Genomic DNA, 56,227 nt, shown 5'->3' on the forward strand with positions numbered 1-56,227 from the left:
CTGTAGCAACAGTTTTTGAATACACACAAATAATACTTGTATGTAATTAAAATCAGACACTCAATTAAGATTAATGCCAATACCTGAAAATTCGACTTTAACAATTCGCAAACCTTTTAGGATCTTTTGAAAACTTTGCTCTGATTTGATCCCTGCACCATTCATCTTCAAAACACTATATCGACACTATAAAATCCGATTTTCCGTAAGAGTTATCTTTCTTCCCATTCCATACACCCAACACATTTATAACTCTACATTAACTATGTGCAAACTATGCAGGGTTTTAAGTTGTGGAACTACTAAGATACATAATAAATGTGCTATGATTTTTGCTTAAGTGCCTTTTAATTGTATGCGAGACTCTAATCATTCATAACAGTGAGAACCCAAATGGACTTCTTATGAAGAAAATCTAAAATCTTATCTGCACTTCAGTTTTTTCCCCATCATCTGCCAAAGTAGATGTTTTATCCTTTGATCTGCAGTACATTAAAGTAATACTGTGGGTTTGAAAAACCATTAGATGGCCTTTTGCAGGGCAGTAGGTCTCTTTTAAAAGCACAGTGAACCTCTGCACGGATCAGGTTAGAAACTTAGTTAAAGGCACAATAACACAGTCTCAAATTAATCTTAAATGGTGTTAGCCCTCAAATAAGAGCATTGACTCTTGACCTGTGCTGTTGTGGTTCAATTACACCTACAGCTTTTTCCTGTTTTCAGCTGTTTGGAGCGAGATGGCGAGTTCTCAGAATCAGTCAAGAGTTAAAATATTCACATGCTGTGTGTTTTGCCTTTATGCCTGCCTATCTCACAATCCGTCTGTCTGTCATTGTGGCAGGTCTTGTTGAATAGAGAGTGGGTCATCTCCCTGACAGAGCTCAACTGGTAGTTATGGCAGCCTCGCCACGGCTGGCTGGCTCCACACAGTCACCAGGAGACAGGGGATCATCAAGTCTGTTCTCCTGCTCCGCCACACACACATATACACAACTGTGTTGCACACAATTGAGCACTCGCTGTCTTAAAAGCAAGACATGCACCTATCATAATAACAGCAAGATAAAGTTGTAAAATCATTATGACAGACCGCTGCATGAATCTGTTCCTTGTGTGCAGCTTGCAATTATCATAGCTCTATGAAAAATTAAATTTAACTGGAGTCGAACTGAAATTCAAATTTGATTTGATAGCAAAAAAAAAAAAAAAAAAAAAGCACATTTGTGTTTGTGAGGATATTTGCTAAATTGCAAAAATAAAGTGTTTATTTAAGCAGCACCTTATCAAGGGCATGGGTATTTTGGCTTTACCTGCATTCTCTTTAATGGCCAGCAGGGGGCAACTCGTATACATGAGCCCACAAACCAACTGGTGACGTCATATCAGCTAAGTCCACCTTCTAAATACAGTCTTTAAGCTGGACCCATGACCCACTGGACCCACCCCATTATTTCTGTAATGTGGAACAAATAGACACTATAATGTGGAAATAACCAAAAGACTTGTTGTTTGTTGTTTTTAACATGGTGTCCTTTAGTGCTGTTGCACTGGCTGTGGATGTATTGTGGGTTGAAAGCAAACAGCCATGTTTGCAACATAAGGAGGCAGGAGGGGTAGTGGTGGAATGAATAAAAAAGCCAGGCTGCAGTTTGTAAGTTTCACTTGCTTTTTGGTTACTTGGTCAGTTTCAGAAATAGATTGTGGTTTGGGTTGCAATATGTCCATTCCCAACATTAAAACTGAAAATTTATGTCATCATGACAACGAGGAGTTCTGCTTGTGACACGTTTGAAGGGAAACTGGACTCTTAATAACATTAGGAAAAAGTTTTGTCTTTGGTGGAAAGTTTGGGAGGGCTGTTACTTACCTTGGTGAGCTACTACTTTGAACTTTGAACACATTTTAGACTTAATTAGTATGATGTCTTGGTCCTTGGAAATGTTTGAAATGACAGAAAACTTTAATCACTCCCATTTGATAGCCAGTGTTACATCGGTGCACTAAAATTCATGACATTCTCCAACATGGGAGTGGACAGCACATCTCCTGCTGACCTCAGGAAAAGCACCATCCAAAAATTCTTCTTTTTATTATCTTCTATTTTCTAACCTAAAAAGTGAAGCAAATTCAACTTTGATATATTTTAGCTGCTTAGAAAAAGCAGAGAGAAAAAAGAAAATAAAAAAGACATAACCCCACCAGTAAATGTCCCAGTTGTTCCACAAAGCCAACAGTGTTTTAATCTTCTTCGCCACTTAATGTCCCATTTAAATGTTCTGCAGCCTTCAAATATGAATCATGAATATCTGCGCCCGGGGGTTGGCCAGCACAGTCTATTAGAATACATCACTACCTTACCAGGGGACCACTTTGTGCATCCCTCTAAAATGTATCATATCTCCACTGTGGAGAGGGAGACATGACTTCATGTGTCTTGTGATGTAAGGATTAATACAATTCATGAAATTCAAACACTTATGGCAGCGCCATTAATTTGAACCATAAGCCATTGGGGAGAGATTTACTGCAGAGTTAAGGGCGATCACACCATTAAAGGACTTGGGAGGAAGACGGAGAGAGACTGCGAGAGATAACTGGCTAGAGCTGAAACTCAGCAATAGCAGCAGCTGTTTGAATTTCATGCATAAGTGCAGCAATTAATATTTCCATTTCATGCTCTCAGGTCAACTTCGCAAACATTTCCGTCAGAATTAAAGGGGGAATCGTTGAGTTCTGAAGGTTCACTAGTTAAACCATAACCCCTGCCTTCTGCCTTGGCTCCATCTCAGACTACGTACAAAAGTGCTGAATTTTGCATGAGCGCCTGAGCATATAGCAACTGGAACCCTATTGCGTTGTTTACTGATACTTCCTTGAGGCATCACGCTCCACGCAGCCCGTTCTGATAAGAGTGCGAGCAGCTGAGACCTGTCTCCGGTTGGTGCTGTGTGATGATCTTGTTATACAGAAGAGCATGAAGACACAACAGGCACAGGTCAGGACATGCAGACGTACTGCTTTGTTTCAAAATGACCAAAAACAAAGTGCCCCCCCCCCACCCCCCCACCCGCCAAAGGAGCTGGTATAAACTGACATGTGACTCACAGCTGAAACAGAATGGACAGTCCTTCATGCTGTAAGCACAGCAAAATGCATTTCCTTAATGCCAGGAAATCAATATTAGGATTTTACTACAGTATGACATGATGTATCAAAAGTTTTATAACCCAAGTTAGTGAAGGCTTACCTCACCTTCAAAGCTATAGGTTATGGCACTATAACTAGGAGATTGTTAGCATAGAAATAGAAAGCAGTGAACAGCTAGCCTGACTCCAGAGATTTTTACTAGGATGCCATCTTTGGATGGGGATTTGGAAGTTTTAAGCAGGCAAGAAAAATGTTTTTGCTATTCCCAAATATTGTATGTCAACAATTGAATATTTAAATTTCTAATAATTTTACTTTTAATCTCTAGTTCATTTGCATAAACTAGAGACAAAAACTTTTAAGTAAAACTCGCTTTGGATCTTTAGTAGACTGCAGTACTATAGAATCACAGGGTTAGCCAGGAGCTCTTGCATAATGAATTGGATAGATGTCTGGGCTGAATTTAACTCTAAGATAATGAGCATATAATCAGTGTATAAGGGAAAATCCAAAACAGTAAGAAGGTAAACAAGCTAATTACATAACAGGCCAAATTTATGAAAAATGATGAAGTGAATTTTTGACATTGATCTGGCTCAGGTTATTTTTAATTGCAATGTGGGGCTCTGGCAGAGGGTTATGCAGGATATATAGAAAGTATATCCTTTTAATTTACATATGTGACGTTAAATTTTCCATCTTCTATGGAAAAAAATTAAATGCAACACCAAATTATGACAAGCCTTTATTTTAATGATCAACCCTGTTTGCTTATAATGTGGATTCTTTTTACTTTTGGTCAAATACCGGTCCTTGTTTCATTCCACTGTGCAGACCCATGTCTGTATGGTGGCGTTTCAGAATGAATCCAGCTGGCTATATTCTTCTCCAAGCGGCTCAGGGTCTGTGTTTGCTATCATTTGTCACATGGCCACAGTGTTATGGGTTCAAACAGAAATTTGCGATGGCTCAGTGCACTCCAACAGCACAGTTTTCCATCTCCGCTCTCCCCTGGCCCAGTTTCATTATCTGCAAGGTATTCAAGGCGTAATGACTTCTAGGGCCACAAACCTATTGCCCATTTCAAGTTCTTTGCCCAGACCTTTGTTGTTGTTGTTCAAGAACTGTGTGCAAGTGTTTGAAGAGACGAAACAGTGCAGCCAACTGTAGTTGTATCCCTTTTGAGTTGTATATCTGATTGCACAAGTAAAGGATGTGATCTCTAAACTGTGCCTTTGAGGATTTAAATACACATTGGAATCTGTTGCTTTAAAGCGGATTTGGCAGTAGAAAAATATGAAAAAAAGCCACAGAGAATGCATTTTAAGTGTAGCCTTGATTCTTGCATTCTCCAACTATGCAAGAAATTCTCTACATTCACTGACAATCAGACAGCTACAGAACATGAAGTAAAAACTACATCAACTTGTTTTTTTCTCAGGCATAGAATAATTTTCTGCACCAGCGACAACAATTAAGGAAATTAACAGCACTGCTTCATGTCAGCAAGTAAAAAATAGAGTCGTTTAAGTGCTTAAAATTCCAGTTTCTACTGTGTCTACATGTAAACATTGTCTGAGAGCCGGGCCGTCTTTTCTCCGGGGAGCTGCTGTAGTTTAACTTCAGCTCCATTGAACATCACTCTTCACTGGGTTTGAGGTATCTGATTGAGTCCATCCATGTGGAGCGCTATTGAATCAAAAGAGTAAACCTCAAGGATATGGCCCACCACACACACACACACACCCACACACACACACACACACACACACTGTGTGAGAGCTAGGATAAATCCTCACCCTCACAAATGACAGCACACACACAAAAACTCTGAATTTTAAGCAGGCGCACACAGCAAATGTGTACACACACTTACAGATAGGTCTGGAAGTGTTTGGGCAGTCACGCAATTTTTGTTATTTAGCTGTGAACTAAAATATATTCAAGAATACTGACTTAAAATGCATTCTTTCAGCTGTTAAACTGTAAACTACAGCTATTTTTATACACAGTCCACTGTTTTTAGGGAATCCAATGCAATTATAAAATATGCTCAAAAGCTTCTTTGGAGTAGAATTTATTTCTTCATAAATTAAGCAGGTAAAAGATCTGCAGTTTATTCTAAATATGGCATTTTCATTAGGAAGCTGTGGCTCTGAACCCACAATATGAATTCAAAGGAGTTCTCGATACAAGTAAACCAGCCATGCCCGGGTCGCACAAACAAAACAAAAGCGTCAGAGAAAGACAGACAAGGGGAACATTAGGAGTGTCCATATCAGCAGTTCTGGTATATTCTGTGAAAAAAAAAGAAAAAAGGATGCACTGTTGAACTTAGCATGATAAAAAAAAAGGACTGGAGGTCCACGTGTGACAACAATGGCGGTTGTTCACAGCATCCTTTCCATGGTAAAGAAAAACTCCTTCACAACATCCAGCAGAGTGACAAATACTTTCCAGGAGGTACGCATGTCATCATCCAAGTGTACAAAGAGACCAGAGTGAACAACAGCACAGGTACAAAGACTTCACCACAAAAACATTTAAAACACAAAGACCAGGTTAGACTAAGTCTAAAGCAGCCAGAGCAGTTTTCTTTGGACAGATGGTGCTCTGAGCAAGGCTTAGAACAGATCATGATCTGAAGCATGTTACATTACGTAGAGGAACTGTGATCAGATGGCATATTATTCTGTGATATAGCAGTGCCATATTGTGATATTAATGTTATAGTTTAATTCACTAGCACGCACAATGAGAGAAGCACAGACACGTCTGACAGTGAGATCCAGCCTCTGATGACAATTTCCAACAATGCACAATCCATCCATCCATCGTCCATCCGTTCGTCCGTCCATCCGTCAGTCTGTCAGTCTGTCCGTCCATCCATCCATCATCCATCCATCTATCCATCTGTCCATCCATCCATCCATCCATCGTCCATCCGTTCGTCCGTCCATCCGTCAGTCTGTCAGTCTGTCCGTCCATCCATCCATCATCCATCCATCTATCCATCTGTCCATCTGTCCATCCATCCATTCGTCCATCCGTCCGTCCGTCCATCCATCCGTCTGTCCGTCCATCCATTCGTCCATCCGTCCGTCCGTCCATCCATCCATCTGTCCGTCCATCCATTCGTCCATCTATTCATCCGTCCATCCATCCATCCATCCATCCATCCATCTGTCCATCTGTCCGTCCATCCATTCGTCCATCCGTCCGTCCCTCTGTCTGTCCGTCCAGCCATCCATCTTCTTCCAGTTTTCAGAATATGCAAGAAATCTGTTCTCACTAAAGGTGTAAATAACAAACTTGTTTCACCACTTGAGCCAAAAACAGTGGTGGCTCCAGAAATATTTTTCTAAGGGGGGGCTAAGTATTTGACTGAGGGTGCTATGAAGGATCATTTGTTCTTTCAGTTCTCAACACACACAGACACAAGCTATTTTCTTGGGGGGTGCTACGGAGGTGCTATGACTTTTCCAGGGGGAGCTATAGCACCCCCTAGCCCCCCCAGCGCCGTCACTGTCCAAAAACGCATTGTCAGGTACCACCAGGCTATGAAGGCACACAAGGAGGAGATGCTAGCAGCTGCTGATGTGTGACCCAGAAGTAAACAAATGACTCAACTGAGTATCGCTGGAACACTCACCGTCACATGCCATATGACAGGAAGAGCAAACAGTAGATGGAGATTACTGATAGTTACATGGTGGAAAAGCTGTTATTTCCAGTGAAAACACTACCTTTTGTGCTTACATTTATCTTATGCTGTGTGATATTGCTAGGATAGAAAATTGCCTTCATTTGGTTTGTCCTCATAAATGCTGCTGCTTGCAAGCAGCAATCACTGATAAAAATGCTGTTCAGTATTTGTTTTTTCTGTATCGTCAGAAATATCATTATTACAAATTTCCTTGAAATACTGTGATATAATTTTGAAGCTACATCATCCACCCCTAATTAACAGTGTTTTTATCCACCCCCTTGAATTAAAAGTGAGTTTGCACTTGAGTTGCATCATTTCCCATCCCATTGTGTTAGTGTGCAGAAGTAGTACAGTAGAACTGTGGATGTGCCTGATTTTAAAATTAAATTCATAATCGTTGCAGTTAAATGATTTGAATTCCAAATCTATTCAGGATAAATTTAAATAGTTTTAATGATTGAGTTTGACTAAGAGGCGGTGTTGAAGGTGGAGGAACCTGTGATTTATCATTTAATCCCAGCATGTGTAATCTGTTCTTTCCACAACTCTGATGAGATGTTTTTTTTTTTTTTTTTTTATTTCATCATAATTATATTGTTCTTGATTGTCACGTGCTGATTCCCATTACTGATAGAAAGGCAAATTCCTGCTTGGAGGGAGATTTGTCTCATTTCAAAGAGGCAGTGGAGAGAGATGCAGCGAGCTGCTGAGAGATGGACCGGTCAGCAACAATAACCCTGCACTCACCACTGCAGGAGCCAATGCCGCACTACTCAGCTACACCTCTCAAGTGGTTAATTAAATGAGTCCACGCACAGAGCTAGCACACTACGCTTGGTTTACCATAAACAATGTGATTAAAGCGGCCATGGGGCAGCCAGAATGTGGAGTTGGGAAGAGAAAAAGAACTCCAATCACCATGGAGATGTGTGAGAAAAAGAGGTATGAATGCAGATAGGGATGTCATTATTACTTTTTTATTCATTATTTTCATAATGACTGTCATTATGCACAGGCTCTGATTGAATTCCATTTTGTTAGTCAGGTTTGTGGCGAGCAGAATAATTATCACTTAAGTGATATTAAGATTCATGCTGAACATTTTCATGGTCAGAGCCTGTACATGTTTGGCAAAAGGACTCGCTCGTCTTTGATTATAAAAGAAAAGCAGAAAGAAGTGGAAATGAGTTGTGACTGATTAGAGCAGGGGCTGCAATATTGCAGATCATTTTAAATGCCGTATGGGAATATTACACACACACATTTAAATGCACTGTTTTATTGTCTTACTTTGATTACTTCTTTTGTTCTAAATGGAAAAATGTAAAAGCACTCATCCAGGCAGTATATAAAAGTGATGCTTACATTGTTAGAGGTGTAATCATCAGTGGACTAATTCATTTGCAGCATGTGAAATAAAGTACATTCATTGATTAAATCTGTGCATCCATAAAACGGAGGATAACACGCTTTTAGCTGCAAAGAGACTTTGTGGCTCTGTCAGAAGAATCCAACAGGAAACAGCTCTTTACAACACATAATGAGAGTCCTTGCTAATGCCAGCGTATGGTGACACTGCATTTCATCAGAGTATGAAGAGTCAATAGCGTCCTCAGTCCTCTGTAGCTGAATGAATGCATGAGACTTCTATAGATCAGCTGTTTCAAGCAGTGGCTGAGCTGTACTTGTAGCTCTTTGTGCATCACGTTCAGACATTTCTTTTCTTATTGCCAACAAATGCATGGCCTAGTTAATTTATTTTTTATTTATTGAACCTACTCAAGCAGGAGGTTAATTTTAGGGATTATTTACTGCCACAGATTTCGTATCATTTGGAGTACAGTACTGTGCAGAAGTCTTGAGTTACCCCTCATTTTTTTTTTTAAATCTTTTGGCAGGAAAATAAAAATAGGTGCAGTGATTAATTAAAACATAGAAACATGAAAGGAAATACAGGTCCATAAAGCAAAAACAGTGTTTATATTCTAATAAGCTTGAAAGTCAATATTTGGTATGACCACCTTTTTTTTTTCTTTTTTTCAGCTCAGCCTGAATTCTCTCAGTTATGTCTTTAAGGAGTCTTCAGGAATCGTTCTCCAGACTTCTTGAAGGGCCTTCCAGAGCTCTTCTTTGGATGTCGGCTGCCTTTTGTTCCGTTCTTTGTGAAGATGATCCCACACCGCTTCAATAATGTTGAAGTCCAGGTCCTGGGGAGACCAATCTATGACTGATTGTGTTCCACTGTGTGTTTTTCTGTCCAGGTGTGCTTTTACTGCATACAGTGTGTTTGGGATCATTGCCATGCAATAAAATGAAGCAAACAGATGCATTCCAGATGGTGTTACGTGGTGGATCAAAATCTGACTGCAGTTTTCTGCATTCATAATTCCATCAATTTTGACAAGATCCCCAACACCACTGGCTGAAATGCAGCCCTAACCCATGACAGAGCCTCCATTGTGCTTTACAGACAGATATAGACACTCACTGTTGTACCTCTACCCATTTTCCTACTTTTTTCAGACACTTTCAGACTGTTTATCTTCTGTAGATAGTTTTCTTTTTCCTTTTGTCCTCAACTTTTTGTCCAGTTTCCTCAGGTTTTTCAAGGACACTCTGCGCACCATGCCGAGATATGCCAAGTTTTTAGTTAATAGCTCCCTGGGAATCATCTAGTTGGTGCTAAAATATAATTTTTTGTCTGTAAAACTATGCTATCAGTGGTTTGTTTTGTAGGTTCAATTAAATGGGAACAAATGTCACATGCTGCTCGTAACAAAGTGTCTAAAGATAGAATTTAAAATTGGTTCTTTGCTAAATTGTCTGTTAAGTGTATACACAACACTCACCGCTGGAGTTAGGTGCCGTTTTATGTTCGAATGATTCATAGGTCAGTGTGGTTTAAAAAAATAAAAACAAAACAATACCACCGAACATGGTCATGTGACTGGGCTTGGACTGAAAATGAGTGAAAAAAGCAGCCAATGTCCAAAGAAGAACTTTGAAAGACCTTCAGAAAGCCTGGACTATTGCTCATTTTATTACTGAAAGTCTGTCTCCTTGGAAGCAAAATACAGAGAAACGAGGGGTGACTTAAGACTTTTGCACAGTATTGCATGTGGGCAACAATGGAGCACTATGGTACAGTAGAATATAATGCTTTATATCAGCTTGTATCAGGATGCATTTGGCTTAATGAGATTTGTTGAAAGTCCTTCCTCTAGTGGAGTTTTAACATTGGCTGTTTGGCATTAAGCATAAATCAATGTCATTTAAATCTCACATATCAGCATGTTTTTTAAAATATTCAACATTTGGAAACTTTACTATCCATTTGAAATAATTAAAGGATATAGCATACCATGAGTATGAGTTTGATGGTTTGAGTAAGTCTTGGTAATCAGGAAATGAAGAAAGTAATCATTCTGACAGTCACCAAAATTTTATTTTTTTCCCCAAATTAATCCTTTTTGCTTTGTCTCCAAAACACAGGGATACGGTTAAAGTGTAGGATAATAAATTGCAAGGAATACTAAAGATAAAACATTCCCTTATTTGCTTTGATATAGTCAGATTTATAATATATGCAAGCTGGGTTTGTGGCTGTTTTGGCCTTTGAAAAAAGGACACATGAATTCCCAGCTGAATTCTTATCAATAGAGCTGAACTTTTATCTGAGATGTACTCGCACGCCGATAGAACTCTGTCTCTGTGTTGTCTTTTCTCCTCTCTCTGTCGCTCTCTGCCTCACACAGCAGCAGCAGCAGCGGCAGCAGCAGCAGCAGGCGGGCTTGCAGCCTACCAATGCGGTCAGTGAGGGGGGATTTGGCCAGGCTCTAATCAATCACTGACAGATTACCTCCAAAGCCACTTCCACAGCCATTAAAGCAGGACAAATGCAGAATTGCAACTGAACAAGTTGGAGTTTTTAAGCCAACACCAGGACTTCCTGGTTATTTGTCAAAGTCAGTGCTGCTGAGCCGCATGAGTGGTCGTGAGAGTGTGTGTGTGTGTGTGTGTGTGTGTGTGTGTGTGTGTGTGTGTGTGTGTGTGTGTGTGTGTGTGTGTGTGTGCACAGGACTCGGAGGCAAAGCGGGCCAGCCGTTCACACTGTGTGTCAGGGAGAATGAGGGAAAGAGCAAGAGACAGTAACAGAGTGACTGAATTATTGTTAGTATGTGTTTTTATGCTCTCAACTGCGCGTGTGTGTGTATATGCAGGCAGCTGCGTCACTCTTGGGCCATTGAAGTTTACAGTAAATCACATTCCCCTTATTGCCAAATTTAGCAGCTTATGCTCAGTAGGCTCTGCTCAAATCTATGCCATGTCCTATCAGGGCGTTAGTCTGGGCTTATAAAAGAGGACTGGCCACACTCGAAGCAGAGACGACTCATCCCCTTTTCTGTTTCCTTATATTATTCTTCTTTATCTGAGACACTGGAATCACTGTCTGGGGTTTTCTAATCTCTCCGTTTCTCCCCCTGGATTTCCTGGCTTTGAGATTCCCCCACAATTGTCCCCCATTCACAGGGACTTTGTTTACATCAGGGTATGTTTGACAGAAGACCTTAAGAAATTTGATATCATCATTTTCATTGCATGTGTTACCAAGGGAATATAAACTATGTGGAATGTAAAGAAAAAAACATTTTATTCTATAAGTCTTCCTCTTTATCCAAATAGATTCTGACATTTTTACTTCTTGGCAGACGTGGCAGGTTAAGTGCTGATAATTATTTGGAAAAGATGAATAAAAATATGATATGCGAGGAGGTGACATGAAAGCAACGGGCTTTGTTGTGTCTTATAACAAAGAATATGGCACATTTGCAGCCGAGGTTTGATTACTGTGACATTCATGGATTCCTTTGATTGGGTGCTTTGTTTTTTGCCTTGTTTTAAAGAACATTGCCTCGTGTTTCAATTATTGTGGCAATTTCATAAATAACACAAGAGATTTGTTTGTTTGTTTGTTTGTTTGTTTGTTTTTTCAGGCTGTTGGAGGGAGGGGAAAAATTCACCCAAAAAAGAAAAAGAAAAAAAAAAAAAAAAAAGGGCAGTGTTGAAGTGATGAGGGCCGACACCGAATTCTGCAGGCACTGGGGTTGAAATTTAGCTGGTCATGTGACCGTAAGCCCCCCCCCCCCCCCCCCCCCCTTCTTGTGACCCTGGAGAGCGAGCGAGAAAGACAGAGAGCAAAAGGAGGAAAAAACCCAACACAGGAAGCAGGACTGTATTCGTAGGTGTGTGTGTGTGTGTGTGTGTGTGTGTGTGTGTGTGTGTGTGTGTGTGTATGCATCCTTTTTGTGCACTGTGTGGGTGTCCAAATGTGTGTGTGAGTCTATGTGTTCCTCCACCCCCCTCCTATTCAATTAAGAGCTTAAGCTCATTAGTGGCAGACTTACATCATTACCTCTCCAATGGCTAATGAGTTAAAATCTATTTAGATTTATGTTGCCGTTAAATCTTTCTCACACACACACACACACGAACACACACACACTACACTTTTACACGTCACAAAAGTATCCTTACACAAGGTTTTCCATACCAGTGTGGGAGCCTTTTATAGCAACACTGAATATTCAAAACACTTGAATTATACCTTTTGCCTTCAGTATGGAAATGGGAGAGGAAAAAGAGTATGCTCTGTGATGTACTTACACACTGTAATATAACACAGAGACCTGTTTCCCCCTCATTTAAACATTACAGGCCTGACGCACGGAAGGCTTTTTCCCCTGTAACTAATAATTAGCACTGCCTAACAAAAAGATCACTCCTCCACGAAGCCATTACATAGTGATTAACTGAGGTTTCAATCAATTTTAATTAATCCTTGATTGCATTGCCGACTTGACAATTTTAATGAAGTGGCGGAATTGTAAAATAATAATAATTATTGACAGTGAAAGTTGCAGCTCAGGCCCAGGCCACGGGAAGCAGGAAGGAAGGAAGGAATCCACTGGTGGAGGTTCAAGGGCTTTACTTGCGTGTGCACGGAGCCTGCTGCCCTCAGCATGGATGCACATTTAACCCCGAATTATTATTGTTTCAAGCACATTTTCCTCTCTTTTAATAACCTCACCTTGAAATCGGCGACATTAAGGATTTTTTTTTTTCCTCGTGCGCTAACTACTTAGTGGGGGTGAAATTAGGAACAATGAAGTGACAGGTCTTCCATCTTTGATGTCTTGTTTAAACCTGGTCTCCCCGCTGACGCTTTGATAACACGCTAACTGGGGCATTTTCATTCTAATTAGGGCTTCAATTGCTAATTCCATATTGCCTGCTATAATTATCACTGGGAGATATTTGCGACTGCTGCGCGCGCTCTTGTTTTTTTTCTTCTTCTGTGCTCAGTTTAAGAGATGAGTGCTAAAGTTTATCTTCGGTGAGAACTTTTAACTGATCCTGAGCACTCTGCCTAAATCAATGTCCATCTGAGCAAATCACTTCCTCGCTGATACGCAAAGACTAAAAGGCGTTTCTTGCGTCAAAAATGCGCGTAAAGTCAGTCTGACCTTTAGTTTGCTAATACAGCTGAGTGGAAGTGATTTGCGAAAAGGCGCAGGCGTCTTCGCTCTTGTTCATCTTCCATCACCACTGCCAAACTTACCATACAAAAGTGCGCACAATAATCTTATAGGTAACAAATGGATTTTTTTTCTGCACCTCTACCCCACCGCCTCCTCCTCCTTTTTTGACGCATGCGCACTGGGGAGCATACTGGTCAGTCTGAGAAGCAGCTGTTCAGGGCTGGTGAAATTCCAACATGGCAGTGGCTGTGGTCAGTGTTTCCTGCGTTAACTTGGGATGGTTTCAGCTCATACGCAACCCGGCTTAACCTCGGCACCCCGCTCATCAGCAGGACCCCTCCCAGGGATCGATGCGACCATAACACCCCCCGCCCCCCCCCCTACACACACACACGCGCACACACACACGTGAGAGGTCGACCTGTCACTAGAGAGGAGAAAAAAAAAAGGTAAGGAACGGGGATCCGCTGCGTCTGCAATTAGACCGCACGGTCAGAGCAGACAGCGCGTCTGCGTAGAGGAGACGAGCTCGGAGCAGCCCGCCGCTCATCTCGGAATAGTGCATGTGCAGTTTGTGATTTGACAAGTTTTCCGATTCGCGAGCGATGCCATCTGCATAAAATGTTATTTATTTCTTTATTTCCGAAGCGCACCTGCGCCGCGGTTAAATCGCAAAGGCACGGACACGTAGGCTGCACCGTAGGTTCCCTGTTTGTGTGTGTCGGCTGTGCGGCACTCTGAATAGAAAAAAAGAATCCACAACTTGGGTGCACACACACGGAGGCTTTTTTCCCCCCCGTATAGCTTCCATGAGGCGGGTACGGTTACAACAAGTTGCCCTGGGCAATCAGCGGATCCGGTGATATGGCAGCATGTATAGGTATTAATAAATCTCAAAAACTGGATATTTTTGGTCGTTAGGAGCGGATAGAACTCAGATGACAGATCCGCACCAGTTGATTTTTCTCCGATATCACCCTCCTCCTCTTCCTCCTCCTCGACCGCTGCCTGTCATCCCGGGCTCCACTTTCTAATGAGATGCATGTAGGTTAGATGGCTCTCCTATTGAGTTGCTTGCTCCAAAAACTCGCAGGGCCCACCTCTCACACGGCTTGAAATCCGAGCAGTGTTGCACCCAAAAGTGTCTCCTATTGTAAAGATTTTTATTTTTTTTTTTGAGAGGGAATCCTTCCTTCCGCTTTTTCTTTCACAAATTAATTCCAATGCTCTCTCCTCCTCTTTTTTTCTTTCTTCTTCTCTCTGTTCCAGCACGACATGATCAGCAGCAGCAGCGTCTATGGTAGGTTGATTTTTCACTTTTTTCTCCATCAACTTATGCAGTTGTTATTATATATATATATATATATATATATATATATATATATATATATATATATATATATATAATGTGTATGTATGTTTGAAAACATCTAGGAAGCAGCTGGGAGTTGGGGGGAAGTTGATGGAAAAATAACCCTCAGATTGTGTTTCCATGTTGACTCAAAAAGTGTATTCTTGTGGTGGATGTGCACACTGTAGCTGTGATGTTTGGGTTCATTTTCTTTCGCTTTTAAAAAATGTTTTGTCGCGTAACACAAACACAGCATTGTGTGGCACACACACACACACACACACACACTACCTTGTAATTAATATTTGGTAACCAAGCTTGCAACTATCTAAATTACACATGGCTTAATTTGCAGCTCTAATTAGATTTTTTTCTAAAGATATGAAATAAATTGTGTATTTGTAGTGGAATATTGTTCTCAAACTTTTTTCTAAAACCTCAAACCTGCAGATTAAATAAGGCAGCTCGATTAGTTTTTTTTTCCCTTGACATTTGAGAATATCATTGAGATAGAATAATGTGCTCAGAAATTCCCTGATCATTTAATGAAACAAGTGGATGGGACTGGAGTCACGGTGAGCGAGACCTCAGTCACATTTTTGCAAAGTGAAAATGCATATTTAGGATATTTTTTTCTCCACCCTTAGTTGGACCATATTTTTTTCTTTTTTGTATTAAAGACACGTTTAGTGCTAGTTATTATTTTTGCTCTAATGTGACAGAATTTCTGCGTGATTAAAGAACACTGGTGTCATGTTGAGAGCGCATCTTGCCACAAAATTAAATTCAGTTTTAAAATTTCAGGTATTTAAACAAACAAACAAAAAAATCCTGGGTGTGTGTTGATGTTGTGTCACTGCACAATGAGAAGGTTGAGTTGTGCAAACAGTCATGTTGATGGTGAGATTTTTCTTTTTTTTTTAGAATGGACTATATCCACTATAAGTTCTGCAATCGCACAGTCTTGGGTTTTTTTTGTAGTGGCTATTAGTGAGAACTCAACCTTTCATCTTTGATCTCTGTGCACACACACAGACGCGCGCACACACACACACACACACACACACACACAGTAATTTGCTTCCCATCATGTGTTGTTTCCTCCACTCTGCTGCTACTGGACCTGTGTGTGTTATACACACATGCAGCACTTGCATCTACTGCCTTCCCTTTATTTCTATTTATGTGTTGATATTCTCACACTTAGGTGAAAATAGAGAGGATATAATAATATTGGTGTAATTTAATATATAAAGGCATGTAAGTAAGCACATTTAAGTAGCACCGAACAGTCAAATTGAACAGTTTGTGCAGCTTTTTGCTCTGAAGTTAGCCCAAACTAACTGATGTTATTTGCACACGTGATTCCAGTTCACAGATGTGATTTCATACCCTTGTTTGCTTGCCTCATTGCTGTTTTTGAGACTTGTGTGAAATATGTGCTTTGACATTTTGAGATGGGGAGCGTGAGTTTTTCCAAAGGCAAGTGTGTATGCACAAGAAGGAAATGCAGGGGAAGCCACACACGCTGCTGGTTTTGTGTGTGGCCTACTGTAAATAATGTAGATACTCAGCGGTTTGTTTATTCCTTCCAAGTCTATTTGTTTGCTACACTCCTCAGCGTAAGATCTGCGTCCACTGTGTGAGCGTGTTGCAGTGACAGTCGCAATAATCCCCCTCATTATACACATAAAGTATCGCCTCACATCTCCAGCGGCCTCACAGTAAAGCTAATAGGGACAGAGTGAGGAGAAATAATAGGAATAGCAGAGGAAGTGCTTTACAAACAGGCGGCCCTTTACTCTGACTTTATTTATCTAAATATGGACTTTTCCCTCAAATGAACAGAGAGAGCCAGTGTGCTGCGAGGGTGGCTTAGCTACTCCCAGCGGGGCCGTATAAATAAATTATCCTGACACTTTCTATCAGTATGTAATGTTTACCATTAAAAGCTGTTTTACCATCCTGCAACCACCGGCGTGCGATCTAGCCTGCCCCGTGGGACTCCTGCCAGATGTAAGGGGATGTGGGGGGAATACCAGGCTTTTTAGATAGAGGGAGAAAGAAGGGAAGAAAGAGAGACATTTGTTAGTCTCTGCCACGTCCATATCAGTGGATTTCTGCTGTCTGAGCATCCTGACAAAGAGGGCCTCTTCAAATGAGATCCAGGCAGGGTTGTCATCTTTTAGCAAATATGTTAAGTGTTATCTTTTGTGCTCTTGGCTTGCCGAGCGGAGCTGGACCCCATGGGAGCCCGGCGCATGCAAATAGAACAAATCCCTCTCGGACCTGTCTGTCTGTTTCACTCTCTTCCATCTCTCCGCCTCCCCTCCCTGCTCCCCTTCTTTTCTCCACGTTTGCTCGACAGTGCGTCAGCCTATCTTGTCTCTTTGCTCCCTCATCTATTTCACTCTTTGTCCACTTATTTCCTCTCTCTCTCCCTCTCTCTTCTCTCTCTCTGTCCCAGAAGACAGTGCCGGGGCTGTGTGTCAGCTAACTGTAGCGAGGCTGTGTAGTCTTTGTGTGTTTCCCTGCGTGCTAGCTGACAGCCCCCTCCTTGCTGATCTAAGTTACTCTTCTCAGAGACGGCAGGTAGCTGTCGGTGGGGCTGCTGCCCGTGTTTCTCCATAGATGAGTGGACGCCAATTCCTTAAAATCCTTGACACCATGATCCACTCTATCCTCCTCCTCCTTTTTCTACATTTCCCCCTCCTCCCCTCTTTCCCCGCTACACTGGCTGCGTTTTTTTTTTTTTTATAGTTTCGCATGGGGTTTTGTTTTTGTGACTGACAGTTGCTGGATGATAGATTTTTTTTTTCTCTTTCCCATGTTGCAAAGCAACCTTTTTCACACACTCCTCTGATTCCCACTCACTCTTCCCTGGCATCTCTCCTTCTCAGTGCTGACTGGTTATTATCCAGTCAAAATCTGATGGGGGTTCTTAAGTGAAGGGATATCCACACAAGACTGACTCAATGGAGGAGTAATACCCACAGCTTACTACCAAAGATCCTGTTGTAACCTGTGATGCTCCTTACTAAGATTGTGCTTTTACACTTGAAGCACCAAACATGGTTAATTGGGTTTTGGTGGTATTCTAAAAGTAAAAAAAAAAAATCTAACTATAAAAGACGTAACAGCTGTTTTCCAAGTTAAAAGATGCAAGAAAATGAATTTAAGTTTAAGGAAAAATATGGAAAGAAAGTGCAACAAATGCAACAGCCAGTTGGTCGGGCCTTTGAAAGAGCTGAACCAGAAAAGCAAAAACCGATCCAAGATCAGTGTTACCAAATTTACAGATTTATTACCACCACACACACACACACACACACACACACACACACACACACACGCCATCATCTAAAAGACATTCTGCCAAATTCATTTCCATGTTAATTCCAGGATTAAAAAGCATTATCTCCCTTTCTTTGAACTCTGAATCCCCACAAAATGTTTGAAGTTTCTCATTTTATGTAATGCATCGTTTTCGTAGGTTTTAATCAAATCAAAGCGGCAGATATTTTATATTTTTCTTCCCTCCTACCTTCTTTTGCTATCCCCCTATTTCTGAATTTTAAACAGACCTCTGCTCACCTCCCTTTACTCTTCACCAGCAATCTCCACCACCCGTGGCCCGGATTCTCCGGCAGATATTAAAGCGTTCTGTGTTTGGAAGCGTTAAATATGCTAAGGACTTATTAAAAAAAAAAGAAAAAAATCTAAGTTCCATTTTGGAATATTCCACACCATTGGACCTTAATAGACATGGCAGCACACAGCTTATCCTTTACATTGTGCCTTCAAATGAGAGGGGCTGCCACACATTTGGTCTGACTGTGGAGGACCCCAACAGTCAAAGAAAAAAAGACACAGGGCAAAGAAAATGACAGCTAGAGAGGAGCTGACTGTAATGTCTTGCCGCTGCCACTCGCCTTTTCCGGCTTTGACTGAATGATCTGATTTTGCTACCTGCAAGCCTTGGTGAGATAGTGCCCGTCTGCGACACCCCCCCCCCCCCACACACACACACACACACACACACACTGTTCACTTTGAACGTCTTGATTAGCAGGACCTCTAGCACGAATGGCAAGTAAGTCAGCAACACTTTTCGTTTTTGTTTCTAGCTTATTTAATTTATTTATTTGTGTTTGTCTGAGGTGGCAAAGGTGTGCATGTGTGTTAATGAACAATGGCTCATTTGGCGCGAGAGCGAATTTGTGTGTGTGTGTGTGTGTATGGCTGTCTGTGTGAGCTTGGAAGGCTGCCAGGGGATGGACACAAAGGATGTTGAGTGGCTGGGCGTGTGGCACAGCATCACTTAGCTGCCTGTGGCCTCAGGGAGATGGACACAAACTGGGAGCGAGAGTGAAAACAACTTCTATCGCTAAAGAGCTCCAAATTTGACTGTGCCCATCGCAGGGTTGCAACTTTTTTTTTCCTATTGGTTTTCTTTGTAAAATGTTTAAAAAAAAAAAGCCAAAGAAAATGGCAGTCACATCTTAAATCTTCTTGTTTTGTCTATCTAAAACAAAAGCGAGGAAAGCTGCAAATCTCCTATTTGAAACACGGGGTGAAAAAGGAGAAACAAAAGGTGATCGATGAATTCCAATAATGGCGTTTGCGTTTCTGCTAATTCGTAAATCAACAAATCAGTCAAGACTGAAGCTGGTCCGCGTGCACTTCAGCTAAATCTGCATGTACAGTCCCCTCCAAGAGTTAGGCAGAAAACTGGAATTTCATTTCATTTATTTGCATTTTCATGTAAATGCTGTAAAACAACCGCTAATGCCACACACTAAATCAGCTTCAATTAAAAAAAAAAGAGACATTTTTAATCTCATTTTGTCTGACCAACGATCAAAATCCTGCTTATATTTATTTCCCAGTGACATTAAAAAAGAAAAAAGCATCTGCATCTCACATGCTGAGTGTTTTGTAGTTTTGTTTGAAAAATGGCTTAAAGTGTGTGTGTTCAGGCCTGCTGTGGAGGAAAGAGGTGTGTGTGTGTGTGTGTGTGTGTGTGTGTATGCTCACCTGTGATTATGTTGTTGCATGCTTGCACTGTGTGTGTGTGTGCATGCTGGCCAAGTTTCCTCACTGGAAGCGGGTGAGAGCATTAGGATGTTGCTTGTATGGCTCTGCGGGCAGGATGGACACATGTGGTAGATGGCTAATGATAGCACGCAGCGTATAATGAGATCCTACTCTCCGTCTGTCTCCCCTACCTGGCATCATGCATTAACCATACAAGAGGAAGAGGAGGCACGCATGGTATTGACTTTTGAGTGGGCGTCTGCTTGTCCGTTGTTAGTTTTGTTTAGCACTAAGAGGTCAGCATGGCTGCAAGCACTGCACATTTATAACAAGTTTTTTTTTTTTTGTTTGTTTTTCATGGCAGAAGCCCTTTTTTGTGTGTGTGTGTGTGTGTGTAAGGCGAGTATCTCTCCTCATCTGCACCTCTTGAGCTCTGTTAAATGGTTGTAAATTGATTTTAGATGCACTGCAATGTATACGCTTAACAAGCCAAATGGGTTCAGTTGGTGGGTTAGTTTATGTGGTCAGAAGATTATTCTATTAATGTATTCCTCACACTGTAATCCACAGTACGTTGTGTGAGGGAGGGAGCACTGGCAGTGGTCCATCTTCTTGCCCAGTAACATATATTTATCCTCTTCACTACACAATCCTCTAGGCTGCTCAAATCCCCCAGGGGCTCCCAATGACATGCTTACTAATGTGTGCTTTGGAAACGGAGTGCTATTGTATCCCCTAAATCTCACAAAGCACTGTATGATTTGCCCATTGTCGATAAATCGCTTTGCTTGTGCCAAGTACTTGCATCTCACAGAGGCTTAATGCTTTGAGGGTTTCAGGGACAGCTTCAAGTTCCTCTTTTGTTGATTTCGGGGAAAAGTGCCAAGACTGCTGCGCTGAATATTGTTTTGAGTATGGAGGAGGGAGGGGAAGAAGGGCCATTGCCAAGCAACTCCATTGAGCCCCGTGAATGGGCCATTCATATTTAGGAGAATCACCCAGATGCCATATTGTTGGCTCAACAATGCTAAATATTCTCCAACAAGGATGGGATTGTAACAGGATTTTGAATTGTGTGTTAAAAAAGGATGTTGAGAAGAACAGTGTCCAGCCTTCAGGAACTCTGAAATGTGTGAATAAATAAGTAGAGACATTAGAACTCATGGAAGAATTGGAGTGTTTTTCAAACCAGTTACATGCTTTGTTCTTTTTTTCTTATGAAAATGAGAGCCTCTACAATAGTTTGTGTAACCATGAAACTGTTTTTTTTTTTTTTTTCTCTGTATAAGTTACAAAAATCTAACAATTATATAATATATTCAGCAACAACATCTAGAAGTACATTACTGCCTTTGCAGGGTTACTAAAGTGCAAATACTGCGAGGTTAAAAATGTAACTTCCAGACTTTTAAAAGCAGGGCGTGTCTCCAACTGTGGCGGCCTCAGGACAGGACACACTAGGGGGATTCAAACTGCAGGCCAGGAGGGTAAGACAGGCTGCTGATAGGCACAGAATTGCCCTCTGAGCTCCCCGAAGACGCCACTAGACCATGCAACCTTGAAACCTCCACTGTAAGGAGTTAAACTCCTGTCCTCACATCGTTCTCAGGTCTAAAACAGGCAAAATGTCATTGTGGTCTTTTATGTCATGCATGCACTGTGTATTAATCACAGGCTGGATCTGTGCCTGAGAGGCTGATCAAATTTATTGTTTGGCTGCACGGGACAGTAATGGGTGTTTAATTACTCAATAAAAGCCCTTTTATAGATTCCCAGGCCTCCTGTGTGTTGAGCAAATGGTATTGATCTGTCTCCGGGCTGCAACATGATACCCTGTGAAGGAGAATTAGAGCCGTTAGCCTGCTAGCGTTTTCTCATTCATTAGCCGCATTAGCCAGAGGGTGATTACGACGTAGCATCATTGTTAATGCCGAAGTCTCAAAGGTTTTTCTGTCTGCCTTGTGTTGTAAAGCTCTGTGCAGCTCATTTACACAAATATGGATTCGATGAGCAGTGAATAACATTGTGGAAGACATTTCAATAAGAATCTCCAGGAGAGTTGTTTTTCTTTTTCAGCATTTCCACCGGTGCAGTTTTATCAATGCATTAAGCACAGTTTAATCCCCAGGACTAAGTTTGATGATGCCTCTACCTGAGCTGTGAGCTGCATTAGTCTGGCTCCCGCCTATACCTATGCACATTTTAATCCCACCACTTCCCCACCCTCTAATCAGTAATCTGATGGCTCCTCCTCCTCCTCATCCTCCTTAGAGGCCTAATTCTGGATCTCCGTTCTCCTGCACAACCAGCAGTTAGGAGATTGACTCACACGGAGGAAAAAGCTGAATGACAGTGACCTTAGCATGTCTTTGTTAGGCTTTCTGTCCATGCATTCATGCCAGCATATGTATGCGGTGCTCATATGCAGGCCTGCATGTTGCCCACTATGTCTTTTTCTTGCCTAACTGCATCTGCCTTGCACCCATTGTTCTTTTATGTTCAGAGTATATATCACTGCTTCTGTGGACCAGCTCCACTCCTCTTGATGCATGGCAAAAACTGCTGCAATACGTCCCTTGATGTGTCCATATCAAATGAGTGTGGTCTATTACAGATGTGGTGGAGTCAGTTGGGTGGCTTTGTGAACAAAAAAAGGAAAAAAAAAGGGGGTCTGCAAGGGACCATGAAAGAGACATTGTCAAATACAGACCATACAGTTCCTTTGTAGATAAATGGATTTTCATGCTTATCAACTGGGACAGTAACATGAGTGAAAGCTGTGGAGAATGTGGAATTATTCTTACTATTTGGCCATACACTGGGATAAATGTAGCTTCAAGTGTGTGTGGTCTTTCATTGTCCTGCAGCAAGTTCTTTTTTTTAAGTTTGGGTGCTGCATTCAGTTTAGAGCAACATTGATGCCACAGACATGCATCATGCCTATATCACACTTGTACAATTAAAGCAGGTATAAACAATAATTGATATACTATCAATTATTGTTACAGGATGACTTAATAGCTCCTGAATGTCACAAACAACTTAAAGCTCTTAGCTGTAATCTACAATCAGATTTTTTTCTTTTTTGTTATCACAGCAGCAAATATTCTTTCTTTTTTTCTTTAAATTCCAGCTTGCATAGAAATCAGTGTTGAATATTAATTGTGGATTGGAATCGTAATTTTCAAACAGTGAAATTTTCATACCCACAGTTTTAATTGTAATCAGAGACTGTATAATAGATGGATGTAGTTACTGTGACATCATCCATTGGTTTTCCGTTTTGAAGCCATCATCATCTTGGTTCGAAAAAAAACAAAAAAAAAAATGTATGTGACAAGAAGGGCCGGGTGTGATTGTGAAACCACTCGCTCATTGGGTAGTGGCTTGTCAATCACAAGCTGTTAGTGCAGTGAGCATACCACCAATAGTTTTTTTGAAACATACATGTACATTTGACCAAAATTTACAAAAAACATGTTATTTTTTTTTTTTTTTATTCATTATGAGCCAAAATGAGTGCACATAAACTCATCAGGAAAGTGCAGAGGTCAAGTGAAAAAGCTGTTTTCCCATAGACTTCTATAGGACTAAAACAACCACAGCTATCACCATCTGGTGGCCTTCAGATTAGAATGCAGGTTTAAGGTTCTGCCATATTGGCTCAATATTTCTGACCCTGAAGCTGCTTTCATGTTTTATATTATCCCTGACTGTAACTTAAAAATTGTTTTAACAAGATCCTGCGAGTCACAGTTAAGCTAGCTAATCATGACAACTACAGATTTAGTCACCTGTAACTAACTGATATGTGTTGATGCAACATTGCCTGAGTTAGACATTCTACATACTGGGTGCTGCCCTCACGTCACTATCAGACATACTGTTTTGTCAGCAGGTAGCTGTTGGCCCACTGTTGAGTACAGGAGTTTAAAAGTCATTTGCTTAACCTGAATGACACAATAAGTGGATTGTCAGTGACTCCTGAGTGACTGCAGAAACAAGATGTGCACACTTTCACATTTGTAATGCTAGCGTCATGGGTGTGGTGGTGGCTTGGGTTTCAACCAAAGGACCTGTTCTCATTGTTGTTGTGGTCATTTTTTGTTTGTTTGTTTGTTTTTTTGGCTTACTATTTCATTTTTTTCGCCAGTGCCTAGGCACTAAAGTGACTTAATTAGGTAATATTTTGTCTAAAGTAGGCTTTTGACAACATCTCCCATCTTCAACACTTCCCAAGTCACATCCCATGCACTTGTGGGATACTACCCGGTGTACAGATTGAACATATTACAAGCACTTAAACAGCTGCAAGCAGTCAGTTGCGTAAACAATGGTTGTTTTAGCCTCTTTCAAAAATAAACCAGTATCATTGTAAAGTTTGAATTACATTTAGCCCTGTTCAGGGTATACCCTACTTCAGTTTTATTTATATAGCACCAATTCACAACAGCAGTCACCTCAGGGCACTTTATATTGTGAGGTAAAGACCCTACAGTATTAGAAAGAAACTCCAACAATTAGATGACCCCCTATGACCAAGTAGGAAGAAACCTCCAGCAGAACCAGGCTCAGGGAGGGGCAGCCATCTGCCGTCGTCAGTTAAGGGGTGACATGAAAGATAGGAGACACACTATGAGCTGCTATAAGAGCCAGAGTTTAATAATTACTAATGATTAAATGCAGTAGTGGTGTATAAACACTCAGGGAGTAAAAAGAGATGAGTGAGGAAGAAACGCTCAGTGCATCATGGGAAGCCCCCCAGCAGCCTAGGCTCATTGCTGCGTAACTAAGGGAGGGTTCAGGGTCACCTGATCCAGCCCTAACTATAAGCTTTATTAAAAAGGAAAATTTTAAGCCTAATCTTAAAAGTAGAGAGGGTGTCTGTCTCCCGAATCCAAACTGGGAATCCAAACTCTTCCACAGAAGAGGGGGCTGAAGGCTCTGCCTCCAATTCTATATTTGAAACCTCTAGTAACCACAAGTAAGCCTGCAGTCTGAGAGTGAAGTGCTCTGTTAGAGTAATTAGGTACTATGAGGCCTTTAAGATATGACGGGGCCTGATTATTTAAGATTTTGTATGTGAGAAGTAGGAGCCAGTGAAGAGAAGCTAATATGGGAGCAATCTGCTCTCTCTTTCTAGTCCCTGTCAGCAGCGTTCTGGATCAGCTGAAGGCTTTTCAGGGAGCTTTTAGAGTGACCTGATAATAATGAATTACAATAATCCAGCCTAGAATTAATACATTTTTAAGTTTTTCAGCATCATTCTGAAAAGCCATTTCTGATTTTAATGATATTGTGCAAATGAATGAAAGCAGTCCTACGTATTTGTTTAATGTGCTCAGTGAAGGACATATCCTGCTCAAAAACGATTCCTCACAGTGTTACTGAAGGCCAAGGTAATTCCATCTAAACTCAACATGTTTTTAGACATCATTTTTCTAAGATTTTTAGGACAGAGTACAATAACATCAGTTTTGTCTGAATTTAGGAGCAGGAAATTGGGTCATCCAGGTCTTTGTCTTTAAGACATGCCTGACCTTTGACAGCTGGAATAGGATCCAGCCTCCGTGACCTTGAATTGGATAAGTGGAAGAAACTGGATGGATGGTAGTAGCATTTCCATGTAAATTATTTGGTCTGTGGGACCAAAATTTCTATTTTGTCCTGGAAATATTCATTAAACCATACCATCATGTCAGAACGTACCACAATAAGATCCAGTAGTGGCATTTCAACTCCAACCAAACTCTTTACTTCAAATTATAGCGTTAACATCCAGGTCTCGTATCCTTTAACTCGTATAGGATCTTACATAATTTTTAGCAAAATAATGTAAATGAGGTCACCTACTTGGAATTGTGTGCGGCTTGAGAATCAACACATTCTAATCCCAGGCGCACGTGAACACGTACGCAAACATGCCCACACACAGACACACAAAAACCTTCTTCACATTCCACTGCCTGTGGGGCGCAAATGAGAAGCGATGTGTACTCGATGCAGAGCCAGTGATCTAGGTAATCTGCCTGTGCTGTGGGAGAGGTCTATTGGTCTACGAATCAATTGGCTTCATGTCCGTGCCATTAGGCTAACATAGCGCTGCTGAGAGCAGTAAACAGACTGTTTAATTCCCCTGGACACCAGCCAGGTGTCCTCCTGCTTCCTCCTGAGCCCTCTTTTTTTTTTTTTCCTTCTTATTTTATTTTTCTCTATTCTATCAGCTTCTTCCATTCCTTCCTCCTCTCCACTTCACTTAGTGCAGTGATTTTCAGTGGACAAGTGCTTACAGGAATTTTGCTTGGAGGGATTTTGTGTGTGTGTGTGTGTGTGTGTGTGTGTGTGTGTGTGTGTGTGTGTGTGTGTGTGTGTGTGTAAAGAGGAGAGGTTTTGGCCATTGAAAGTGTCTATACTGAGTAAGTGATCCCTTGGGATGCAGTACATACACCTAGCATCCTTCTTTATCTCCCTGTATGTGTATCTCTCTCCCCCTTTCTCCATATCGCTGTATGGGTTTGTCTCACTCTTTGTTTCTCTCTCTGTGTATCTGCTTGCCATTCTGTTTTTGTCTTCCTCTTTATATACCCCCCCCCCCCTCCCCCTGCCTTTTTTTCTGTCTCCAGACAGAGGCGGCAAACAAGTCAGTAATATGAGGGGTCTGCATTTAAATAAACACACACTCCCAGTGATTAAAAAAATGCAGATTTATGTCCAGGCGGCAAAAAGTTTACCACATCTACTGTTGCGCAGATACACCGACGACAGATACACTAATGCCTTCGCTTGTTTAACGTAAGCAATTCAATTTATCCACTTCGCTGCCGTTCCGCACGTCCTGCTTTGTGCTACAGTATGGTAATTGAGCCTGCGCGTCTTGACAGATGCGTGTTGTTGGCAGTATTGCTGTTGTGTGTCTCATTTCCTGCGCGCCGTTGCAGATTGACTGATAAGATAAGAGGCCTGTAGCAACTTCTGAGAGCTTCAGAGTAACTAACAACCTGATGAGGTGCTGCGCTGTGATTAAGGAGGGTGGGGGAATCTGTGCCCACCAAAAGTGTAACAGGTAGCGACTGTGCGCAGATTAAACTTACATTAGCAGTGGCCTCACTGTTTGATGTTCTGCTGGCCAGTAAAGGACAGACGCAGTATAGAAGTCTGGTTTGTGCTTTCAGATTTGCCCGTTGTGCCAGAACATTTTACTGTTGCTAGGAGACGCTGCAACCCTCGGACACATCTGGTCAGCTGTTAGTACAAGTTGTTAACAAAAGCTGGAGCATCCGCAATGGTATGATACTGTTTACAAAATGCAGCTACTATAGGCTCGGTGTCAATCAGCTTTTTTTTTCAGCGAACGCTTACAGAGTGTGTGAGGAGCAGAGAACTCAAGGTGGAGAAGAAATGAGTGTTACAGCAGAATTCAGATGGTGTGGATCTAATCAAAGACACGCCGCCATACTGGCTTACTGGTTTTCAAGTGGGAAAGACCACAATTCTCACAAATGGAAATATCACAGCCTGAATTTCTGTCAGCCCCCTCCATTCCTCAGCCTTGACTCATCTCCCTCATGGGACCTCCGTGGTGGAATGACATTCCTCTTCGAACGGGCCAGCAGAGTCACTCCTTATCTTGTGTCCCAACTCATCTCCTCAATAAATACCTCTTGCCCTTTTCTCTCTCCTCCTCCCTGCTCTTCTACCTCCTCTTTTACAGTAACGCTCATGAAAAAGGTTGAAGCAGCACAGAAATATGGCAGGACGAGAAAATATGTTTTCTAAAATTGCTCTGTCATTTGTGTTTTTGGAGATACAATTCTGCTGTGAGACATACTGTCCCACAGATATGTGGAAGGATTTTAAGTTGCATATAAACACACATATCCAGACTCTTATCAAGGAATTGGTCTTTGTCGCTCCAGATCAGGCAGGGATCTGCCTGACTGAGTCTGGCTGTAATGCTAAATATTTGTACGTTAAGTGATGAGTGTATCTGCTGGCAGACACAGTGCGAGCTAGCCTGGACATTAACGCTCCATGCTTTGACTTTTTTGCTGTCACTTCAGAACATTCAAGATGTATTGGATTACATCAGCAGTTGTTCTGTGAGTATCTGAAGGAACAAAAGTAGTTTCAACTGTGCAAATTTGGAGACAGAAAGTTTGTGGGATTTTTTCTTCTTTTTTCTTTTGTTTTTTTTTGTTTCATTGTGGCATAAATATAAAAAACTGACTGCCAGGCCTTTTTAGAAATGATTAAATATCCAGTTGAAAGAAAACATCTGCAACTAAAATGACTACTCAGTTAATAGAAGATTTTGCTAATTATCCCAGCCATTTTCTTGACTCTTAAGTATTTTCCTAGTCCTCTATAATACTGATTTGCTCTTGGGTTTTTGGACTATTGCTCGTCCAAAATTAGGCATTGTTTCAACTATGTTGCCTATTTTAAACATTAAATTAATGATTGATTATGCAGTGATTATCTCCAGTCTTCTTCAAGCATACCAACAGCTGAAAATGACCTCTCATATCCATGTGGTACGCATGTTCCTGATCCTGATGTACCTGCTGGTTCTATTTATTCATTAGTTATTTTACTATATTCTGATGGCTTCTGGTTTAATAGTTGCACCATCTCAGCAAAATTAAATCAAATTCAAGCTTAAATTGAAAAGTGTTGTAAAATGTTGGTATTTTGTTGATTAAGGAGAGTACCCAAATATTACATTGTTGGTTTTTTTGCAGGTTTACATCACAGCTTGTGCATCCAATAGTTTCTTTCTGATTGATTATTTTACTTACAGAGTTTTATTGTGATTTTTTCAGTTAAGGTTGCATTTATAAAATTCCCACTGCTGGCCAGAACTGAATACTTGTTCTTGACGCCATAAATACCATAAAATCACCATAAAATTGGATTTGGGACGGGTCTAGTTCATTCGCTGTGCTATGCTGCTTAATTTGAGTGACAAGTTATCCCTGGCAAGTGGTAAGCTACAGGGATCATTGAGTTCGTGCGTTGGAAAACATTAAATAAATTCAAATTATGTCATATGCATTTCTTTTTCTGAAGGTTGCATAGTTGCTAGGTTTTACAATGGTGTGTTAGCTAGGAGGACTGTTGGCCTACACCAGGGGTCGGCAACCCGCGGCTCATCCAGGCTTAATCTGCGGCTCTGTTCGGCTTGCAGAAGTAAATTATAAGTATCCAGTTGAAGTGCATTTTATTTTTGTCAGTTCAGTTTTATTTATTTGAGTTTCACAATATATGCGTCACTCACGGTAGCCGCTACCAGCTTCCGCTCTCACTGTTTTGTTTTCCCTGGAAACCGGGTTCAAATGGCTCTTTCCGTATTACAGGTTGCCGACCCCTGGCCTACATGGAGTAGCAGTTTCAGTATAAAAATGTTCTAATTTAAGGCTGGTGCCAGTGTAGGACACGGCCCAGCTGGCCTAAGCAGAGCCCCCACTGGATCTACGCATAAGGAATTTTCTTTTTTAAACACAAAAGCTAAGTTAGCTTTAGGCTAACCCATTAGCCATTTCTGATATATAGTAAAGCTTAAAATGCAACAAAGATCCAAACAAATGTTAGAATTCATTACTGTTTTACTGTCCACTTATGTGCAATAATTACAGATGACAGTAGGGCAGATTATTATTTGTTGCATATGACTAACGTTACCGATGATTAAATGCCCTCTCGCTGGTGTATCCGCTAAAGTGGGAAATAAACTCTCCAGTATTTCTCTCATCACCCACTGTGTGCATCTGTAGCACTTAGAACAGTTAGCGTTCTGGTGCCTCACATTTGATTGACTGCAGTGTCAAATTTGTTCCACTCCAAGTGATGCTTAGCGAGATTTCTTGAAACCCTGGAATTGTTGAATTCCAACATGTTGAAATATTTTTTAAGTAAAAATTGTCTGTCCTAATTTAGCAGTAGTGTGCTGTAAACTCGGCGATAGTGAAACTGTTAAATTCATAAATTAGTTTTGCTAGTTTCTTATAGAACAGATGGCAGTGGTATGCATTACACAGCCTGCTGCAGAAAATACGGGACATAAACATTATAAGTAGGCTTGACATTGTTTCAGGTGGCATATACTTTGGCTGCACAATTACCTTTAGTGTTATCATTAAATTGGTGTGTGACAAGTTAGTTCCAGCCATTCAACATGAGTCTAGATGATAGTTGAGTCTAAGTGGTGGCGACAGCAGTTGGCAGGACCTTTATTTACTTTACAAGTAAATACTGGGTGCTTTTTTAATGTCCTGGCGAGTAAAGCCGGTAGTGATTGTCATTTTAGCCCGTGAAATCTGCAGTCGCTGGATAAACAGAGAAGCCTGTGCTCGCAATACAGAACCGTGTTCATCACTCGTGAATGTGATTACAGCTCTTGATCGATAGACAGTGACACGTTGCTGCTGGATGTCACCTAAAGAGAGTGTGTGCATGTGTCGGTGTATGAGAAACACAGAAAGGAGAGAGAGAGAGAGTGTGTGTGTGTGGGGGGGGTTGGCCCATATGCGGGTGCATTTATACGCACACTGTCCGTGTGTGTGTGTGTGTGTGTGTGTGTGTGTGTGTGTGTGTGTGTGTGTGTGTGTGTGTGTGTGTGTGTGTGTTAAACTCAGATCCAGTGTGGTAATGTGAGATCAGACGTAGCCTGTTAGCCAGAGCCTTACATCTGCTGTCAGCCACTCGCTCTAACTCTGTTAGGGATGTTATTGATTGCTCATTATTACCCCGTTCCCTGAAAGATGAGCGTCCCCTATGATCACATTAAATCTCTCCCTTGTCCAATCCTCCTGAGATGCCTTCTGCTCATCGGTGCCCATCAAATTTCTCCTCCGAGATCTGATATCAAGCAGCCTGACGTTCTTTATTGCCTTTGGTTCTCTTTGCGTCTTGTTTGATTTACTCCAAATAACAGTCTTTTTTTTCTATCGTGTTCTTTTTTTTCTCCTCCTTTTTTGAACGGACGCAGTTTAGCTAATTGATGTCTTTAGTCTGTGTAATGGAAATAAGCAAACATAGCTGAGCAACATTTCAAATTATGATTTGTTTTCTTTTTATTACCGCAAAGAGATACTTGGGGTTTTCATGTTAACTTTGTGATCCGTGTTTATTGACTTGATAGCAAACAAGAAGAGCTGACAAGAAAGTCGTATGTACTTTATTTTTTTTAGAGTGGGGCTATTTTTGCTCTGCTGCCTTTTTATTTAAATGGCACCATCACTCAGTAGTGAAAGGGTTGTATTAAAAACCATCATGTCAGTCTTCAAGCCGCGTTCAAAACCTACAGATTCACCTCTGACAAAGTCCTCCCCAAGCCTCCCCTTTAAAGTCTGTGCCCTTCCCTGTGCCTTAGGTTGTCATTTTCGCTGACGATAAGCAGTTGTTGAAGGTGTCACGCGTCCGCCAGCCCGTGTAAAGTTTGGAACTGTTGAAATCCAGCCCTCAGTGAGAGGCCATCTCATCGGCCCCCACCGTCCCCATGAATAATGCAGAGCTATCGACTGTGTCAGTTGAGCGCGAGGAGACGTGGCGGCAGGCAGCTTGATATTCAGCTGCTGAAGCTGACTGGATGCCCTCACTTTGAGACAAACTGCTGGCAGACTGCTCCGACTTGAACAGACAGGACCTGAATCTGTTCGTGTGAGATGAGCAGCGTTGTGCTGCTGCAGAGGTAGTTTGTGTCCCAAGGAAGCCCGAGTTTCTGTTCGAGTGGGCAGAGAGGCAGAAATTTTATGTTCATAAATCTGTATACATGTGTTCACAAATATTTGTCTTATCCTCAGCTTTGCAGTAAATGTGTGTGTTCACCATGTACCAGAGTCAGTAAAGGGGGGGGTGTGTGTATACGTTCTCCAGCTGGCAGCCTGCAGAGAGCTCGAGTGAGAATCTCCTGCCCCCTCGACACGACCAGTTCAGTCTCAATGCCGCCGATCGATGGGCGTATTGATCCGCTGTTTGACTGTTTAGACAACCTGTGTGAATTCCAGCATAATGCGAAGCACAGTGGATTTAAAGATGCACGTGCAGGCCTCACCGCCCCGCATTCGTGTGCCTTCTTTAATGTGCATGTTTTCATATCTGAGAGCTCATTCCTTCTAATGCTTGGAGCTTCACATACACACGTATACAGTGGGGGAATTAATTATTAGATTTCTAAGTTTTCTCACAAACGAAAGAACAGTCTCAAATTTGGTGCTGTTTCATTTTAATGGAGAGAAACAGAATATCAGCCAAAAGTGCCAAAAAAAAACAGATCATAAAAGTTATAAAATGATCTGCATATTATTGAATGAAATAATATTTGATCCCCTATAAACCAACCAGAAGTCTGATTCCCACAGATTGGCTGTGACCTCATTTTGATGCCCGAAGTTGGTTTTAGTCTTTTGAGCGAAATGTGAAGAAGTTTATTGAAGTTTGACTTATTTCATTTTTGGTGTTCAGACTCTTCATTATTAAATCTACTAAACGAAAAACCTTCAAAACGCCACTTTTTCTGCTGGTCTTAGTCTGTTGGTTTTAGTTTCACAATAAGTTGTCACATTTTTCATGGACAGTATTAACGCCGTCTCCCACCAGCTTTTAGTGTGATGTAACAAAAGTTTGTAGTTAAGTTTCAAACAACATTAAGCAGTTTTAAAACTGCTTTCCAGAAAGTCATCAACAGATGGAAAAGTTCCTCATTCACAAAGTCTGCTTCAATTCTGCTTTGTTGCATTCTCTCTTTTTTTTTTTTTTTTAATTGCTAAAGCATCACAGCCAGGCATGAAAGCTTTCCATTTTGGGGGGGTGGGGTTGGGTGGGGGGTGGAGGGGTTTCCATTTATCTGTTTTAATGCACTTCAAAACAGTTGGACTGTAAGACTGACTAGATTTTGTTCAGACTCGGTAAGATGTGTGGGTTGGCACATCTTGCCAGAATCTATATGAAGTGTGCAGGATTTGACACTTCAAACATGAACCGTGAAGGATCCTGCAAGTTCACGGGCTGGGGGTAGAGGTTATCCCAGCCAGGGCCTCTTCAGTAATTCACACACATCCCACAGACACACATGCATGCATGCACACACACAGACACACGTGCACACACAGACAGACACACACACACACACACTTGCAGCCTTGCACGTGTGCTGCTCACGGCAGCCGTTAATCTCCACCAACTGCTGTTGAACTCTAATCTTGCTTGCTTGCCAAGTGTTTGATACACTGCAAAATCCATCCTAACAAGTAGAAAAGGCTTTAAAATCTTCTTATTTTTTTGCTCACGTGACAAAATGACAGTTTAGTTTTCTATAACTGATTTAAGGTGAGCTTATGTATCATGTCCTTTTCTCAGAAAAAAAGAATCAGAAATTAGATTTTTTTTTTTTTGTTAAAATTCTTTTTGCAGTTTAGTTGGCCTGCTAATGTTATGAGTAGCAAACTGTGGAGGCTGTCGTCCAGTCTGCTGTCTGAGTGGATCCCCACCCTACCCCTAAGCCCCCTCCCCTTTCAAACCACACACACACACACACACACACAGACACACACACACACACACACACACACACACTAGTGCAGACAGACATAAAATGCATCCACAGATGGTGACACCCCGGCAGTCACTCCTGGGCAGGCTGTCTACGTGCCAGCAACGATAACACACACACACACACACACAAACACACAAAAACAAGACATATGCACACATATACACACAGCCTGGCGGCAACAAACACGGCGATGCATCATTGAGCATAGGCTGGTTTTTCTCTAACTGCTGAGGGGAAATCAGTGTGGTGTTAAGAAGCCATTCATGTGGAGCTGAGACCACACACAAACAAGCAGCGCACCGACACTAATAAAAATACATTTACCTCGCCAGATGAATAGAATATGATTGAATAATATGAAAGTTCACCCGCAGACAGGACTTGTGTCCACATTACTGACTGCTAAGCTTCTCCATGAGTGAGCATCGATATATTAATACATCTCCAGTATCACTATTTAATTCCCCAGACAAATATCTCTTGTGCCGCTTTCAAACTCTTACTTGGATTGTGATATATTCATTTGTTGATGCACTGTTAATGTTTCCACTCTGGTTTGGAGTATGCTGTGTAGGTAATCGCCCACTCCGGGGCTGCTGCGCTGCTGTTTGTCATGTAGATCTTCCTGAGGATTGTATTTGAATAATGAGGAAGGCTGGAGCGTTCTCTTGTGCACAGTGTCTCCACGCTGCCGCAGTAAATGACCTCTGAATAGTTGTTTTGGATTAGCCATCAAAGTCTTCTCTCAAAGTGGCCAATAGATAGGTACTTCCAGAAATGAGTCACTTGAAAATGATCATTGCTGCCGTTGCCATATAAGATAATGGATAACCATTACACTCCATTTTCCCCAGCTCCTCACCCACACAACGCCTGCTCTTGAAATATGATGCATCCACTGTGCTTAGTGAGCACTTAATGTCCAAAAGCACCGTGTTTGTTGAGATTTACAACTGCGCCGGCAGGAGGGGGGTAGAAGAAAGAGTGCGTCGTCTGCGTATAATGTTGTTCACTCAATAATTATCTCATTTTATTTACGAAGACAGACAGCTTTAGATGAGGTTAGAGGCTCCCTCTCTATTATCTCCACCTGCCACCCCTCTATTGTAGCCCCCCCCCCACCTGCCCCTAAATGATGTCCTTCATGCCGAGGACTTTCCAAAGTTTCCGTCGAGGAGGAAGAGGTAGGGAGTGTGTCCTCAACATGCTTGTGTGGAACAGAGTGTAGGAGAGAAGGGAAGGAAAAAAAAAAAGGACGACAAAATTACACCACACCTTGCGCACATTGGTAGTCGGATCGATGCCATTTCTGAAAGGATTAGGCCTCCTCTCAGAAATCTATTTTAATTACTGAACACACAGGTAAACAAAGTGGTGGTGGTTCACAGGTATGGATTCAGGCGTCAGAGGAGTATTGATAGTATGTGGCCCCATGTTAACCTCGGGGCCGTTCTGAAAGATCCTGCTGGCTGCACCCCAGGTAGAAGCAGCAGCCAGAGAGCTGTTTGCTGGGAATGCCGATGTAGCTGCGCGACTCTTCTCGCCGTCACCTGACAGACACCGCAGCCACGGAGGAGACAGACTTAAGGCCACATAGCAGAGAGGTGCTGCTCTCACAACTTCACTGTGTAACATGCCTCAAAAATTAAGTCGTCGCACTGCAGTGTTTAGTGTGTCGCGTTTTACTGCCGGCTGCAGCTTGTGTTCTCATACAGATTGTGCTTAAACATGCAGCGTAAAATGATAGGTTTAATACTTATATTTCAATACTGTACAATCAGAAATGTGTAATCAATTTATTGACAAAATAAGAAATTTTAAACTCTTTTTTTACTATATTTATTTAGGATTGTTAAGACAACTCCTCCATTTAACCACATGCAGAGAATTACTAAATAATTAATGTTTGTAAAAATAGTTGTAGGGTTTAGTATTTTTATTAGGGTTAATACTTATTTTTGTTGAGCTGCCGTTAGCTCTTTGTTTTCCACATTAGTTAATATGTGAGTAATGGAAATAAGCCAAAAATCTGTTTTGTTATGTGACAGACTTTAGTAAGTACCTCTGAAATGCTTGTTGCCTCTTATTATGTCAAATTGTTTATTAAGGTTAATACATTAGTAATACGGGCTAATGGTAAATGATTTATGAATGTAAGAGACATTAGTAACCACTTACAGATCCTCAGTGTGTGCCTCACCACGGCTTTATTTGTCAGTACTGGCTTTCCTAAGTCTGTAAATGTTTATTTTTTTAATGTAATTGTTACAAATTAACAAATGAATTAATAATTGCAGCGGTTAACACAATAAAGATATTAGAAGCATGTGATTAAAGCTTAATCCATTCTCCCTCAGTGTTTAGTGTTTTTAACACATTAATGAAATTTATCACGTTGTCTTTATTGACTTTAAAAAAAAAAGTGAAAGGAAATAACTTAGAAAGCTAATTTCTATTAGCATGTTTAGTGTAGTAATTAATAGTTTGTAGATCAGTAATGAGCCACTGATAAAGAATGACTTTTAGCTGATTTAGCCTGCCTTCCCACCAAATTCATGGACATAAATCACATCTGGTGCTTCTGATTCATCTGGATTTAGAGGGGGAAGAATCAGCAGCTGTAGCATGTTTAAACAGCAGCAACATCAACGCGTGATTCGCTGTAAGTCGCGTCTTTCTACCTGTTGATGATGTGTCTGGGTTTCGGCTTCCTCGTGAAAGACTTGCTTTTCTGAGTGATGAAAGAGGAGCCGTGGAGATGCTGTTGAGGTCATGACACTGTTAGAGCACAGTGGTGGTGAGAGTCTGTACAGATGTTTTGTTCACCAGATAAGAATAATCTGTTTGCCTAAGTGGGCTTGATGTTTCTATGTGCGCCGTGCTTGTGTCTGTCTTCATTTTTTTTACTTCACGACTGTGTATGCGCGTCTCGGCGTTCGTGTGCGATTGTGTGTGTGCGCGTCTGTGCCGGGCTGTCTTTGAGGAAGGAACCCTGCATGGAGCCGGGTGATTAGGCACGCTGCGCTAGTCACAGGAAATGGAGTATCTGACGGACAGGCCAAGTGCATTATAGATGAATGTCGTGTGTTAGCGGCTCCGAGCCCCTGCCGAATATCTCTCAATTTCCTCTCTGAATGACAAAAGAAGCCACGCACAATTTCCTTGATCCAGAGCATTTGTTTAACTGCGCCCTACCCATTTAACCCACCCATTCAATAGTCTGTCTAGTAAAAGGAAATTTAGACAGTGTCAATTTATACAGCTCTAAGGAAGATCTGATAAGGGCAGGCAGGGGTGACGAGGATACGCCTCTGGAATTTAGTTAGAGATTTATAGTGGTTAGGTCTGATTTCTTCTGTAAGCTAAATGCGGAAGCATCATTAAACATCCCCTAATATTTTTAAAGCTTCAACGTTTCCATACAGCAACGAAACAAAAGCTGATTTTTTTTTTCTTTTCTTTTTTTTTTTTTTGCTCCACAAACATTTCAGAGTTTGATGGTCAAAGCTGCGCAAACTCATCCTGAGGTCAAAGATCACTGATTACAATGGGTATTAGAGTTTTTTTAAAGTTGCTGTCATTTGTCAAATATCTTTATATCGCAGCTCCGAGCTGTCATCTTTACAGAACCCCCCCCCCCCACCCCACCCCACCCACCCACCCGCCGTCTTTGAGTTAGTGACAGCTCATCTCTCCCGGTCACTGCTTGCTGTCTAGACTTTGAACTCGCTCTGTTTACTTCCTTATCTGTTGTTGTTGTTGTTACTGTCGTTGCTTTGCGACAGACTAGTCGTTGTAATGGTAAGCTGCGGCTGAGCTTGAATCGAAGGCTTCAAAGATGTGAATTGGGGCTGTTTTCAGAGGAAAAAGTTTGGCATAGAGGACAGTTTTGTTGTCTGTCATAGAGGATGGAAATGAAATTAAATTTCTGCTAGCAACACGTCTGTTTGTAGTTTTGACTCGGTTCAAATAAGGTTGTTAATAATGACATTTCTGTCACTTTCTGGATTGCGGTTTCTGCTCCGAAGAATCAAATGATTTCAGTTTTGATTTAGTGTGTGTGCATGTATGTGGGAGAAAGAGGGGACAAGGGCAAGAGAGACACCAGCTCATGACTAATTTTATAATTAATTGCCTTTTGGAGGACCTAATCACATTATTTGACTCTCTACTGTAGGTTGTGTGCCAATACAGCGTAGCCTGTGGCTTAGTCACAGTGTGCCGGACTCATTAACAAGGCAGTCTGGAGATTGTCAAACACACGCAAGGCCTGTGAGCATAAGAAAATGCACACATGTCATTAAACAATAGCTACATACTGTATGCCATGTAATGCGTTTTTTTTCATGCAGTGATTTAGAGGTTAAAAGATGCCCTCTGGTGTATTTGATAAGGATTTGAATAACTGGCTGGTTAGATTTCCCCTGTGGTGCATGAAAACAGGTCTCTCTTGATGAAGTTATCGCTTGTCATGCAGCTCTTTCTATTCCTCCACCTCCTCCTCCTTGTCCTCTCCTTTCTCTTCCGACGCTCGCCCCAAACACATTTCTAAAAAAGAATTACGACTCAATAGTTTGTTTTTGAAGGTCTCTGGTGAGTGTTTATGTTAGAAAGACAAAGAAGGGTGCACATTTGTACGTCTTGCCTTGGCGTGTGTGTGTGTGTGTGTGTGTGCATGCGCACATGGTGGCAACATGTGTCCCAGCGTGTCTTTTCCACATACACACACATACACGTACGGCTTAATTATGGCGTTACCAAAATGGGCAGTTTGCTCTGACACCCCACTTGCAGAATCACATAGCAGACAGACTTAAAAGAGCTCATTAGCTCTCTCTAAAGAGCTGTTTACTGCACACACACACACACACACACACACACACAGTAATAGGCAGTTCTGTTGATGCAGATGGATGCCGAGTGTAATGAGAATTATTAGGCTCCTCTATGTGGAGGCTGGAGGAGAAGGGTGAAAAAAAACTGGCAGACTTGACGCTTCCGAAGGTGGAGAAGATTTCTGCTGGATGTTTCAGCTGAGTCTGTGGTCTCTCTCCCTACCGTTTTCTCCGCAACACATACGACTCTTGTTTTGAAAAATAAATGACTATATATATATAAATAATAAATATTTCTCCCAGGTCTTACAACATGCCTTACATGCTGGACAAATAAGCTGCAGCCTTGCAGCTCCATCAAAGCGCTATAATGAGACCAAAAACAAATGAATGGAAACGCTTCTTGTTAAATATTTAAGCTGCAGACTACATGCATGTAATCTTGTAACCTTGATGAAGGCCACTGCAGCCAAACACACTCATGGCAAAAAGCTCAAATTGGGCTCCACAAGTAGCAGAATTCTTTTTATATTTTAAAGAAAAGGGCCTTGGCAGTTTGTGAAAATGAATGTGCCATGCTTTTTATAACAGAGGGGGAAAAAAGGTTATTGAATCATCCTTTGACAATGAATTCAATGACTTTTTTTCAATGTCTTTCAAGGTCATTCAGGGCGAGTAAAGGGGTGTAATAAGGCCCCACCCCACCTGCACCAGCACATTAGGCGACTTTGCTTTGCTCATTGCCCCTGGTTTACATCACATTGCATTACAGCCCTGAATGATACCAAAGTCAGTCCTCCTCCATCTCTTCCATATGTTTTGGAGAAGGAGCAGCAAGTTCAAAGTGCTCAGTTCAAAGCGTCCGTCCTCATTTGAATAACGTGGAGCAATCACTATTACCTTATTTAAATAGTGCAAGTTATCGTTTGGCCTTCATTTGCATTGCTGGGGTAATCACTGCGTCTCTGCATTAACCTCATTATAGAAGAGATGAAAGCCCTGATGGAGCCTGACATACTCTCTTATATATGTTATCTTTATTAATGACAGTATTAGAGCGATCGTGTTTCTTTAAACAGAGCACATAAGAGTTTAGCGGCGTGAAGACAGAGATTTAGAAGACTTCTGTTTTTGTGTTTATGCCTCCTTTCTATTCCTCTCATCATTTTCATCTTTTTTTTTCCTTATAATCCCTCTCTATCCTCGCCTCTTCTTTTGAATTCTTTCACTATTATTTTCTGTTTTCTTTGCAAAGAAACGTTTGAACGTGTCCTTATGTTATGACTCGTTTCTTTTGTGTAATAAGCTAGCTAAGCTAAGCTAGTTAGTGGGAATACTTGGTTTTTTTTACCCCCATATTTTAGCTATTTTAGCTACTACCTCCAGTTAAATAAAAAAAAGTAGGCCAAAAATATACCAAAATGTATTCAACCAATAAGAGCAAGAGAAAGGTTAGCACTTAGTTGCTCTGTCCTTTCATTGAGCTGACTAGCAACATTTTTTTCTGTGTTGTACTTTAGCGTCTCTCTCTCTTCATCTACTGCTAATATTTATATTTAAATTGTGTTTAAATATAAATATGTGATTTAGAAGTATCAACATCAAATGTTTAGTACCTTGGTAAGCTAGGCTAGTTTTTACTAGTAGTTTGTAATTGGTTACGCTGCTTTATCACCACGTACACGACATCAGTTGTGCTCCTTAACCGAAATAATTTTTAAAAAGGTGACTTTGTAATTTATTTATTTTATTCATATGGTGGTGTTCATAAATGATAGTTGCAACTAGCTCTTTTACTTGCCACTTGAATGTTTTGCTGTATTGAGTGAACATTAAGATCCTTTTGAATAAGTTAATTTAAGAAAATAAAATGTTTTGAATATTTGAAGTTCATATTTAATTTAAATTATTTTTTTTGTTTTATTTTGTTAATGCTTTAGCTAAGGTTAACATGGCCACCTCCTTTGCTAACTTTCCCTCAGCATAGCTATCATGCTTTGGCTTATTGTAAGTTTAGAAAATATGGAGCCAGGCAATAATAGTAAAGCAATAAAAAAAAACAGCAATTCAAAGTATTACAGTTACTACAGGCTAGAAAATACACATTGCTATCACAACGTATGTTATATAGTAAAAGAGATATTAAAAGTTAGATTGTGCTTAGTTTTGACCATATTATTTTATCATAAACATATGGTAAATATCTTTATTATGACCCGAATGTTGTCCTTGATCCATTACAGAATTTGTGCTGCGATGTCTATTTCCTCAAAAAGAAAACGTCTCATATCATAAAATGTATAATTATGACATCTGTTGGCAATCTTTTCCCCTAATTCTGTAGGCTCTGCAGTATACAAAATTATTATTATGTTAGTTACGACCACTGGAGGTCCATAATTTTCAACTGAAATACTGCTGAATGCCCATTTAAAAGATGTGAAAGTGGATATTTCTGCAGCAGAATCACACTGTAGATTCACCCTGTGTCAGTGATGCTGTTTTACTGTGAGTCTGTGTCACTGCAGAGAGGAGCGTCGCAATGAAAGGACATGCAGTGATTATAGCTCCTGAATCAGATGGGGAGTGGACAGTGGGTTAGTAAGACAAGGTCTATAATATACATGTATTTACAGATAGTTAAAGACAGGGTTGAATCAGTTGTCCTCTTCCTTTTCAGCCATATACACTGCTCAAAATAATTAGAGGAACACTTTTTAATCAGAGTTTAGCATCAAGTCAGTTAAACTTCTGGGATATTGATTTGGTCAGTTAAGTAGCAAAGGGGGTTGTTAATCAGTTTCAGCTGCTTTGGTCTTAATAAAATTAACAACAGGTGCACTAGAGGGGCAACAATAAAACAACTCCCCAAACAGGAATGGTTTTACAGGTGGAGGCCACTGACATCATTTCTGTATTTTTCATTAGTTTTGCATTTGGCTAGGGTCAGTGTCACTACTGGTGAGGTGATACTTGAACCCTACAGAGGTTGCACAGGTAGTCCAACTCTTCTAGGATGGCACATCAATACGTGCCATTGCCAGAGGGTTTGCTGTGTCTCCCAGCACAGTCTCAAGAGCATGGAGGAGTTTCCAGGAGACAGGCAATTACTCTAGGAGAGCTGGACAGGGCTGTAGTTGGGCCACAGCAGGACCGTTATGTGCTCCTTTGTCCAAGGTGGAACTTGATGAGCATCGCCAGAGCCCTACAATATGACCTGCAGCAGGCCACTTGTGTGAACGTCTCTGACTAAAAGAATCACAAACAGACTTTATGAGGGTGGCCTGAGGGCCTGATATCCTCTAGTGAGCCCTGTGCTCACTCCCTGCAACCTTATTGACATTTGCCATAGAGTACCAGAGTTGGCAGGTCCACCACTGGTGCCCTGTGCTTTTCACAGTTGACAGCAGGTTCACCTTGAGAGTGTGACACGTGAAAGGGTCTGGAGAAACCGTGAACGTTACGCTACCTGTAACCATGTTACCGGTGTGGTGGTGAGTCAGTGATGGTCTGAGCAGGCATATTCATGGTGGTACGCACAGACCACTACAGGCTAGGCAACAGCACCCTGACTACCATTAGGAATTCTTGAACCCATTGTCAGAGCCTGTGCTTGTGTGGTGGGTCATGGGTTCCTCCTGGTGCATGACAAAGCCCGGCCTCATGTGGTGAGAGTATGTAGGCAGTTCCTGGAGGATGAAGAAATTGATACTATTGACTGGACCCATACTTGCCTGACCTAAATCCAATAGAACACCTCTGGGACATTATTGCTGTGTTTCTATTAGTACCTACTCAGCGCGGCACGACTCGACTCTGCACAATTTGTAGGCATTTCCATTATTGCCAGGTACCAGGTACTTTTTTAGCACCCACTCAGCCAGGTTTCCAAGCAATCCAAGGCCATCCGAAAATGTGACGCAGAAGAACAGCATGCCACTGATTGGCCAGGGAGTGTCATCACTAGTTGAGTCATGAGAGCGATTCTTTCACCAGAATCAACCGCGCCATTTTAAAAACCCAACAGCAAGAAAATGGAGGCAAGCAAAGCACAAGGAGGCTCAGTTGAATGCCCAGACCGACAGTTTGCAGCAGTAGTTTTGCAACAAGAGATCCATCTGAAATGTGCACACATACATATTTTAATATTTAATGATAACCTTCATCCATTAAAATGTTGTACGGGGGACTTATGCATGATGATATTAAACTGGCCTTAGCCATGTTAGCTTGCACGTATCTCATCCATTGTTGTGTTGTGTTTTGCATTGCATACAAATTACTTGAAGCGATTACTGCCCACATTGCTATTTTGATTCCACCCACACTGAGGTGGTACTCAATTGCAATGGAAAGAAAATAAGACTGTGGCGAGTCGAGTCGATCCGCGTTGAGTAGATACTAATGGAAACGCGGCATATGTTTCGGTCCATCCGATGCCTCCAGGTTGCACCTCAGACTCTCCAGGAGCTCAGTGATGCTCTGGTCCAGGTCTAGGAGGAGATCCCCCAGGACACTATCCATTGTCTCATTAGGAGCATTCCCCCGACATTGCCAAGCATGCATAGAAGCACGTGGGGCCATACAAACTACTGAGTACCATTTTGAGTTGCTGCAATGAAATTTCAGTAAATTAGACCAGTCTGCCATGTAATTTTTTCACTTTTTCTGGGTGTGTTTGAATTCAGCCCTCTTTCATTTCCATCAAATGATGTCACATCCTTTTGATCCTTATTTTTATTTTATTTTTTTTTAGCATTATATTATTTGGTAATGCTTAAACACTATTGGTAAATCTATACAGACTTCACGTGCAGTATTTTCCTGCTGGCCACAGATCAGACATGAAACAGGAGAATACAATCTTGAGAGCAGCCTTAAATTTTTTAATATTTTCAGCGATCTTGTTCTGTTAAGGAATGATCAATACTCACTGACACTGGCTTACTAACAAAATAAGAAAAATAATAAAACTGCACCTTCTTATGGACTCTTACAAACAGATTAGATTTTTCCTTTGAGCTCTCCATGAGTTGCTGAGATTAAACATTTCAGTTACATCGCTGTATGAAATCATTGGAATCATCACAGAGGAATACGACTGTAGCATTTTTTCTTTGCAAATAACTATCTATTCATGACGCATGCGCTTTTCACAGTGTTTGGCAGTTTGCAGTCATTTTTTAAAATATTTATTAATCCTTAAAGAGACATTTTTAACGCTTTAAATGTCTGGTTTAAAATCTAAATTTCATCTAGATCCTTTTTTTAAAGTTTTCTCCTGTTTGTGGAATTGCAATTTTCTCTTTGAAATACTGCCCTTTTTTATATTGCTGCTTACACTTAATATTTGCTCAATATTAAAGGAGCCTCTCAGCTAATACAAAACTTTAGCCAGCTTTATCTGAGGTGTTCCCTGCTTGGTACACTGGGAGGGTGATGGGCATGCCAGCCCCGGCAAGACTCCCCTCGGCTAAAATGTTGTAAATTAACACAATTAGCAGATCACCATTCTGCTAATTAGCCACTGGCGTCTGCTGAGAGATGGCTAGAGAGAAGAATCAGAGAGGAAATAGGAGTCTGGGGATACCCCCACCTCCCCACCCCTGCCTGTGTTGTTACCAAATAAACACAGGCCCTCAGAAAAGAGAGCAAGAGAGTGTGAATGTGTATGTGTTTGTGTCTGCTTGCTTTCTCTCTCTTTTTTTTTTCCTGTTTATGTGTTTGCAGTAGCGTAAATGGATGGGAGGAAGGGAAGATGCTCCTTCATGCTCCTCCATGAATGAATTTTATTGTGCATGCCTGCTTTAGTCACACAAGCACAAAAAACACACACATAAACCAATTTTGAAACAGGGATTGCTTACTAGACCCCCAGCTGTGGGTCTCTACATGCAACCACTGCCAGTCAATAAGTCGGAGGAAGTAGCTTAAATGACACCGATATTATCCTTTATTTCTGTGCACTAAGTCAAATCAAACGGGGTTCAATCTGCTGTGCGGCTGCTGTGATTACTCCCAGTCCAGCCTTTGATAGTGCCACGGCTTTGATAGTGAGACAACGATGGAGTCGCTGTGTGACTGTCAGTGTTTGCAGATGGCATTGGCTGGGATTAAAGGAAACAGTGGCTCTCCAGCCTCCTGAGGCAATAAAGGGGAGAGCCAGGTGAGTGTGTCTGAGATGAGAAGGAGCAAAGGAAAGAGGGATGGGGAGGGAGGCGAAGTGAGCACAGAGGGACTAAATAAGAGGAGGGGTGGCTTCGAAGAAAGCGAGTGAAAAGTGGAGATATATATCGAAATAGATGGAGTCAGAATAAAAGGAGGTGAAGAGAAATAAAGACAGATCTAGCAGGAGGGGAGGTGGAAAATGGATAACAAACAAAAGCGAAGAGGAGAAAGGCTGAGAGTGAAAACAAGGCAGCAGGGAGGCATGAAGAAGAGAGGCAGACAGAATGGTAAAGAGGATGGTAGAGAGAGAGAGGAGGTCAAGGTGGAGCTGTGCAGAAAGGAACTAAGCTTGAGACACAATGTGTTGTAATTCATAGCTCGCTACAGCTCCTGCGTGTGTGCCTGTGTTTGTCTGTCTGGGTCAGTGGGTGGGTGGGTGTGTGTGTGTGCATGCGTGTGTATGTGTGTGTGTGTGTGTGTGTGCATGCGTGCGTGCGTGCGTGCACGTCAGCACGCCTGAGTGCAGGCATAGATGTGGGTTTTTTTTTTTTTTTTTTTTTAAACGCCTGTGTGTCTGAGCACAGGTTTGTCTTTAAGTGTGTGTTGAATGAAAATCCCACAAGCAGAGGGGTGTGTGTTTGTGTGTGTTGCTTTGTGGCACTCAGCGAGGCGCATTTTCAAACCCATCTCCAGCCTTCTCAGATGAGCCGGGGATTATAGAGTGACCCTCAATGCCTCTGTCTTATTGGTCTGGCCAGGGTGCATTAGGCTGCCGTAGCCAGCCATCCCACCGTCTCTCTGTACCGCGATCCTTATGAGCTGTAGGAATTAACAAACTATGACTAAGTTGCATGCAAGCCCCTCACAACACATGAAACAAGCCTGTAGATAAATGTCACCTTTTTAATTGATCACCAGGCAGTTTGAAGGTGTTGTCATTTTAATTGTTAAAATTATTATTGTTAAAATAATTTTAGCATGTCAGTGTGTTAATGCACCTCTGTCTGTTTCTCTCAGGCGTAAAGATGCAGTGGACCCCCGAGCACAGCCAGTGGGCCGAACAGCATTTCGACATTTCCTCCACCACGCGCTCACCAGCCCATAAGGCTGAGGCCTACAGGTCAGTACCTGGCCACCTACAGCGCTCCGCAACCTACCAATATGCCTGGGCCAATGATGACATCTCAGCCCTCACCGCCTCTAATCTGCTCAAGAAGTACGCTGAGAAGTACTCCGGTATTCTGGACATGCCAGGTTCATACTCCGAGACGCCTGGTGTCCCAGGAGTGATGAACGGACGGAAAGGTGAATCTGAGCCCTGGCAGGATGGTGTCTACCCCATGAGTTGCATCCCAGAGGGGGTTTCCGTCAGGAAGGGAGGGGTGGCAGCGGCTTCAGAGGTGGTGTCTGGTATGTGCAGCTCCCCAGGCCTGGCCTCCAGCACCCTGAGTGAGCCCAGCTACTCCAGCAGTAGCTGTGGGAGCCACACGGCGACTGCCCTGCACTCTTCCTCCATGGCCTCTCAGGAATATGGCCCTGCATACAGCAGCTCCTACCTGCACAGTAGTTACAGCTCGCAGTCTACCCCCGCCCCAGCACTTCCATCCCCACTGCACAGTTCTGGACTACTGCAACCACCCCCTCCTCCGCCCTCCCACCCCACCATAGTCCCAGCTTACAATGGAGGCTCCCCCAACTTGTCTAGTTATAATTACCCCCCAGCTGGCTACCCAGCTCAAAACTCAGTTGGGCCAGGATACAGCCCTGGAGGAGCCCCCCCTCCCTCTTCGTACCTCCCCTCAGGCATTGCTGCACCTACACCCCTTCCTCCTTCTTCTGCTTTACCTGGATACCCATACCAGAGCCACAACCTGACCCCAATTGCCCCCACCCCTCTCAACAGTAGCTCCTCCAACTCACTAAAGAGGAAAGCCTTCTACATGACAGGTCAAGGAGAGATGGACTCCGCTTATGGCAACTTTGGCTATAGCCAGGCGAGGAGCTCAGCTGAGAGCCCCATGTACAGGGTAGCAGATAGCAGCAGTACAAATGGAGGTTCCAGCAGTGCCAACGGTGGAGGATTTGACAGAAGTGCTGAAAAGTCGTCATTACCATTTAATCCTCAGAAACAATCCACAATGCCGTCAGAACAGCAGAGGAAGTACAGCAGCCAGGCAACTGGTGGGCCACTGACTCCACCAACCTACGTCTCCTCCACCCTGGGGGGTTCCCGCTCAGCAGACTCTATTGCCAGCTTTACCTCCCCCTCCCTCAGTGAGCAAGGTCCTGATGATCACCGTCTCCACCTTTCTCATTCAGCACCTGGGCCTACCTCCTCCTCATCCACTTCCTCCTCCCGGCCTGCTGAAGAACAACTAAAAACCAGTGATCCTCACCTCCTGGACATGGTTACCTCTGAAATAGTTCAGCAGGGCCCTCCAGTGGATTGGAGTGACATTGCAGGTCTAGAACTCGCTAAGGCTACCCTGAAGGAGGAGGTCCTGTGGCCCATTCTGCGTCCAGACATGTTCAGCAGTTTAGGACCAACCCCACGTTGTGTGTTGCTGTTCGGCCCCAGGGGCAGTGGCAGGACGTTGCTGGGCCGTTGCCTGGCCAGTCAGCTGGGTGCACCATTCCTACAGCTCAGCGGTTCAACATTGGCCACAAAGTGGCTAGCAGATGGCGAAAAAATCATCCGAGCATCATTCCTAGTGGCACGGTGCCGACAGCCCTCAGTACTGTTCATTAGTGAAGTGGACATGCTCTTGTCAGCCCACCTCAGTGAAGAGAGCCCTATCAACCGGCTTAAGGGTGAACTTCTTGCCCAGTTAGACTCACTTCTTATGGGCTCAGGTGAGGATGGAGGCAACCAAGTGTTGGTGGTTTGTTCCACAAGCAGACCCCAGGATATGGATGAAGGACTGCGCAGGTACTTTGCCCGGAGGGTCCTGGTGCCCCTGCCGGATAGCACAGCTCGACACCAGATCATGAACCAGCTCTTGGCCCAATCTCAGCACAAATACTGCTTGAGCGAGGAGGAGCTGGCGCTGCTGGTCCAGCGTACTGAGGGTTTCTCCGGACTGGATCTGGCCAGACTCTGCCAGGAGGCTCTTGTAGGTCTGTTACATGTCTCTGCACAGGGCGTGGACATGACTGGAATGATGCCCAGGGGACAGATCAGGCCTCTCACCTACCAGGACATTGAGAGTGTCTTTTGTAAATTCCAAGCCAGTATATCGCAGAAAGAGATTGACACATACACTGAGTGGAACAAAATGTTTGGTTGCAGTCAGTGAAAAGATAGATTCCGCCCTTGAGAAAAAGAGGCTTCCACAATTCCTCCCCTCAGGGCAGAAGCATTGTGCTGAATGGAAAGGCACACAAAAGGCCAACACAAGCCCACTGAGTTCTCACAAGCAGGGTTTAGATGCACCAAGAGAGATGGATTGATGAGACAACTGGCAGTTTTGCAGTTAATGAGCAAGAGTTTTAATTTGAAAGCTTGACACTCCAGAAAGCCAAGGATTGTTTACACATTGCAAACAAGCTGGCTTCAGACAGGACACCCCAGTGTCTGTGTATATATTGTTTTGTTGTTGTTCTTGAGATTTAGTTGGCTATCCAAGTGCCTGAAGTGGTGCTTTCTGAGTTTATTTGTTTATTTGCCTCACAATCTACATTCATGGCATGAGCTGATAATTATTAAGAGCTTTAAAACTTCAGCGTTGAGTCTGAAAGACCCAGATTGACAGTCACTATTGGGTGGTGGTCAGTCATCCTTTACGGTCTTACTAAGAGCAGTAATCCATCTCGGCTGCAGCAGCCCGGGCCCCTGACTCACACCCATGTTTCTGATCTTGTGTCTGCAAAACAAACAAACGTAACAAACCAACAACCAACACTCAGGAAAGCGTTTGTGAATTGTACAGTACCTCAAGACATCTTGATGAAAAGCACTAAGACCTGAGAGAAGAATTTGGCAGTGTTAGGTGTACCTCAAATGATTAGGACAAATAGCAAAGAGGTGGCAATGAATGTACTAGATGTGTTCTGGATTGGTGGAACATAATCTACAGTTGAGAGTAAAAACATTTTGTCCTATTTTCCCCCCTCACTGCAGGTGCTTTAGTTACCTGTTTCTACTTGACCAATCCATACGAGCTTATTCCCATTGCTGTTACAAAATGTAAAACTGTGTTGCCCAGCTTTGTTGTTTTTTAGGTTTTAGAAGATGGGCAGATGTTGGGGTTGTGGGAGTTGTACATTAATTAAACCAACCATAATCAACATTGTTTATAATACATGATCTAGGCTATATAGTTAAGCTGCATGGAAGCTACATCAGTTTATCAGCTAACGCCTGTTCAAAATATTTGTCATACTATTAGCGAGGTATTCTCTGATTTGGATGAACTTAAATAAACGAAGGAGTCATTCTTCATATAAATACACTTATTTGCTTTTTTTACTGAGAGATCAAGCTAGTACCAACACCTGTTTACATTAGCTTGGCATAAAATATATCGGCCCGTCAGACTGCAGCATTTCTAGAGCTCATTCGGTTAACTTTTGTTTAAACTGTATGAAAAAATGAGTGTTTTTACAGGGATTTTGCAATGCTAAGCTAACGGCTTAATTGCTGTAGATTTGTGAGAGTGGTATCAACCCTCTTGGCTAACTTTCATTAAGAGAACAAATAAGTGCATTTCTCCAAATGTCAAGCTATTATTTTATATCAGTGATATCAAAGAGAAATTACCATGTCTTTTTTTTATGTGTGGGTCTTAAATTATTGTTTGACTTAATGTTATTTGGTCTAGTCAAGATGGTTTTCAGGAAAATGCGTCAGTCAGCATAAAGAAAGCCAAGGTATATTATTTTTCTTGTTGAGTCCAACTGAAATCATATTTACTATTTATTAACTAATTGTAGTGTGCTGTGGTTTTGGAGACTAACATTACCCTAATTCATCTATATTTCCTGTTTGTCTTAGTAATAAACCTAAATCTTCATCTGGATATTTGTCAGAGGAGCGCCACTTTATAATGCTAACGTGTTAGCGTCGTCTTTAAAGCCAACTATAGCAACTGTACACAACAAGGATGGCTGGAGTGTCACATAAAGGTATAAATAAGGAGCAATTTAATGAGCCATTATTTAAAGCATGAACCCTAGACAGCAAAAAAATCTAACATGACAGAGATGCTATAGAAGATGTCACCATGATTTCAGTTGGACTTTAAGTTGACAGGTATCATAGATATGGATCTAGGGATTTTCATTTGTTACTCACTGGTTCAGTTTCCAAGACATAGATAAAGCCTAGATGTAGACACTGAAATTTCTTCTATTGATAACTTCATTGATTTTTTTTTTCTTTTTAATCTGGGACTAGGCTTAATCCACATCTGGGGAAACTTACTTACCATGTTTAACTGTATTTGAACTGGATTAGCTATAGAATGGGATGTCACTCATGTTATTTGAACTAGATTCTACTAGAAAGTAGAAATTTAACTAGAGGTCCCACGTCATTAAAAAGATCAGTTCAGTTTGGCATATTCTGCATTGCAGTTGGTATTATTATTATTATTATTATTATTATTATTATCATCATCATCATCACGGCCATAATATGTCCCAGCCAGAAGGCATATATAGTAGGTGGCTGGGGAACAGGACAAATCAGGTTGCAATCAGAAAATTGATGTTCAATTCAAGATGACTACCCCAGAAAGACAAATGCAATTCTAAACCATGTCAGGCCTTTTTTTCTGTATCTATATTGTTTTTCCTTTTGCTAGATTTCGATTGCAAGTTACTCAGATGGTATGAAGCACATGATCTTCATGCATTTGAGTTCATACTGTGTAACATGAGTGGGGAATTTTGGCACTAGTTTTAAAGGCCTTCATCACTGAAGGATATCTGTTGCCCATTGTATCACATTTGAATGTATTTTTGTCTCTTCCTTGTCACTGTTTAAGAACCTGCCCTTAAACTACTGTTGTGACATGGGAGTACTTAAGATAGTCTATTGCACGTGCACTAAAGCATTTTTGTGTGTAATTTTTTTTTTTGTTGTTGAAATATCTCAATGACATTGGCAGCACTTGTTTATTTAGTGTTTAACCTGAAGGATATTTTATTTATCTGAACCACTGATCAGTCTTACACTTGTTATTGTACCTCCTGCTTTTTCTAAAACAAAAAAAAAACAAAAAAAATTATCATTATGAATACAAGCTGCTTGTAGTGCATGCCTGGTGTCGCTATCTCACAGGCACCATCAGTTCAGCACCTGATGTGCGGTGGAGGGAGGGTTGGGGGAGAGTTCTGCTGAGCATCAGCAAACTGACAGAAAGGAGAGACAGACAGGCAGCGTGGCGGCAGCAGCAGCAGCACAAGGGGGGAAAGCAGAGGAGTCCATCAGAAAACTACCCTCAAAACAATCTGTACCAGAATTCCTTCTGTCAGCAAATCCTCTGGAGAGAGAGTCCCTTTGGACAGAAAAACCTACTAATGCACTTCACAGCACACAACAGCAGCACAGGCGTTCCCCTCTCTCTCTCTCTCTCTCTCTCTCTCTCTCGCAGTTCTCTACAAGCCAACCGACAAACCACTTGAAACACCCTGGTCAATGCTACGCTTTGTTTGTTGCGTGTTTTGTGGTCCTCCTTTTGTGTCTTTTTCTACATGGTGTGCTGATCTTTTTCTTTTTTTTTTTTTTTTTTTTTAAACTTTCCTTAAATGAAGTTCTTCTTTAAAGCATTTCTACCTCATGGCTACAAAACACACGTGGTATTTGATTTGTCTTTTACAAATGTCAGACATTTGTGGAAAATATATTAAAAAAAAAAAAAAAAATTACAAAAAAAAGGAGGAGAGAATAACACCATGAAGTTTTGCGCAGTCTACCTCAGATGACTGTACTTAAAAACATTTAGCTGGTGGTGCAACCGGAGGCTGCAGCATAGCCTAGTGTGTGTGCGTGTGTGTCACCATGTGTCAGATCCGAGCTATAAGCGAGACAGGCACACACGTGAAAAAAGTGATTCGTGAGGAGGAAACAGTTGGGGGTCAACCTAAAGGTGACCTGGAAATGTATAATCCAATACATTTGCTTTAATCTTCTGTGAAGTACTGTGGTTGTGCGCGTGTGAATGTGTATATACATGGGCACACTCTTTTGATTTTATTTTATTTTTTGATTTAGTGTGTTGGATTTTATAAATTGTTAGTATATATAACACACTTGCACAACTTTAAAACAGAGTGTAATGTGTTTCTGTTGTACATATCTATACATACAATACAAATGCACCACTTGTTTATATGTGTGAATATGTTGCCATACTTGCAGTCAACTTAAATGTATTTTCATGTAATCTGAGATACAAGCAGCAACAAACGATTCATTAAAGACATTTTCTTGGAAGATTATATCTTGTATATGTTCATTTTGTTTGTTTTTTTTTAATTGGCAGTGCAAACATTAAGGCTCTGAGGGGTGAATTGGGGGAAATGACTAATAACTGAATTTATTTATCAGTAGAATGGAAAAATAAATGTATTGTCCTGCCAAAAAATAGCCCAGCTGAAAAATCGCCTTAATGAGCCTTGTGTTAGTCACCCTTGTGTGCAATTATAAAATCATCCGTGTTGCACAGGAAGCCAGCGCTGTCGCTTCTCTCATTAAAATGTAACAATTCATTTCTCTTGCTGTGCTAAGAGTGGCAAGACCAAAACATTAAAGCATTAATTATGTTTCTCCATCACAAAGAATTTGGATTATGTGAGCACTCTTAATGAAAATGATGTGCATTTACCCGCTATATTTCCAAGGTATCATTATATAGCTGCTGCTGAAGTGTGGGAAGCTGCTGCATAGCCTCCATAATTATCTCTGAAAACTCACGAGGTTCGAGTGCATTGGGGTCTGCTGTTTTCCTTATTTTTCCACTTTGAAACACGCTATAGCTATGATCAGAAATAATTCACGACACCAGCATTTTTTTTTTTTGTACAAAACATATATATACAGTAAAGTTACTGTTGCAGGTGATAGATTTTATGACAACTGGCAAGAAGAAATGTGATGATTTTGTTGTAAGCTTTACTGCAACTAAAGCCATGTTCATGAAGTTATGGTTGCTCAGCAGGGGACATTATTGACAAATTGGCCTGCAAGTTTTTATCCAAATTGGCGTGCAGCAGCTGAACTTAAGCTTTACTCACAATTTAAAGGTTTGCATTCTTTGGTGCGATAAGGTCTGCACGAGCCAGTGCGTGTGTGTGTGTGTGTGTGTGTGTGTGTGTGTGTGCGTGCGCCGCGAGGTTATCTGCCAAAACACCGTCCTCTTCATTTTATAAAGGTCCTCCCTCCATAAGCTGTGCCTCAAACCTCTGCTCACTCTTTTGCACAACAATTAAAATATGTTAAGTGATCATTTTCCTTAAGTAGTCTTAAATGTGCAATCTATTCAAATATGAGAGGAAATTGCCCACAGCTCACAAAAAAAAGGAAAAAAATCTGAGGTGGTTGAACGGGGGTAAAGCTGGAATAAATTATGCAAATAACACAAAGGACTTTACCACTTGAAAGCCTAATTTTCCTATAATCAGCACACTGTCGCCTAATATTTTTTTTCCCACCTCTTATTAAAAGTGACTGTTCTTTTGCCGATCATCAGATGGCTCTATCTGTCTAGCTGCTCTTGTGAAATGACTGCAGCCTGCCAGACTAAATGCTAAAGCATTTTGCTGGAGCTTTTAGATGATGGTTACATTCCCACACAAGTAATTATGCGTCGGAGAGTCCAGAAATAAGGTTTAATTATACAGTAATCGTCTGTGATGGACACTAGGAAGTGGTGAGTACCGCCAGACTGCAATCCATCAATGACAAACCTCTGGCCAGTTTTAATTCCTCCTCATTTGCATCCTAACCTCCACACCAAGTTGCGCAAACGCTGTTAAATGTTAATAGGACCTGTCTCGCCGCTCAAAATGAATGGTTAAGCCATTTTTAGTCACTTTTCAGTCTCCCTCCTCCTCCTCCTCCTCCTACACCACCACTCACTCTCTTCTATCCCCACTTTGTTTCATCCCTTGTCTTCTCTTTATCTAGCCACCTCTTTAACCAGCTCACTTCTTTTATTTCTTTCCATAACCATCGTCTTCACACAGTTCTCTCTTTTCCTGTCATCCTTTCCTCCCATCTTTCATTCTCTCCTCCTCCCTTCCCTTCCTCACAGGCTTCGCTGTGGAGGAGGCACAGAGCGGTCACTGATGCACTAATTGGGAGCAACACTTACAGTTTTATCTCCCCCTACCACTAATAGTGGTCTGCACTGAAGCAACTCACCTTAGGATGAGCAATGGATGGATGGGTTGGAAGTAGGAGGTAGTGGGGGGGGGCTTCAATGAAAAATTCTTCCATGCAGGACCACAGCACAGACTCAGTGTGAGATTGGGCCCTCAAGCCATCATAGTTAATCCATATCCCACAGGACCTCGGACTCAATTCCCTGCTTCATTAATTGAAAACGATGGCCCTTTTTTGGTGTGTGTGAATAAAACAAGGAGTCATTTATGAAAAAAAAAAAAAACATTTTGTCTAGTTTTGTTCCTGAAGTAGCTGCAATCTCATTATGTCTCTGTGCTGCATTTCAAAATGCGCTATCATCTTTGTCTTGATTGTCTCCCAACGTCGGGAGAGATAAATACACATGCCGCTTTGCTGTGCTGATGCCAGGACTGTTTTTCAGAGAATCATTTGAAGTCTTATCAGCCTTTATGGAAATAAAGCCTTTGCTTAATAAACTGTTTCACAGGCTTTGGGAGAGTAGCACATAAACACCTTTTTTCTCCCTACAACGCCATCATTAGCGCATCTTGTTCAATGCTTTACACATAATTGGAATCAACATCTATTGTTCACGTTCTTGACCTTCCACTTGTTTTCCAGCAGACACTTAGAAACATTGTATTACTGCTGAGAGGGAATCTTAACTAGGAGAACACATGCTAAGTGCCTTTACTTTGTTTTATCAGGGGCACATTGCTTCACTTTGAATATAACTTGAAAACTCATACCTATCTAATTTAAATTATCTGATAAAAAATAACAATACAGTACCATATTTTCAAATATACAATCGGAATTAATCATGCTGCCTGTTTTCTACACGACAATTACCCATGCAGTATGGATCGGCAGTATGGATAACACACACTGAAGCAGAATACAGTGACATTATTATATGTAAGTGGTGGGAAATGTTATGAAATCTCAAAAATAAACAATAAACATTAGAAATCTCTGCTGCAAGCATTCAGCTATTCATCTGTACTTAACTGTAAATCACAACCTATACTTCAAGCTGCAAAAGAATGATGTTAATAATCATTCACATTACTACTTGTGAGTTAAAGATGCCTCTAATGGTAACAAAACCTACAACAAATTTATCAATAACTCTACACTTGCCTTTTGTGCATCGTGTAACAAATGTTCCATTCTTTAAGTTTAAAGGAGCAGTGTGTGAAACTTAGTATCATCTAGTGGTTAGGTTACAGAAAGCAACTAATGGAATACCCTTTGACTGACACGGGCTCTATAGAGGAAATGAAGAAACACTTCTCTCTGGATCCAGTGTGTGGTTTGCCCATTCTGGGCTACAGCAGGAACACGGTGGTGCAGCATGATCATGGACTGCATATGAAAGATAGTGCCACTGATAGTGAAGTACCACCCTAAAACCTTAAGCTGAGCATTTCTGGCCTTTGCCATCGTGGGGATTTGAAACCAGCTGTGAAGAGCGAGGAGTGGATCTGACTGAGAAATGGAGGAACACAAATGCTCATATGGTAGCAACTTCATAAAGAAGGACTGTCCTACAACACATGCTTTATCATCTTTTAGACTGTAACTGGAACATTAATTTAATAATGAACATTTTGTATTTAATAAGATATGCTGAAGATTTGCTGAAAAATTGTATCTTGTATTTATTGTATTTATTGATTATCTGTGATAAATGTGCAAAAGATCAAGAAATCAGGAAGGAGGCAAATATTTTTACACTGTAATGTAGCTAATGTTAGGCTGGAGTTCTTATCCTAGCTACTTTCTTCTTCTTCTAGAGGTCGCCACAGTGGATCATTGCATCCTCTTCTGTCACACTAACCTTCTTGCGATGGTGCTGAAAGATATCACCGATTAATGGTCCTTAACCCATCAGCAGGACCGGTATCAGAGCCCCGCAAAATGACCTGCAGCAGGCCACGAGTGTGGATGTCTCTGACTAAACAATCAGAAACAGACTTCATGAGGGTGGCCTGAGGGCCCGACGTCCTCTAGTGGGCCCCGTGCTCACTGCCTGTTACCATGGAACCTGATTGACATTTGCCAGAGAGTACCAGAATTGGCAGGTCGACCAATGGCACCCTGTGTTTTTGACAGATGACAGCAGGTTCATGCTGAACATGTGACAGATGTGAAAAGGTCTGGAAAAACTGTGGAAAATGTTATGCTGTCTGTAACATTGTTAAGTATGACCGGTTTGGTGGTGGATCAGTGATAGTTGGGGGAGGCATATCCATGGAGGGACACACATACCTCTATAGGTTAGGCAAAGGTACACTGATAACCATTAGGTATTGGGGTGAAATCCTTGGACCCACTGTCAGATGATACACTGGTACCTTTGGTCCTGATTCCTGAGTTTTCTTGGTGCATGACAATGTATCATGTAGTATGAACATACTGGTAAAAAAAACAATGAGGAAAAATCATGCTTGATATCTATACTGATAGGGACTGGGTAAAAATGATGCAGCAGGTCCATTTTGCCAAAATTTCATTGCAGGAATTCAGTAGATTGC

General features: G+C 41.6%; 1 protein-coding gene across 2 annotated transcripts; it reads left to right on the top strand.

The window, feature by feature from the left end:
• The first annotated feature begins 13,623 nt into the window (after positions 1-13,623).
• On the top strand, positions 13,624-51,738 carry LOC115790888 (fidgetin-like). 2 transcript variants are annotated; one of them, XM_030744901.1, is made up of 4 exons: positions 13,624-13,803; positions 14,523-14,538; positions 14,665-14,695; positions 45,356-51,738. In XM_030744901.1, exons 1-4 carry the CDS (start codon positions 13,673-13,675, stop codon positions 47,632-47,634), a joined length of 2,457 nt encoding a protein of 818 aa, XP_030600761.1. In that variant the 5' UTR covers positions 13,624-13,672; the 3' UTR covers positions 47,635-51,738. The 2 variants fall into 2 exon arrangements, with proteins under 2 accessions (XP_030600761.1, XP_030600755.1); XM_030744895.1 differs by lacking the exons at positions 13,624-13,803; positions 14,523-14,538 and adding an exon at positions 13,925-14,094.
• The last annotated feature ends 4,489 nt before the right edge of the window (positions 51,739-56,227 follow it).

This window comes from Archocentrus centrarchus, chromosome 2, assembly GCF_007364275.1.
Source record: "Archocentrus centrarchus isolate MPI-CPG fArcCen1 chromosome 2, fArcCen1, whole genome shotgun sequence".
Taxonomy (NCBI): Eukaryota; Metazoa; Chordata; class Actinopteri; order Cichliformes; family Cichlidae; genus Archocentrus; species Archocentrus centrarchus.

Bases quoted from the DNA above. Each gene is read 5' to 3' on its own strand.
- LOC115790888 (XM_030744901.1), top strand. From the start codon at position 13,673: ATGGTTTCAGCTCATACGCAACCCGGCTTAACCTCGGCACCCCGCTCA. The intron at 14,696-45,355 runs GTAGGTTGATTT...TGTTTCTCTCAG, and splicing joins CAGCAGCAGCAGCGTCTATG to GCGTAAAGATGCAGTGGACC.